General features: G+C 39.8%; 1 protein-coding gene and 1 non-coding gene across 3 annotated transcripts; both read left to right on the top strand.

Annotated features, from left to right (window-relative positions):
- Positions 1-43,836: 43,836 nt before the first annotated feature.
- LOC134542486 (large ribosomal subunit protein eL33) lies at positions 43,837-70,530 on the top strand. 2 transcript variants are annotated; one of them, XM_063386813.1, is made up of 4 exons: positions 43,837-43,940; positions 52,279-52,571; positions 54,711-54,869; positions 70,440-70,530. In XM_063386813.1, exons 2-4 carry the CDS (start codon positions 52,299-52,301, stop codon positions 70,461-70,463), a joined length of 456 nt encoding a protein of 151 aa, XP_063242883.1. In that variant the 5' UTR covers positions 43,837-43,940; positions 52,279-52,298; the 3' UTR covers positions 70,464-70,530. The 2 variants fall into 2 exon arrangements, with proteins under 2 accessions (XP_063242883.1, XP_063242884.1); XM_063386814.1 differs by having other exon boundaries at positions 43,916-44,123.
- On the top strand, positions 45,456-45,575 carry LOC134542524 (small nucleolar RNA SNORA16B/SNORA16A family). The gene has a single exon (XR_010076810.1). It is a non-coding gene; the product is annotated as a small nucleolar RNA SNORA16B/SNORA16A family (small nucleolar RNA).
- Positions 70,531-72,089: the final 1,559 nt, after the last annotated feature.

Genomic DNA, 72,089 nt, shown 5'->3' with positions numbered 1-72,089 from the left:
TCGCGCTGATAGCTCGCGATGGAACTATAAATTTTAATTTATTTATTTTCTTTTCTTTTGTAGCTATGTTCTTCTCTTTTCAAAGCACAATATTGATAAAGTAACTTTAATCCGACGCACTTCTGGTCTCCAACTAAGCAAGGCCGTTAATGTGGTATAGAGGTATTTGAGAAGCCCTCAATAGAAATGAATTTTATGTTTATTATTTTACTTCTTACCTCTATGACTTTGTCTTAGTCCTGTTATGAATTATATTTACCAGTATTGTATCTCTATGGTCAGGTCAATTTGGTTTTACTCTTTAAGTATTTTCATGTTTTATCTAAGTAATAATTTTATGAAATGTCTTTGCAAACATTTGTTAAACGGCGACGAATAGGAAATGAGCTTACACCTTTTAATATTGTTTTTGGGTCATTACTGAGGAAAGAGTATATGTGATTGGACGCTCGACTGCGCATATATTTTATTTAAAGAATTTAGTATTTCCAGTGTGATTTCGGAGAGTGTTCAATAGAGAAAGCTTTGACTGTTTGAAACAAATTGGAACTGGAGTTTCTGTTCTACTATCATGGGAGAAGGATCAGAGAGAAAGAGCTCCGTGATTTAGTCATAAATGAATGTAAGAATATCACGTAAAACATTGGTACGACGACTGAATAGCTAGAATCTACGTGAAATTGATGATTTTATAATGAATACCGGAACTACACAATGAAGAAGAGGTAGTTACCGATGTTCGAAGCTCTACTAAAGAATCTACGACGACGATAAGTTTTGACTAACAGCATAAATATAACTGGATCAACGACGAATTAAGAAGAAAAGAAGAAAAGGACTATCAATCTTCGAGATGGAAGGAGTTCGACAGCGGTAGACGGCATCGTAGACGGTGTACCGGAGGACATCATCCTTCTAGACGACTCCAGGTGACCGACGCCAGTCCTGCTGGAGTACCAGCAGCACGAGAGGAGGTGCATCGAGACGGAGACCCAACCAGCGACATCGGAGGAGAGTGAGATCTAACCAGCAACATCGGAGGAGAGACAGGGGTTCGGAGAGGTTTTCCACAGCCTCTTGGTATTGTAACGACGCGACGAGGTTTGTTTGCCCCATCCCCGAATTAACAAGAACAGCGAGAAGTTACCTGTCCTATTTTAATGGCAAGATATCTTAAACTATGATGTTTACGATCAAGACCTAATTTGAAACTCGCTAAAACAACTTAATACTACTTAACTACGTAAAGACTTGTAGCTTGTACATACTGGACCTGGTTAACTGACATTGATCAGTAATATGTAAGATATCAAATTTAAAATCTGTTAAAGTCATTAATTGTCTTGAATGTTTAAAGAATAGTCCCAGGTCCAGAAGTCTTGAGACAGTTTGATCTACCGAAAGAGACTGAGCTAGTAAAAACAAAGAAAAGACTAATTTGCCAGTTAAAATGTGTTTCAATAATATTTAAAATATTGACTGATAACCAAACTATTATTCAGTGATACAATTACGTAAAACGTAATTAGTTCTGAAAGACATTTAAGTATAACGGATATTGAAATTTTGTTTAATGAAAAACCTATTTAAACATGAATAATTGTCTCAAAGGTATTTGTATGTTGCTTGCTAATCATTGACTCTGTCACTTTTCATGTTACAGTTGGATATGTTGCAAAAGAGTATTGTCACCCATACAACCATGATTTTGACCCTAGTAAAAAGTTAAATTTTCATTATATTTTATTTTTCCGATTGATAACCATACTTACATATCATGTGTATGTTAAACCAGATAGACAGAAATATTTAGATTGGATTGTCTTGAAAGAATAATTAGTTTTTATTACACTGAGATCAGCAGTCATAGAGAAGTTAATGCTTTTAAACACACTACTTATATTTGTTGATTTTAAGGTCAGAATACTTACACCAAAGAGAAGGAGACATACTGCTAAGGAATTATACGACATTTTATTGTTTGGTATTCACACTGAGTCAAACTACACCAGTACATACAACTTGAGAATAATTTATTTTCACTATCAACATAACAAGACATATTTTAGTTAATATTCTGTAGAGGTTAGTAGTTGTGCTACATACACAATCACAGCACTAGTACTTTATCGAGTTTTCACGGCGCCCAACTAGACCACATTTTACATTATAGATATTGGCATTTTAGGAAATATACTCTATAGAGTAATTCTGAAAATACTTATAGAAATTTTGATCACCCAACGGTGGTACACCCTTTTGAAATTTTGGTCGCTCATCCTTGGAGCTGTCTGAAAAATAACAGAAGAAAAGGGAAAATTCAAAAAAACACTTCAGAATTTTTGGCGCACAACGTGTAAGCCAACGTTAGGGACTATTTTATGATTTTTTTTGAACAACTCAAGACACTTTGAAAAATACAGACAGTAATTTTGTTTTGTCAAGATGACAGACACAGGTCCAGAAGTCTTGAGACAGTTTGATCTACCGAAAGAGACTGAGCTAGTAAAAACAAAGAAAAGACTAATTTGCCAGTTAAAATGTGTTTCAATAATATTTAAAATATTGACTGATAACCAAACTATTATTCAGTGATACAATTACGTAAAACGTAATTAGTTCTGAAAGACATTTAAGTATAACGGATATTGAAATTTTGTTTAATGAAAAACCTATTTAAACATGAATAATTGTCTCAAAGGTATTTGTATGTTGCTTGCTAATCATTGACTCTGTCACTTTTCATGTTACAGTTGGATATGTTGCAAAAGAGTATTGTCACCCATACAACCATGATTTTGACCCTAGTAAAAAGTTAAATTTTCATTATATTTTATTTTTCCGATTGATAACCATACTTACATATCATGTGTATGTTAAACCAGATAGACAGAAATATTTAGCTTGGATTGTCTTGAAAGAATAATTAGTTTTTATTACACTGAGATCAGCAGTCATAGAGAAGTTAATGCTTTTAAACACACTACTTATATTTGTTGATTTTAAGGTCAGAATACTTACACCAAAGAGAAGGAGACATACTGCTAAGGAATTATACGACATTTTATTGTTTGGTATTCACACTGAGTCAAACTACACCAGTACATACAACTTGAGAATAATTTATTTTCACTATCAACATAACAAGACATATTTTAGTTAATATTCTGTAGAGGTTAGTAGTTGTGCTACATACACAATCACAGCACTAGTACTTTATCGAGTTTTCACGGCGCCCAACTAGACCACATTTTACATTATAGATATTGGCATTTTAGGAAATATACTCTATAGAGTAATTCTGAAAATACTTATAGAAATTTTGATCACCCAACGGTGGTACACCCTTTTGAAATTTTGGTCGCTCATCCTTGGAGCTGTCTGAAAAATAACAGAAGAAAAGGGAAAATTCAAAAAAAACACTTCAGTGGTAAATTTAAAAGAAAACTTTTTCACCTTTAACATTTACGAAGAAAACTGGTTAGGCTTCTTATTACCCAGGGGCATTAGTGAATGTACGGATGTCTTAGTAAATTTATAAGTATTGCTTACTAACAAGAATCTTTAAAAAATAATATTTATCAAACTTGTTAAAGTCTAAAGAAAAGCAGTACGTATTCTTCCTTCCATGTGCTTGTCTACCCTGTTTACGACGGGACGCAGGTCTCGGTAGTCGAAGTCCGGAGTGGTTTCCGGGAGATCCTGTTCTGTGGAGATATGCAGTTCGTTTTAGTTCGGGGTGCGTTCTCGTAGTGTGAGATGTCCGTAGATATTTGCTGCGCGCGGTTTGAAAACAGTGTCGCAGCTCACGAATATGGTTACCGTGCGTGCGCGCGCATGTCGGCGTGACGCAAGTCCGTGGTGGAGGGGACGGGTGCGGCCAGAGGCGACCAGCTCGAAGACCGCCGAGGCGTGCCGCGTGGGAGGCTTCGTTTCCGCCTCCATTTCCGCTCCGGAGATCGCCCGAGACTCGCCCCCTCCCCGGGCGACGCCCCCTGCCCCCTGCCCCATGCCCCCTTACCACGTGGCCCCTTCTACTCGGGCGCCAGGAGCTTCAACCGCCGCCGTGACTCCGTACACTGCCACTTGTTCGTTTCATTTTGACGTGAGTGCGTCTTTAAAATTGCTTCCATAGCGGGAGGCAATTAAAAAAATAAAACTATGATAACGAAATCGGGGGATACAGTTTGGTGTTACAGCTACATATCTAGCATCTCCGCATCCAAAATTTAATCACTCCACTGGATAGTTAAAGGATCAAAGAATTCGTTACGCCAAATGAAGACCGTGACGCATCGCGCGTGGTGGAGGGGGAATGCGCCGCCATTTTGAAGTCATTTTGCTGCGTTTCGAGATAACTTTTGACTCGGAGAAGCTACGACGTACGTTTTAGTTTCAATCGTCAGCTCCCGTTAAATTCTATCGATTGCTTTTATAAAACATTAGTGTGAAATATTTACAGTGAATACCATATGGTGATAAAATAATAAAAAATTTTCTTACATAGAAACTTCTCAAACGACGTTAGGGAATACCTGTATTGATTTAACGTTTACCAGAAATCTCGACGTATCCTGTATGCCAATTGTGTATTTTCGTATCACAGACCTATAATTATTAATAAAGTTATAACATGGTAATTTATTGTTTACGTCATTTCTTTCCTGAACCCAACGAACGGAAATAGTTGCTATCATAAACAAAACATGGAAACCCGAAGGACTTTTTAGTGTTCAAACATGATTATAACATACATAAAATAGTGTATTTTATATTTTGTATAGAAAATATTACCTGTTACGTACACGTATTCACGTACAACACAGCCGTGTCCATGAGACAGCCACGTCCCATTTTTTTTTTTAATGGAACAGAAATATGCATGTAAAATTATAGGTATTCGTAAATTTTCACATTTGCATGAAAACAACTGTCTCACTAAAAAAAAAAAAAAAAAAAAAAAAAAAAAAAAAAAAAATTGTTCGCAGTAATCCTGGGTTCGGATTTTTAACCGGGCACGTATGCTTTGTGTTTTCCAAATACTTCCAATAGTTAAATTTATTTGTAAACCGTTCCCTGAATAGCTTATCAGAATTAACTGCGCACATTAATAAGCATAATAAAACAAAATGAAGTCCAACTATGGTTTTAAAAAAATTATGCTTTGATAAAACATCAATTAAAAATATATAAAATTATGCGCCAATTTTTGTAATAAATACTTTATATGATATCAAAAAACTTCTTATTTCATATATGTAAATTAACCACAGCCGAGTGTTGTACAAAGTTACAATAACTTACTTTTAGTATTACAAACTATTTCTTGGCAACTGGTTTCCGAAGAATTCTTTTGTAAAATTACAGAATTTTTTTTTTCTGTGTATGCCCGGACGAGGGCCCGAGTGGCGATAACAGGAACCTATCGATTCCATAACTCGATGTGCGGGGTATCGATACAAGGTTGCCACTTCGACACTGCACCTTGAGAACGCCGCAATTATTAGAAATAGGCCTACTTTTAAAAAATATCAAGTTCATATTACATATTGTAAGACAGTATTTAATTTTTACAGTAGTGGAGCTTCATACCAACTAAAGTTACTGGAGGTGGGAAAAACTAATTTCAGCTGCTTTTGAAGGCTCTGTCTTACAACCGAGTTGGTAATTTCATTTTCTTCTCGTTACTAGTATTTCTGGGGGTTTTTGTGTGAATTTATTCCTATGCCTCTCTTCGTCTCAAAATTTTACAGCACGTTTTATAAATATGTTTCATAGTTATGTGCACTTCCGCGTACTTTTACGGGTCCAAAATAACGTTTAGTTAATACCTGGGGGCCGATTCTTGACGCTACCGGAATAATTCCGCTACCGGATTAATCCGCGAGTTTCATTCCGGTAGAGAGTAAAAAACTAATTCTTGAAATTGCTGTAGTGGCTACCGGAATCAACATTGTCGGGTCAACGAAAAGTCTTTACGGAAGTGTGGCAACGTTGCTTTAACTGTTGACGTCACTGGTAGAAGGCCAATCACAATGAGGAAAGGTAAATTTCCCGTGAAAGTGGGTGAATACTGAATGTTTTGTTTTGTTTACTCTTTGCAAATATCCTCTTGTTGGTGTAGGGGTGTAGGTTGAAGATCTACTTATCAAATTGAAATGAGCTGTAAAGTTACGGCCGAACAACGGGAAATTTTGCTATCATTCATGGAAAAAAATGATTCTTTGTCCAGAGGAAAATTTATTTATTTATTTATTTATTTTTACAATGTTCCGGAGAGCATAGCTCTGTTTTGGCATAATATGACACATAATTTTTTATAACACAATTCATACAAATATAATAAGTTTCACAGGTAATAGCATTACAGTTGTACCAAGAAACGTGCTGATAGTTTGTGGCAAGAATTTTATTAAAATTTACACTTCTTATCCCTTAAAAGTACTCGTTTTTTAGTTTATTGTTTCTGCTTACTTGATAGAATTTAAAATTCTTATCACTTAAAAGTAATCGTTTCTTAGTTTGTTTCTGCTTACTTTGCCGCAACTTTTTATGTTAGTGTAAAATTTGAGGTGAAAACAAATTTTATGCGGTGTTTCTTGATTCAGCAAACAATTGTGAATGTGTACATTAAGATTTTTATAACTGCAAGTCAATACAAAATGATAACATTTTATGAACATCATCTGGCAATTATCTCATGGTGCGGGGGGAAATGGGTAAAAGTTCCGTATTGTGTATCCAAGTTAACCTGTGATCCTGTTGGCATGATCCTGTACACCTGATCCTGTGGTACATAATACTTATTTTTTTAGCAGTGGGCAGGCGAGTAGCGCCGACGCATTTCGCTCGACAGCGCGAAATCTGAAGTTATTCCAACTGATAAAAAAAGATAAGCATCATAGAACACAGGATCAGGTGTACAGGATTATGCCATTAGAATCAAAGGTATATCTGGATACACCTGTATAAGCAAAACGGAACTTTTACCAAAGTTTGTAATTGTTTGGTGTAGGGGCTTCTTGAAAACAATCTTATGAATTTATTAACATAATCTTTCAACTATATCTTCTTTCATCATTTATTTAATAATACTTGTGTGGGTTTTCATCGGTGTGTGTTGTTTTCAATCATATTATTTGCGTGGTAGGAATGTTGGCTCTGTTTGCAAGATAGGGAAGGGTAAATAGGATAACCTTTATTTTCACAATCACTTATCACTGTGGGAAATTCATATATAAATGGACTCATTTCGAGTACTTTTCAATTCCGGGATGGATGTACTTTTAACGAATACATGTGCATAATCTAACTACCACTATAGTTTTGTTCCATCAAAACATGACACACGATTGCAATATTTGGTGTCAAAAACGAATTACGTAATATGGAAACTACGTTACCGGTATTGTATTTATCACAATACACGTCAAATAAGCCACAAATTTATACACAGCAAAAATTTCAAAGTTTTTTATGCTAAGTAGGTACAATATTAAGTACTTAATGGAAGATGGTAAATATAACTTTCGTAAAGTAATATTTAAATACCTGCCATTGCAAATCACACAAACAGAAATGTAATACTTAAAACATTAAATATTAGTTAAATTGTTACAAAAGTTTTCTCGCCACGCACACACGAATTTTGAAGGTTGAAAGCATCACATGGCGTATCTGAATAATCACATAACATAATGAGACGAATAAGTTATTTCTGGTTTTAAATGAAGTAATATAATATAAGTATATAAACACACGCATTATTAAACGAGATTTAAATGTAGCTAACCTAAACTAACCAAACATACAAACGATTTAAAAAAAATTCAGAACCATACCAGAGACTCCATTTTGGACAAATCATGGTTTCAAATAACAAACAACGTTTAAATCTCTACCGGAATTGTGATTCCGCCAGCTCACGAGGTGGCGGAATAATTCCGGTAGTTTGTGACGTAATTCCGATACATAATTCCGCTAGCGAGTGTTCAAGAATAGGGTTTAGCAAATCTCTGGTGGAATCAAGTAATTCCGCTAGCGGAATTCTTCCAGCAGCGTCAAGAATAGGGCCCCTGGTGAGAATACTTGTGATCCAGTAGCAAATACAAGGTCGGTATAGGAAAGTCCCTCGAGCAATCGCAATGTCAAGGAAATGAAATCGCAGCTTGACGTGTGAGGACGAACCCTAAGAGGATAGGAAGGGTTGCATGGTGCATCAACGACGAGAATATAAAAACAATAACACAACCTGAAAGACTTGACAGAGGCTGTTTTTTAGGCTAAATATTTTCATTGCTGGGACCTGAATGTAAAGAAATATAGTATTTGCAGGGTATAGTTTAAAAAAATTGCAAGCCGTTTTTTTTTCATTTAATAAGGGATTGACACCAAAAAATATAGGTACAAATATAAAAAAAAGTCTCTAAAATTATTAAAATCACATAATAACCAAATCTTAGAAAATAAGTATGTATGTTTAGATTTTAAGCTAATTTTAACTTATTTAAACATTCTACATACTATGCGATTGTGAAATAAAATCATTGATATATATTTAATTCGAACATTTTGTTATTATAGAGGTTTTTTATTTTCTTCAAATACTTTAGTGGAGTTCTCCCCCCTCTTCTATGTTGCCCTCTCTCTATATTGTGACCCAGTTTTTCCCCTTTCTTCCAGCCCCCTTCATTATCTGGTACAACTGAACTAGCCTTCCTGTCCGGCTTTTGTGCTTCAGATTTTTCTACCCCATTTCCTTAACTAGCTCTGTTGAACTAGTGGAATACTTCATACATTTATATTCTCCTTTATTTCCTCTCCACCCTCCTATTTGCTCTCCTCTGCACTTCCTCCAGTTCCCTTCGTTTACGGGTCCCACACTGCCGCAGCATACTGCACAAACTTCAAGAACACAATTCCAAAAACTGCATTGTGTTTGTTAATTCTTTGTCCTCCAGATTACAGCCAAACCTTCACAAGTATTCAACTGTTAATCATAGCGTACCCAGCACCCTTAATACACGCATCTACGAGAGCTTCGACTTCAGCCTTGTCACTCGTCCTATAGGTAATCGAATCCCTCGAATCAATGGTCTTAAATGGGAAGTTTCCTTGATTAATTTTCATGTATATATTTTGTATTTTTGCAGGCTCAACGATGTAACTAATGTTGGTAATTTATAAATGGTTTCATCACTTCAGAAATTGTCATTCAGGTATAGTTGAGAGCGAGGATTCGTGTTTTATACATTGCCAAAGTGTAGCTACTGTCGCAACAATATTTTTAGAATATCAATCATGAATAAATAAAAAATAATGTTTTCCCAAAATCCTGAATATCTCTAGTTTCTAAGTTTGTTTGTTTGTTTTTTTTTTTAACAAACAAAAACACATCTTTATACAAGCATAATAATGTAGACTACCGCCCTATAAACAGACTTGGAGAAGTAAACCTGCACTCGCAATGATCCGTTGCGACCGTCCGTCCGCCAACAAGCCGAGCGATTCACAATCATCCGCAAGTCCGTCAAATACTTTATCATTTGAATGCTGCCAACAGACCAAAAATCTTCAAAACGGGTGAAAAAGTATTATATTGACGATCATGAAATTTAAACACTTAATAAATAATTAAATTCGATATTTTTTGCTCAGATTTTTTATTAAAATCTTTAATTTGTTAAAAATATGTTCAAACGTATGTTAATAACATTTAAAGGAAGCAGCTAGACAAATATTTTTAAAAACCTTATAAGACAGTAAAGTCGCTGACAATAGGTATCTTGCTAACTTTTTGGAGGTCGTTTAATTTGTCCGTCCGTCGAATGTTGAAGCTTGGTAAGGTTTTGACGAACGGATGAGACGGATGATTGTTGGGTCCAGCTTTACGCCTACGCAGGGGCGCAATAATAGGGGGGCAAGGGTATCCCCCCCCCCCTCTGAAACCTTGAAGTGGGGGCAAACGGGGGCAAAGAAAGTGCTGTGTAATCAATTTTTAGATAATAAAACTGCTTAAATAGCACCATTTTCCACCTTGAAATACAAATTTTCCCGGGGGAGGACGTCTGGACCCCCCGCTTCAATAGGGGGATCGATAATTCTTTATAAAAAGTAAATTGCCCCCCCCCCCCCTTTTTGGAAATTTAGTTGTTGCGCCCCTGCGCTTGCGTAGCTACTCTCTTCGCGCTGACGCCAGAACGCCAGGCGGAAGACTGGCTGAAGTCAAGTCCGGGCAAGTAGCCAGGGGCTGTGTTCATGAGCTTCGCAGCACGAGGGATTGTCCAAACAAGAGCTGGGGCACTATGAGGCGCGACGCCACCTGCTGGTCAGCTTGGCAAGCGCGCGCTGGCAGGCGGTAGCAGTTGGCCGACTTCCGAAATACTTAGTCGTCGCCCGCATCGGGTCGTGGCCCTACCGCGCCATGTTTTCAAACCATTTCATAAATACATTCCTGAAATTTATTTTATTAGAATGTTTTGTAGGCCGGATGTTAAAAGTTTTCCTCTGGTTGCTTCCCTGTGTGTGCCCCGCGGAAGAAGGCTGGCAAAAGGAGGAAAGAAAAATAGAAGATGATTTTTTTTTCGTCTCTCGGCAACGTGAGTTAGTGAACAGGATGTCTAAGAATACAGATGCCAAAAAAAAAACCTTTTACCTTTCAAGAGTTTACACAGCGTATTTTTTTTTAATTATACTTTTCTTTAGGGGCGTTATGAAAAAAATACGAGATTAAATTTTTACGATGCGCGTGCACCATGCAACAGAATTTTCACAGGATAAAAAAAGGATACATACATGCAAACAAAAAAGTCTACACACAAATAAAAATTATATATGTGCCTTTCAATCTTATTCTTTAGTGATTGATATTGAATACTGGTCCATGTCATTAAAAACATTTATTTATTATGAATATTAGTAATATAAATTGTGTTTATAAACTGTTTCAAGTGAATTTACGAAGGTGTTAACATCACTTTTAATTCAATTTTAGCTTGGTAGCCTCTGCGGTTTTCTCATATTTCATTAACCTTACAAGTTTTCTACTTAAATTTTCAGGATTCCGTATTTACTACAGGTTTCTCCTCTGATTATAAGTTATACTTTATTCATGGCTTGAGTTATTAACAGATTTGAGGCCTCAACGCAGGAGACAATAAGTATTTAAATACTAATTTATTTTGATTTTATTCAGTTAATCTCATTTCCCAACACATTAGTATTTATATCTTTATTTCTCTTCCTGTCCATATACAAGCATAGGTTGTTCTTTTTAAAAATTTCATTTTACATTTAACATGTTATCCATTCCTTTATTATTATATTATTATTTTGACTTCCATTTCTCTCTCCCTGGCTTTTTAAGGGGATTGGTGCAGGACAAAAAACAGTCATTCGTCAGAATTTGTTGGAAATGAGCTTAAGTGTTTCATAAATGCTTGTTTATTACTACTGTATGGCCAGCCAGCACGTATATAAGCTAGCGGGTGAGATTTGGCAAGTTAGTGGCGAGAGAGCTTCTGTGAAGGGAGGTTGTCGAATGTTGCAGCTCTGAGGCCTGCCATCTAGCGGGAATCTTTCGAAGGTCTTCCACAATATCGCCTTTCTCTCTTTCTCTCTCTCTCTCTCTCTCTCTCTCTCTCTCTCCAACACGGACACCCAACCAGCTCTTATCTTCGCTTCCCATCTCGCCCTATCCTTCATTCTCGGATCAGGTAGCCGCCCTTCCCCGCGTAGACTTTCATGTTACTCCAGGAAACCAAGACAACCTGTGAAAAATTTGTCCAAAGCTGAATTTTTGTACTGTGGTAGAGTTGACTATGCTTAATAACATACCGAAAGTTTACCGCTGTAGACCTTGTGCGTTATCACCGAAAATTTGCATTTAAGTCCTAGGTGACAGCAACTTGCATCAGTCCATTAAAATGCTACCCATTTATACAGTTTTTAATTTAGACTGTCCATAAACTTACCGAAATAATCTAGAAACTTTAATACACCCATTAATGTTAGAAAAAATTTAAATTTTTAATATATATGATATAAAGCGATTAATTCACGACATATTTTTTTTTTTTATCTTTGCCACCCAGATAAAAATACGATTTACACCGATTTGAAGAGCCCAATGCGAAAAAATGTCTAAATAAATGTTTTTAATTATACTTTTAGCTTTAAGATAGTATATTTATAAAGAGTCTAGCATAATTAGTTGCCTCATTAAAGCTGCCCGAGCGTTGCAGTGTACTGCGGCCGTACTGATCTTTCACGGCCGGCGTGCTTTGAAACACGCTGCGTACTGCGACACTCAATAAACTTGGTCTTATTTATGGATTACTTAAAATATATTTAATGCATATGATAGGGTGTATTCATGTTACATCTATTGAGATATACATATTATTTTTTTATATATGAATGATTTTTGATACAATAAAATTAACAATAAACAATTTCTGCTTGGAACTTGTAAATCAAAATTCTAGAGGACCTCTGGTTTTATATATATGTGTGTTCGTATTTTGTTACAAAAATTTTATTATTAAAAATTATTTTAATACCAAAAAATATAATTATTTTTTATTTCTAATTCATTATATTATTTTAGATCAGAACTGTGCAAAATTTTAATGTAGCCTATATTATAAAATATATATATATATATAATTGTATGAAATTATTTTACTATATAACAATTGAAGAAAACGATACACCGTTAATGTGCTTATTGAGTTTTGTCACTTTTATAACATAATTCGGATGATAATATTATTTTTTTTCCAGAAAATAAATAATACATAAGTTGTGTTGTAAAATGTATTGATAGAATTACATATTTAGTAATTTTTTTTCTAAGTTAATTCATTGGAGTGCTGCGCCTAGCTTACTTCGTTGAGTTGCTAGTGGCAAAGAGCGGTGGTGGATGTTTTTGCAAGAGTTTGACCTATTTTATGACCCCAGCTGTGAGAGGGTGTTCGTCCCAGAAATTCTAACGGTCAAGGAAAATAGCCTTTCTCTGTAGTCACGTACGGGTCTGCTACTCGCGCAATATCGTCAATTTATCACAACTTTCCGGGAAGTTCTATTGTTGTTATTTATTTATAATTTAGAAATTAAAGAGTCGATCATACTAACATTTTTACCTAAGCAAATTGCATCCTGGAAGATTTTTATCTACGTTTGCAGCAAAAATCACTTGCAGTTAGGAAACTTTTATTCTTTCAGAGTAAAATTCAGTCTGGAATTACCATACATTAAAAACCTTAGTTTTCTGGAGCAAAAAACGTCCCAGCACGAGCGACTTTAACACTGCTGCACACACACTACGCAGCTTGAAATACATCAGTGGTCAGACTATTGTACCAGACACTCAAAATATACACATTTAAACCTTAAAAAAAAAAAAACACAGACAATATTTATGAAGTGATTTTGACGTTACGCTCAACATATTTATGTAACATGTAATCAAATTTCTATAAAAAAATATATTTTTTTTCTTACCTTTTATGATTAAAATTACCAATTTAATAATAGGACGTTTTAACTTTGAGGTGTTTATCACAGTTACCATGTAGGACATTATTTTATATTACTTTGGTGCCATAATGATAACCGACTTAAAAAAGTATTAAAGTTATTAAATTTACGAAACATTTTTGTGGATCATTGTAGAAATTATCATTAAGGACTCAACTGCTCATTTATTGGTGTGATCACAAGGTTTCATCGGTAAACTTTTGACGTGTTACTAAGAAATGTTCATTCTACTACTGTACAAAATTTTTCCTTTGGGATAATTTTCCATGTATTAAAAATTTTTGTTTCTTAACAGCGAAATTCGTCTCGACCCGAACCTACTTCGACAACCTCGCAGTAGTATACACTACGCGGCTCGGATCGCTTTAGTGGTCAGACTAATTGTATGAGACACTTAAAAAATATACCAATTTAAAGATGAATAAATATGCAACAACGATTACTTTAAGCGATTTCCACGTTGGGCTCTTTAAGTTTATGTAAGATGTATTTATATTTCCTTAAAATTGAATGAAAGTGAATTCGTTAACTTTAATGATTTAAAAGGTCTATTTTATAGAAACATGTTAAACTTTGTGCTTTTTATCACTATCCTCAGATAGGGCAATGTTTCTAGATTATTTTGGGTTCCATACTGAGGTCTACTCCATAAACTGCATTTGCAATATCCATTATTGTGGATCGTTGCAAAAAAATTTAATTTTGGACTTAACTACTCGTTTTCGGTGTGACACACAAGGTTTGCGGCAGTACTTACACTTTTGACGTGTTACTAAGAAATGTTCATTCTACTACTGTACAAATTTCGGCTTTGGGATAATTTTCTATGTATTAAAAACCTTTGTTTCTTCACAGCGAAATTCGTCCCGACCCGAGCCTACTTCTGCAACCTCGCAGTAGTATACACTACGCGGCTCGGATCGCTTTAGTGGTCAGATACATTGTACCAGGCTCTCAACAAATAAACTAATTTAAAATTTAAGAACTAAATCGTGATCGTAAATTGGCCGCCATGGTGATTTGCGAATTTATGGAGAAATAAAAGCAGTTAAAATCTTATGTAGTTTCCAAGAGACATTATTACATCACCAATCATCTTAAGTAACAGGTTTACAAAATTTCAACATATTCATTAACTAGTCAGTTTTTTTTCAAATGTGTTAGTATTAACAATCTGGACCATATCTAGTCGGTGAGGTCTGTATTGTTACAGACTATCTGTATTCCGGTATTTGGATTTTGAAGCTACTTAATGATTCGCTTTCAATGTCTATTAAAATATACCTAATGCTAATTGCAGGAATATTTCTACTCGATTTCAAAATTATAATTCCTGAAAATTTGTAGCGGACACATTTCAATGTAACACTCACTGATTTTCGAGTTGTGTTGAGGTTTCGCATGCCACTTCGTGTACACGAGATGGCCCCTGCTCTGGTAACAATGAGTAGGGACACCTGTATTACGCGAATACATTTCGTGTCAAGGTATTTCACAAAATACTGTAGCTTTTTATAAGAGGAAAGGCAAATTGTGAGGGTACAGCAGTACAGTGACCACATTCTCATTGGCCCCGTCAAGAGCGGGACGACACCTCTCACCGACCTCAGACAATAACCACAGCAGAAAAGCTACAGTATTTTGTGAAATACCTTGACACGAAATGTATTCTCGAAATACAGGTGTCCCTAACAATGAGTCATCACAACCGGTGCCGTCTGTACGAGCGTCTTCACAAGTTATCCTGAAATATGTTCTTAAATATTAATTCAAGTGAATTCTTAAAATCCTACACACCTTATCTTAAGTGTCGTAAATGAATCGTTATATTTTGTAAATCCATATAATATAGGAGCCACCATGGCGCGAAGCGATGGACGCGATACGAATAATATTTTTTTTTACCAACCACTACATCAGTAAATATTTGTGGTTTCCATTCGCTATGAATTCAAGCATGTAACATTTGTACTGCTTCTTCAATTCGGCCACAGTTAAATGGGAGGCTCTGAATCCCTGAAAACTCCTCAACAAAATCAACGATGAATCACAGGCATTATAACAAACAGTTGTCATAAGTCAAGTAGCCAATGAGCAGGTGACATTTTTCGAGTCCGTAGAGGATTGACTATCGTACAGGTCATTGGCAACACGCCCTTACGCGCATGGTTAATACCCGCATGAGTAGAGCAGAGGTGCCCACCTCCCCCCCTAAACACTATGACTCACCCCCCCCCCTAAACTAAATATGCCCCCCCCCCCCCGAATTTTTTTATGTAATTTTCTAAATGATTTACTCAATTATTTTATAATATTATACTTTTTAGTATTATATTTTATCACATTTTGCATTAATTAAAACTGATTTTCTAATAATAATTTTGGTAATATCAGGTAATATTTCCATCCTGAACCGACAGATGCCAAACTGCTTTTGTTGAGGAAAGTGCGGGGTTGCCAATTTGATTTACAAGATCCCTTTCATTTATCAAAGCACCAGAATCGTATTTTCACATTAGAAGCTATAATTATGTAAATAATATATACATTTTTCTCGTCTTTTAACCACCCCCCCCCCCCCTGAAATTTTAATGACGCAGTCTGCGTCGTTATCCCCCCTTGTGGGCACCCCTGAGTAGAGTGTAAAGGCGTAAGCATGATACACATCTGGTCCTCATCTAACCGCGCACACTTAGATTTAACTCAGGATAGGGTGAAAAATGTTTACTAATTTTGCAGTCCTAACAGTCACCAACGAAACGCCAGCAAAATAAATAAATAAGGCCACGAATATTGTTCGTGAATGAAGGCGAAGCTGATACTTTGGAAACGTTACCAGCATATATTAAATAATGTTTAACTATTATTTACGTAGCTTACTTCTTAAAACTGCATTCATGTAAACTGATTTTGTGTGAGACTATGTTGAGTGTTTTCTGCTACACTTATTTTTCTGAAAAAAAGTATATTGTGGCTTAATAAACTTGTTAACATTGATGCCTGTCATAAAAAAAATTCAAACGTAATCATACTGATACATGTTGAGTATAGTTTATGAATGGTTCACGCATTGCTGGAAAAAAAAAGCATGTTTACAATTTTACACATCTTTATGTTGTCGCATCGCGTCCATCGCGTTGTACATACGCAACTCTGAAAAATAAATGTATGGTAAAAAAGCTATAATAAAATAATCTCTTATCTTTCTTTATTCTTTTTTCTAAGCGCTCTAATGGCTTTCGATAGTTTTGTTCTTTTGTGTACTATGCTTGGTGGAGGTTTCTTCGGCATTTTATTCCTGAATAAATCTCACGCTTACAACAAAAAACATCTAGCTAAATCACTGTGTTAAATAATAACAGAGAATAACCATTCAATTATACGCCGAGCTAGACCAAACACGTTCTCTTATCTACTGAAAATGAGTACGTTGACCTTCATATCAGTTTCGCGCGAAATCCCGTCTCCCCTTCGTAAACAGCAGACAGCTGAGGCAGGGTGGGAACGAGAGAAAACACTGGCTGCAAACAGTTCGGGAAACTGTCGCAAGGTGTCACTACTGTCCAGCGCGCTCCATAATTTCTCGTATCCGAGCTTGCACGCTGCTCAAACTTCTACAGCTACGTTTTTACTTTAGGTCCGACTGCAATAAGCTTAAGACTAAAATAAAGTCAATCATTCAGCCGACAGATATATTGGCGTTTGAATTACAAATGAAAACGCGAATGTTATTAAATTCGCAAATGAATATCACGCAATTTCGTAGCAGCTCATTTATTAAAATTCAAATTGTAAATACGTTAAATTAATAATGATTACAGATAAAATAATGGCCACAGTCATATCTCCCGTGTCTGAAAATTTATCTGCGAAAGTTTTACCACTGAATTCTTTATAGTTTATTAATAAAGCTTGAATTTAAAAAATTCCCGAAAATCAGCAATAACTTAATTAAAATAAAAAAATTAAAAAAATAATTTTACACCAGAATGGTTCAAATCTTCTCTAGTAGCTGAATCATTAACAAATATATTGTTTTTTTTAATACGATGCTGGTGCACCAATCCCCTTAAGAGTAGTCCTATTGACGAAGTTCTACTACCTCTCACTTACACAGTTTACCAAACTTTATTTTTTGTCATGTCTTCATTGATTTACGTGAAAGTTTTAAGAATTTTATTGGATGTTTGTTTGTAGTGTGAGCCATTTATGTTCATTGAATTATTCGTTTGAAATGTTAATGTCAGTGAGTTTTAAATTTTACATGAGATGTTTTTCACAATGACATCGTGTATCGTTTGAATCTAATTCAGTTGCATAATTATTTAACTTTTCTATGTTTAATTCTTTCTTCTTGCTATTGAGCACAATTCTTTTTAGCCTCAGATGTATCTTTGCTACGAATACATTAAAATGAGGTTATATAGGTATCTGCTGCTATAGGTAACTTTGTTTAAGCTGTTATCCATGTTGTACCCACTTGCAAAATTATTTCCACTTAATCAATATGCATGTGATTTATACTGGTACAGGCAAATACGCTAGAAGTGTCTCTTAGATATTTTTTTCTATAATCCTGCATTAGGTAGGCATTTTTATGCAGTCTAACATATTTTAATATTGTAGCCATTCATTTTGCAAGCGTTCTCGAGAAACTTGAGGCAGCAAAAAAACTTCGACACTATTATGACTGCTCTAAAAATTTTATTTCTCTAGTTTTTTTTTTAGAGTTCCTTTAAAAACCGATAAAAATATTTAGGGTGGTCCTAAAAACTTAAAAAAGCCTATCTTTACTAATGGTATAAATATGGATCGGTGGAGAGGTTTTCCAGGAAAATCTGGGTGAAACTGCTAATAGTAAACTTTTCATTGGAGTAAATCTAATAAAATTTACGATCGAGACAAGATTGGTCTATCGCAAACATTAATCTCAGGTGGAACTGCAAGGCCTTATCATGTGTGTTAAAAAAAATATTGCTCTAGTGGAAGGGAAGTGGTTAAGTATGTTATTACGGACCCATTAATTCTTTTATCGGATGTAGGTTTTTTTTTCATAACCCCTAACACGTTTGGTTGTTTTTTCCAAGCTCGGCGATTGGAGTTGCTGTGCAGTGTTGACGGACCTGCGCAGAGTGAACTGTTACAATCCACGACTGTCAAATATGCAGATTCACGATTTCTTCTGTTCATGGGGATAAGAAGTAAGGGATTTGAAGTGTGCAGTCTTCGCCATGTTAGCAAAACATATTTTGGGTTGTAATAAAGTTTAACGTTGATTCCTTGCGGACGTGTTGCCGTCGTATTTGTTTTACAATATTCACTTCATGGTGGCTGTTTTTACGATCCTTTCTAGCAACTTCCTTTCAAGCTATTAAAACAAGGGAAACCTAAAATCCAAACCATTCCATTCCGAGGCCGCGTTCGTGCATGTTAGGTTTTTTTTTCTTCTCGGTTTATCTCTCTCTCTCTCTCTCTCTCTCTCTCTCTGCGTGTGTGTGTGTTTATCTAAAATCAATACTTCGAGGAGGATTTTAATTTAAAATTCAATATATAGGGAATCTTATTGATTAAAATATCGGTACTTCCGAAGGAAAAACACATTTCTAAAAATAAAAAATTAAATCCATAATGTTAGTAGTTTTCTAAGGTTTGGTGTAAATATTACAAATGTATAATATCGTTAGGTTGTCCGGTTAGATTAACTACTTTAAAAATACTTTAATATTGTAGATGTTGGTTAGGTTAGCTACATTTAAAATTATTTAAAACAGTTGATGGTTGGTTAGGCTAGGATAGCTACATAAAAATACTGTAAAATAAGTTTAAAGGTTGTTAATAATTACCAATTTAACGTAACCAATTGTAATTATTTTTTTTAGTATCTGTAATGTAGCTAACCTAACCTGACCAACCGTTCAACGATTACTCTGTATTTTTATTGTAGCTAAACTAAACAATCAACCGACAACACTATTTTAAAATATGTTTTTCATGTAGCTTGGCAATTATCTGATTTGTCCTTCACTAAAGTGTACGAAATACGATCTCGACATCTTTACCGCTCGTTTTTATGCTATAATATGTGCTACCGAAGTTACACGAGCGAACGACAAACTTCGGTGAACTTCGGAACTGTTCTGGTCTCGAAATGAGCTGGTGAGAATCTTAGACTTCAAATTAAACAAACTTCTAGCGTTAGCATTGATAGAACCACGGTTGGTTAGGCTGACAAATTGCCAACCAGAGTGACTTCAACTTTAAGACCTTTTTAAAGAATCTAAAACATGTATCTAAATATTTTAATTTCACCTAAAAATTAAAATTAGAAACTCAATAAAAAATTAACTCAAATAACAAAAAAATATTAATTCACATTTATTGTACAAATGCGTTTGTTGGCACAAACATTTCCAATACCATTAATAATATTCAAATAAAAAATAATTTAATATTTAATATTAAATACTAGAATATCACTCGTATATATAATTTCAAAGAAATATCCTACATGAATATACTTCCAAAAAAAATCAATTAAGATCAGAATCAAATTAATTTATCATAAGATAATTTATATTAGTTCTAATTAATTTCAATAAAAAATTATTTACAATTTATATACTTTTTACGCAACTGAAGTTTATTCAGCTTTCCTTAACCCGGAGCAGAAATTGTAATTAGTTGCCCCCCCCCCCCCTTCCCCGCCTTCTCCACAATCCGAAGTAACAATAAAAGCCCATGTATAATTTATTTTCATCCGAGTAGGTACATTATATTTAAAATGTTTGGCTAACTTTTTGTGAAACCCCGTGTACTTACCAGTGTTTATGAGTACAATTTATTCTACGTACTGTATTGATAGAAATAATATAGTGTTAAAAGATTGAAAAAAAAATGTAGTTTTAATTGTGTTTATTTATAAGTTACAATATCAAGATAATATTTGAAAAAACACGAAACTAAACTTACGACTGCCTAAATTCTGTGCATATTGCAGGTCCAACTCGGCTGCGTGTTCGTCGCAGCGTGGAACAGTAATGGCGAGGAAACGAAATAACCGAGTGGGAGCGAGCCTCGGTGGCCGGAAGTTGGGCCACTTCCGGCGCACCGAGCCGGCCTCGGCGGACGCAAACGGCGAGGGGCGTAAGGGCCGGCCGTCCGAACCAATTTTCCGGGCCGCGGGTCAATTGGAGGGGATTGCTGCTGCTCCCGACTCGATATCGGAGCGCGCGGGTCCAATTTGCGTGCGAAACTTCCCTTCCCCCGTGGGCGGGTGCTTTGCTTGAGGAGCTCAAGGGGAAGATGTTGAAGAGGAGGGGGGGGGAGACTCCTGCCCGCACTGTCCGCACGCCGCGGCGTTTGTTCTTCTGAGAACTGCTTGCAAGAGGGCGGGTCAGTGAGGAGAACCAACCTTGAGAAACTGAAGCAGTTCCCTGGGGGATATATATATATAATATATCGTGACCTTTGTTGCATGACAAGCCAGCATTATTACACAGAAGAAAAGAAAATATTGTCTAAACTTAATAATATTTTCTCTAGCCATTTAATGCAGAATTCACGACTCGTGCAGCCGAGCCCGATCCAAATTTGACCCATCATGGCCATCAATTAGCAAGACTGCCGCCAGGACTAATCTAGTGTGCGCCGTAATTTACAAAATGTTTAAATTGTAAGTGTAAACAGAGTAGCATGTGATTAAAACCACACCTTTTTTTTTTTTTTTTTTTCAAAAAAACGTCTTGTGAATAGCGTCTCGCCACGAGATTTGTCATGAAAACGTTTTATTTTATTGGAAAATTGAGAAAATGTAGTGTTTCTTCTGATAATAAATAAAAAGTAGAGTAGATAATTACGTGACCACATTTTCGAAAATTTTTATTTTATTCAAAACTTCGTCTAATTATGTGATTTAACCTTTTAAACATATTTATATTCTGTAATTAATAATTTAATGCTGATAGAAATAAAACAAAATAATTAAAATTATAAAAAAATCTGTGCCAGTAGGTATTGAACTCGAGCCGGCATTTGACTACCGCCCCACGCCGGTGATTTGGAGATTTTGTGGAAAAATATCTTTGAAACTCTCTTTAAAATAAAATATTTAAAGGTATTCTTCTCATTTTCTAGGGCCCACTCAGGCGAGACATGTTAGGACGTTGAAAGGGGCACCTTCCTGCTTCTACTCACACAGTTTAAGCCAAATGGATGAGCCCTGACTCCAAGCCCCCCCCCCCCCCCCTCCTTTTCCTCGTTAGATTAAAAATAATTACTGGATTATAAATCACATTTGCAAAAATGACACTTGCTTTAAAATTAAAATGTATAGCAAACGAATATTCTTGATTTAAATACGCACTTAATATTTAAAACATTCTTTCTCATGGAAGATCCCAGTTTGTTTGAGATATGCATTCTCAAGACTTCAACTTTTAACTGACAAGTGCACCAAAGTTACAAGTTATTGCTATGCACTTAACCCCAAAAAAGCTTCCAAATAAATTTAAAAAATCCTAAACTGAAAACGAAATTTCCAACGAAACAGAGTTTCTAAAAACATGCCCACTTTTATAAGAAACTCCCATTTCACACAATGTTAATAATGGGTTCCACTACTACTAGCGCCGTTACTTCGCAGGCTGCCGTGAACTTCACTAAGCGGAATGAGAATGAAGGTAATTGGCCAGATCTATCAATATGACCATGTCCCGATAGGGTCAACTATGGTTTTAAAAATATGTTTTTATAAGGTTTAATGAGTATAATTTATATTGTCAAAAAATAATGTGGCTAGCCAGATGTCCAGTAATAACATGTTAATAAAAAAACTATCGTTTTTAATACAACCTATTCTTGTACTAAGTATTGACCTCTTGGTTCGTATTTAAAAAGAGACTCGTCGCCCTTCCTTTCTTTAAAAAGGTTAAAGATGAATAGAGGATAAACCCCCCTTTCCCCCCCCCCCATTTTTTTCAAAATGAGTATTCTGATATCTACATGAATAGGGATATCATGAATAAGTCAAAGAATATGATCCTGGTAGAATTCACATCCATTCCCCTTCCCCATCATCCCACATATTTTTTCAATATCACCTTTAACATTTCCACTTCCGTCTCACATCTATATTTACGGTCGACGCAGGATTAAGAAGTCAGCCTAGTCAGCGGATGAAACAATATTAATGTGCAGAATATATTTTAAAGAATGCCGCCCACATTTCATTTTTTTCTCATTAGGTAAGAACAGAGATAAATAATTTTTATTTTATTTTTATTTAACAACAGATAATAATTGAGAATAGTATTACGAACGCAGGCAGGACAGCGACGCGCGCCAGGTACAGAACTGGCTGGGGGCCCCGCACGATCACTAACATCACGTGCCTTCCACTGATGCAAGGCACGCCACGAGTGCCTGGCCGGATTACAAGGGTCCTCGCCCCCCCCCCCCTTCACCCCTTTCACACCCCTCTCACTTTCCTGTCTCAACCCATTGTCAAAAACCTTTTAGAGGCCTGGGAATTCTGTGGGTTTCCTGATGCCGCCGCGCGGAGTGAATAAACGCCGCCTTTCTGGACTTTTCGGGCATCGGGTCGGCCCACTTCCAACCTCCCAGTTAGTTCCAGAAAGTCTGCCAAAAAAATAAAAGCAGCGACGCCGGGTTCCGCGAAAGTTCCGAGCGAAGAGCGAAGAGTGGAGTAGAGGAATGCGTCTCCCCCTCGGGGAGTGATACTGGCGATACCCGTGCGATCAGTGAGAGGTAAAGAGGGCAAGTGGCCCTTGCTGAGTAAATTGATCTATCAGGAGGCGATACCTGCGAGTGAAGGCCTGGCGAGCCAATCGGGCGTGTCAAGCAATAGTTGGGGACTGTACTGCGGTGCGGTGTGGGTGAGCGAAGGAAGTGGACAGAGGTGAAAGAAGAGCGAGCTACTGTCGAACCAAGCTCCAGTGGAAAGTTTTAATGTTTCAATGGCCAGTGTAAGTCTAAATGTTGTGGTCAGAGATCTTGAATTCATTAATTTAATTTATGGTGTAGACATAAGTAATAAATAAAACCGAACCAATTAATTGGGCTGTACCTTACGAACCCAGTGTTCTCCCCACATTATATTAGTAGCAATAGTAAGGATACAGGTATGATCTCAAATTAGAATAAAATTAATGTGGTAGTGTCAAGCCATTACGAAAAATGAGAAGTAGTGAAGCACAAGCAGTGTTAAGAGAATTCCGTATTATCACTGCTGCGTCATTTCTACCTCTGCCCTGCCATCTCCCCTTCTGTCCATTACAATCAGGGGCGCAACAACAGAGGGGGGGGGGCAAGGGTATTTTGCCCACCCTCTGAAACCTTGAAGTGGGGGCAAACGGGGGCAAAGAAAATGCTGTGTAAATCAATTTTTATATAATAAAACTGCTTAAATAGCACCATTTTCCACCTTGAAAAACAAATTTTCCCTGGGGAGGACCCCCAGACCCCCCGCTTCAATAGGGGGCATCGATGATTCTTTATAAAAAGGTATATTGCCGCCCCCCCCCCTTTTGGAAATTTAGTTGTTGCGCCCCTGGTTACAATTAGCTTATAGCTGTGTTGCCACTGACGCACTTTCCTCCTCTATCATTTCCCCATCATGTTCCTAACTAATCCACTCGTGCGAACCGAATTTTCGTATCACTCGACAATTGTGGCCACCTCAGCGAATAAGATACATTTTAAAATTTCTGAAATATCACAGAAGATATTTTGCTTATTTAGAGAAATTTATAAAGAATAATTGCAAAAAAAAATGTGAGCAAATTTGGTTCCTCTCAGCATACATCTTTTTTTTAGGTGAAATTTCTTTGGTCGTGAGGGAAATAAAATTTCATGGTCAAATTTTAATGCCTAAGTTAATCTAAGTGTGTGCGAGAGGGATCCATGTTATGGGATGACATAAGTGTGTCTCAGGCTTAAAACTTATACACTCTACCATGCAGAGTTTTAGCCATGCAGAACAAGGGCAAATGCATCCATGTGCTATTTGGGTTTATTGGCCAGTCGTGGCAGCAATTGTAGCCATGGTTAACGCCCCTTAGGTGGTGTAGCTTAAAGCTAACTAATGTGACCCAGGTAAAACCTGCAAAGACACAGGGAAAACCCTGGGCTGGGTCATGAGGGGTTCAATTAATCGTGCATTAATGCAAGCAAGACAGCTACCGGACAAGAGGGGAAAAATATTCAACGATGTAGGAGTTGGGTGATTGGGCCTTGCAGCCTGCATTAATTTGTTTCGGCACCCTCAGTTTTATTTACCAGTGGACGCATGCACCCCCAGGGGCGGGCGACTTCACTCATCAGCCCAGCTCAGCTGCTCAAGCAGCTACCTGTAAAAACGAAATGGGCAGCTATAAATATTCCCTTCCCCTAGCACAAGAGCCGCGGCTAGAACAGGGGGACAGCCTCGGTTCTAGCAATATTTACAGTGGCAGAAGGTGGCAAAGCAAGCCCTGCCAGTAGGTAAACCCATTAGTTCGCTGCCAGCTAAGGCTTGGCTCTCAGCGGTGGGCAGACGTGCCAGTAAACTGGCTCGAACTTTGGGTGTATGAGGATCCAGGCAGCCCGGCTATGCTCCAGTGTCGCCTTCCTTCTTCCAGTCACCAGCAGCTACCCTCTTGCCAGAGTGGGGATAAGTCCTCGGACTGGTGAGGTGAGCCATTTTGGACTCTCTTGTCCTCCAAATTCCCAGGTCGGTTGAAGGTCGCGTTGTCCTGGCTACGACAGGCCTCAAAGTGGCCCCAGAAGAGGTTTACCACCATCTTCCTTCAGATTCACGGCGCTGTTCGGTTCTGTTGCGCGCGCAGCATTCCTCAGCTCTGCAAGTTCCAGTACACGGTTCGTCTACAATTTGCAACTAGGGCACATCTCGTTCCCCCGCAGTGCCTTCGCCGACGGAACTGCTTCCTGGTGCACGCCGATCTATGGTCCAAACTGCCTTTCACTGCCGATTCCCAGAGTAACTACACCACTGAGCTGACAAGTTGATCCATGGACTGTCATTGGTTATTGACAGTCACTCCAGCTAGATTGCATCTCTCGGGCTGGGATCCAGCATCTGCCACTCGCGGGACATGGTTGGTAGCAAATGGCACTGCATATTAGCCCTCGGTTAGTTTGCAAAACCCCCATTCACTGCCAGCCTTGGGTAGCCCAAAAGGTCGCATGGCACTTCCGGCCGACAGCCTACAAGAGAGACACTCACACTCTGAGATATGAAAACCGACACCGGACATATTTTTGTTCCTAACCTAATTATAAACTAAGTGTATTTGGGAGAGTTCCGGGTTGGGAAGGGGCCTCAGTGTGTCTCAGGCCGACGCCTATACATCTTAATCATGCAAGTTTTTCGATATGCAGGAAGAGTAGCATGCATAATGTGCTAGGAGAGAATTGGTCAGCCAAGGCTGCGATTGGCACCATGACTATCTCCCCTCATAACTTTTCTGGACTAAAACTAGATAAGTTTGGCACAGGTAAAACCTGCATAGGCACAGGGAAAACTCTGGGCACTCTCATGCGGGATGCAAAATTCATACCTTTAGCAAGCAGGTTGGCTACGGGAAATAGAATGATGGTCCAGGAAGAAGAGTTTGACAGCATATTAAGAGTCTAACATGCAGGGTTTGGGCGTTTGGACATTATGTCCTGTTTGGGTTTGGGGGGCACTGGTTTTTTCGGGGGTGACATTCTGTCATTTCCTGCCAGGCTGCCAGCTAAACTAACTTAGATTAGGAAGGGGAAATGTTGTTTGGCACCTATTAGTAACATATTAACCTAACTAACACTACCGAACTTTGTAAATTCCGATGCGAAAAGTACGGTGACTAGGTTGCGGACTGTGCAGAGAACTCATTGGGCCTGGTTCCCTTGAGCGGGCTCCACGTGGCAGCGTGTGGCTCAGGTTGAACCCTGGCATGCTGCAGGGATAGGCGGGTTGCGGTGGTAGGGACCTGCCTGCTCCTGACACCATCCAACTAGCTGGCATCTAGTAAGGCAGTATTTGGGCAGAAGGGTAACATTTTGAAGTAAGTAATAATTTTATTAATTCGTGTTTATTTAGAAAATTTTATTCTCTCTCTCTCTCTCTCTGTGTGTGTGTTTCTCTGTCTCTGTCTCTGTCTCTGTCTCTGTCTCTCTCTCTCTCTCTCTCTCTCTCTCTCTCTCTCTCTCTCTCTCTCTCTCTCTCTCTCTCTACAATTTTACTCCTTACGATATACTTATGAGTCGAGGTTTTAATTGAAAGAAGTGTAACTTCAATCACATGTACTATGTTACATGTACTTTTATTTATTTTAAATTGATATTGATCAATGTCACATAATAAATATCGATAATACTTAAATAATGAGTGAAATAACTTAAAAAAAACTATATTTCAATTTTTTTAAGGGGTGTATGTTTATGTACATATGTTAGAAATGATTTGAACTTGGCATAGTAAAAAACTAACTTTAATATTGTATTCAAATAATTAATAGAAATAAAATTTTAAAAGGAATGGAGTGATATTATAAATATGATTGCTAAAGTGTAACTTCAATCAAATAAAAATGTCAATTAAATTTTCAGTATGTAATATTGCCGTCGTCCGGGTTCTCGTGTTCGAGATCCGACGTAGTTCCTAGCGGGAAGGCTGGTTTTTTACTAAAAATGTGTCCGGGAGGGCGCCAGGCTAGCTTGTGGCTAACCACGAGTTGGGTCGTTGGGTGCGAATGCCCCTGCATGGCCCGCTAGGAATGGTGGCGGTGGTCGTGGTGGGAGGGCTCCCTGGCTATTGATAAGCTACTGGCCTTACACAGCATAGCATGCTGATCCCTGAAACGAGTCTGGTTTTTCACTGTCGTATACACGTCGCGCACTGAGTGTGCGTAGTGGATGTTTAATTAAAATCGGCAGTTACACTTGCAGTTACAGTTACGCTATGCACACTAATTTTCCCTACACAAGTTACACTAGGTTGACACTGGGCGCTCTGAAGCACCGTCACTAATATTAAGTCCTCACACCCAGGCCCGTCGAGAGGGGGGTAAGCAGGGGTAAAATCCCCGGGACCCGACTCCCTTCAGGGGGCCCGAGGCCCGAGCATAGTATGTCAATATTATATTATTGGATATTATTCCCGTAGTGATTGTTATAAAAAGCGCTTACTTGCCATAAAAAACGTAAATTGTGTACTGTCTAGCAAGCAGCGAGCCAGTAGCACTTGACTAACTGGACTGCTCGTACCTGGTGATGATAACAGATGGAGTCACAGTGAGCTCTTGAGAAGACAGTCTGTGACGCGTGCGCCTAGTCCTAATATTTGTTGCGTGTAGCGATTACCTGTGTGCAGACTGCAGTGCAGAGAGAGATATAAAATGAAGTTACATTTATATGTAGGCATGTAGCATCGGTCGCTGTGTGAGTGTGTTAGTACTATTCAAAATGTAGTATATTATAACTCATTCAGTCAGATGCTGACAAAAATAGTATTGCACTAACGTTTGACATCGTAAGGCCGAAGGCCACCCCAAAGCCCGACCTGCACCCGCCAGTACTAGGCTCCGCTAATGGAAAGCACCCCTAGCCATGGCCCACCTGAGTCAAGTGAGCGAACTGCAGCCCAAGGTAGAGAATAGCAAACCGTGTTAATTACACATGCAATGCACTCCCCGTGCCTACAAAATTCCCCACACAATAATAAATTAATCAGAAACAAACAAAAGCCCCTAACTAATAGAGTGCAACGTAGGAGTGCCCCGGTCACTCACGTGTAGCTTTCTACTAAAACAGCTGTGTGTGCAACCCTTGCGGCCTTCAGCCTAAATTCAGTAGTGAAATGTGTGACGTAACGCAAACCGCCCCAAATTAGCATTATCATTCGCCACTGGAGTAGTTATCAAGAAAAAGACAGTCTCCAGCTTGACTCTAATATTCAAACTTATATTAGACTAACTTATTAAATGACAATTCTAAAACACATATAGGTATTAAGTTAATCATTAAGTTTTATTGTATGAATTTAGAACCACTTGCCTTTTATTATTAATGTAATTTTTTACGAATAACGGAACTTTAGAAACTCTGGCGTGACAGGGAGCTCACCCCTCCCCTCGCGCCAGGGCCAGACGCCAGTACAGCGCGACCCGCGGACCGGGACGGACACACGTCCCACGGGGAGCCATCATTTCTTTGTGTTCACCGAACGTCCATCTGGTAATTATAGTCACAACCGAAACCTTTTTTTAAATACTCCCCGTGTGCGCCCGGACTTTGTCCGGTGTAGGGCCTTACCCAGCCGCGTCAATTTAACACGCCCCACACAAAGCATTACGTGGGGCCGTGCAGTATACGGTACGGGCCGTCTCCCGCCACCCCAGAACTTTAATTAATCGCCCAGTGCACAGGCACAGGCTACATCCAATCGTAGACGTGTTTTTAATTTAGTAGCGAGCCGCGGTCCACACAGGTGGGCCCGCGCGTCGCAATTTACCAATTACGGGATTAGCCGACACTAATCGAATGCTCTCCCTCAACTGCGACTGGCGTGAGTGCTTAATAAGTAAACACACGTAGAGGCACGCAGGTGTCCCTCTCAGATAACGTGTGGAGTTTAATCGTGTACGTAAGAGCACCACAGGGTGCCGTTTTGTCAAGTGTAATTGTAATAATAGTGTAACCAAAACTTCTACGTGTTCCGACGCCTCACTGGCAGTCATGTACCACCGAGTAGACCTCGCGCCCAATGTAATGAACCAGTGTAAATCGTGAGCAATAAAATTTCCACCCCGCACCTCCCGTGCGTGACGTGCGACCCGTAGAACAACCAGAACAGTGTATGTAAATTAACCTAAACAACCCAACCTAATCAGGAAACAAATTCCATCACCGCCGACGGTTCTAGCGGGCCACGCTGGGGCAACGAACCCACGACCATCACACGGTTAGACACCGAGCTAGCCTGGTGCCCCCCCCTCCCCCTGGGAACAGAAATCTCTAAGAAAGCCAGCCACCCCGCTAGGACTTGCGCCCGAACTCGAACACAAGACCGCGGCGGATGGCAAATGGCGCCCCCTGCGTGTGGCTAAATTTTGAACAAAATACGTGAAAACTGAACAAACTGCAAGAAAACTGCCATTTTGGACACGCGAGAGTTATACAGGCTGATGCGCCAGGAGCAGCGGACAAAGGATCCCTCTCCCCCTCCCCCAGCGCACGACATTCCAGCATAACGCGCGACGCAGGCGAGCGACGTCACAGCCCAGCGGCCACCCCCAACCCCTCTTCACTTCCGCACCATCCCGCTTTCTCTTTCGCATGATGGGCCGAACGCCGTTCCCCCCACTTCCCCACCTCTCACCCATTAGCAACTCTCTACTTCGCGCGGCCATCCGAACAGCTTCCCCCTCCTTCAATCCTCCACCCGTCCGCTTTGTGCGGCTGTCCGGGCGCTCTCGGCCATCGCCTCGTACGCCCATCCGCACCCCCGCCCACACCGCGGCCATTCTCGGCCTCCATTTTGTGCGGCTGTCCGGGCACCTGCCCAGCCGGCGAGCGCGACCCCGCGCGCAGACTGACCCGCGCGCACGACGACACGAATGAAAGGGCGAATCAACACAGCTGAACATGCACGATAACCAGAGATGTATGCGGGCGAATGCATCATGTGTTACCACCCCTGCCCGAGTTGGTACTTATACAGCAGGACCGCCGCGGGGTACGAGTGTGGCTATTGTCAAGAGTACCGCCTATATGGAGTGACGATGTGTGGAAACCGGTCGTGTCCCGGAGGAAGTAGCATGGGCTACCACTGCGACGAGTGTGCCGGCCTATGGCATCGTGACTGTACCAACGAGAGTGAAGGGACTTTGCGGCGCGAGTCCTTCACCTTCACGTGCGCGCGATGTACCGTAACGCGAGCCACCCAGGTGCAGTATTCGGCAGCGACGCTAATGATTCCTCCCCTACGATACGCCGCGACGATTCACGACATCGAGACACCAATCACGCCGACGCATGACGTACCAAGGACGCCTGTTATCCCGACACCGACGCTCGTCACCCTCTCACTGCCAATCCCGCTCCCTCCAACTCCGGGCCCAAAGCCACCAGCCTCAACACCCCTCGCAGACCTGACGCCACTCAACATGACTGTGACGACGCTTGACCCGCCGAAGCCGACCGAACGACGCACGACCCCGACCATCCCACCGCAGTCTGTCACGACGTCCCGAACCCGCCTCATGTCGGAGACACCTCACGATGCCGGGATAGCCTCGCCACCGCACCTGACCACCGTCACAGTGCCGCGAAGGACCATTCCGACGCAATCCGCGTCGTCTCCGACACACGCCTCATCCGGTACGCCACCAGACTCGACACCGACACGTCGCGCTACACCCTCGCCACCGCCTAGCTTCAACGTCATGCAGCTGTCCTCACTGTCACATGAGTACGCGGTTTCAAAAGGGACGCTGGACAACGCAATGCCCAGGGCCACGACGCCGAGACGCCTGTGCGAAGCCCCGCCGCCTGGATTCGCCCCCCGGTGCACGCCTGGCTTTGAGGCTCAGTCGATACAACCCGCCAGAACGAAACAGACGCTTACGACGCTGACGCTGTCTTCGTCACCACCTGAGACGACATCAGGAACGCCCGAGGCGCCACGTCGCCACCCCTCGGCCGGCCTGCCACAGCAGCCGCCGAGGCGACACGCACTCTGTGCTCCAGAGGCATCACGACGCTACCCCTCGGCCAGCCTGCCACAGCAGCCGCCGAGGCGACGCGCACTCTGTGCTCCAGAGGTGCCACGACGACACCCCTCGGCCAGCCTGCCACAGCAGCAGCCGAGGCGACGCGCACTCCTGCCTCCAGAGGCGCCACGAAGCCACCCCTTGGCCGGCCCACCACAGCAGCCGCCAAGGCGACGCGCACTCTGTGCTCCAGAAGCGCCACGACGCCGCCCCTCGGCCAGCCTGCCACAGCAGCCGCCGAGGCGACGCGCACTCTGCGCTCCACAGGCGCCACGACGCCGCCCCTCGGCCAGCTTGCCACAGCAGCCGCCGAGGCGACGCACACTCGGGCCCCCAAAGCCACCGCGCCACCACACCGTGACGTCACCACAGCTACCGGGTCGCCTGAGCTCCCTGCATCTGCCTGACGCAATGCAGGTCGACGCCCCGGCACCTGGACGTCCGTCCGCCCCACCACCGCATGTGACCGTCACTCAGACAATGACACCTGTCATCTGTCTGGCACGACGGGCCGCGAAACGCCCGCATGTTGGCAAGGCTGAGTTGGGCCGTGCCGAGCACCGCCCGCGCTTGCTGCCCGCCTGCCGAGAGCCACCTGACCTTGGTCGCCGCCGCCCCTGCCGGCCGGCACCCTGGCCACCACCGCACCGCCGCACGCTGCGAGACACCGCAGCCACACTCGGAACAACTGTCACCCCCCGAGAACGAGTTCGGGGAGGTGCTTAGGGCACAACCGCAGAACGACCACGCCGACATTACCCCATGGTGACGTAACTGGACGACGAGGACGAGGAGGCCTCTACTACAAACCCGCCCGGTACACCGGAACGGGGGAGGAGGCTGTACCCATCCACGCCGTACCAGGCGCCGAGGGACGACGTCAACAGGCCAGCAGCCGGGTGTTCGATGTGGGACGACATGGGCCCAGGATGCAGAGCCTACCAGCTGCGGCCATCACGGACACCGCTGAAGCGGTGCTGCTGCCGAAGCTAGGGGCGCCCTCACGTGGCGGAGCCACTCGCGGCGCAAGGTCAGGCTTCTCGAGGGGGGGGGGGGCGTTTGACATCGTACGGCCGAAAGCCACCCCAAAGCCCGACCTGCACCCGCCAGTACTAGGCTCCGCTAACGGAAAGCAACCCTAGCCATGGCCCACCTGAGTCAAGTGAGCGGACCGCAGCCCAAGGTAGAGATTAGCGAACCATGTTAATTACACATGCAATGCACTCCCCGTGCCTACAAAATTCCCCACACAATAATAAATTAATCATAAACAAACAAAAGCCCCTAACTAAAAGAGTGCGACGTAGGAGTGCCCCGGTCACTCACGTGTAGCTTTCTAATAAAACAGTTGTGTGTGCAACCCTTGCGGCCTTCAGCCTAAATTCAGTACCTAGTGAAATGTGTGACGTAACGCAAACCGCCCCAAATTAGCATTATCATTCGCCACTGGAGTAGTTATCAAGAAAAAGACAGTCTCCAGCTTGACTCTAATATTCAAACTTATATTAGACTAACTTATTAAATGTCAATTCTAAAACACATATAGATATTAAGTTAATCATTAAGTTTTATTGTATGAATTTAGAGCCACTTGCCTTTTATTATTAATGTAATTTTTTACGAATAACGGAACTTTAGAAACTCTGGCGCGACAGGGAGCTCACCCCTCCCCTCGCGCCAGGGCCAGACGCCAGTACAGCGCGTCTCGCGGACCGGGACGGACGCACGTCCCACGGGGAGCCATCATTTCTTTGTGTTCACCGAACGTCCATCTGGTAATTATAGTCACAACCGAAACCTTTTTTTAAAAACTCCCCGTGTGCGCCCGGTCCTTTTCCGGTGTAGGGCCTAACCCAGCCGCGCCAATTTAACACGCCCCACACAAAGCATTACGTGGGGACGTGCAGTATACGGTACGGGCCGTCTCCCGCCACCCCAGAACTTTAATTAATCGCCCAGTGCACAGGCACAGGCTACATCCAATCGTAGACGTGTTTTTAATTTAGTAGCGAGCCGCGGTCCACACAGGTGGGCCCGCGCGTCGCTTTTTACCAATTACGGGATTAGCCGACACTAATCGAATGCTCTCCCTCAACTGCGACTGGCGTGAGTGCTTAATAAGTAAACACACGTAGAGGCACGCAGGTGTCCCTCTCAGATAACGTGTGGAGTTTAATCGTGTACGTAAGAGCACCACAGGGTGCCGTTTTGTCAAGTGTAATTGTAATAATAGTGTAACCAAAACTTCTACGTGTTCCGACGCCTCACTGGCAGTCATGTACCACCGAGTAGACCTCGCGCCCAATGTAATGAACCAGTGTAAATCGTGAGCAATAAAATTTCCACCCCGCACCTCCCGTGCGTGACGTGCGACCCGTAGAACAACCAGAACAGTGTATGTAAATTAACCTAAACAACCCAACCTAATCAGGAAACAAATTCCATCACCGCCGACGGTTCTAGCGGGCCACGCTGGGGCAACGAACCCACGACCATCACACGGTTAGACACCGAGCTAGCCTGGTGCCCCCCCCCCCCCCCACGGAACAGAAATCTCTAAGAAAGCCAGCCACCCCGCTAGGACTTGCGCCCGAACTCGAACACAAGACCGCGGCGGATGGCAAATGGCGCCCCCTGCGTGTGGCTAAATTTTGAACAAAATACGTGAAAACTGAACAAACTGCAAGAAAACTGCCATTTTGGACACGCGAGAGTTATACAGGCTGATGCGCCAGGAGCAGCAGACAAAGGATCCCTCTCCCCCTCCCCCAGCGCACGACATTCCAGCATAACGCGCGACGCAGGCGAGCGACGTCACAGCCCAGCGGCCACCCCCAACCCCTCTTCACTTCCGCACCATCCCGCTTTCTCTTTCGCATGATGGGCCGAACGCCGTTCCCCCCACTTCCCCACCTCTCACCCATTAGCAACTCTCTACTTCGCGCGGCCATCCGAACAGCTTCCCCCTCCTTCAATCCTCCACCCGTCCGCTTTGTGCGGCTGTCCGGGCGCTCTCGGCCATCGCCTCGTACGCCCATCCGCACCCCCGCCCACACCGCGGCCATTCTCGGCCTCCATTTTGTGCGGCTGTCCGGGCACCTGCCCAGCCGGCGAGCGCGACCCCGCGCGCAGACTGACCCGCGCGCACGACGACACAAATGAAAGGGCGAATCAACACAGCTGAACATGCACGATAACCAGAGATGTATGCGGGCGAATGCATCATGTGTTACCACCCCTGCCCGAGTTGGTACTTATACAGCAGGACCGCCGCGGGGTACGAGTGTGGCTATTGTCAAGAGTACCGCCTATATGGAGTGACGATGTGTGGAAACCGGTCGTGTCCCGGAGGAAGTAGCATGGGCTACCACTGCGACGAGTGTGCCGGCCTATGGCATCGTGACTGTACCAACGAGAGTGAAGGGACTTTGCGGCGCGAGTCCTTCACCTTCACGTGCGCGCGATGTACCGTAACGCGAGCCACCCAGGTGCAGTATTCGGCAGCGACGCTAATGATTCCTCCCCTACGATACGCCGCGACGATTCACGACATCGAGACACCAATCACGCCGACGCATGACGTACCAAGGACGCCTGTTATCCCGACACCGACGCTCGTCACCCTCTCACTGCCAATCCCGCTCCCTCCAACTCCGGGCCCAAAGCCACCAGCCTCAACACCCCTCGCATACCTGACGCCACTCAACATGACTGTGACGACGCTTGACCCGCCGAAGCCGACCGAACGACGCACGACCCCGACCATCCCACCGCAGTCTGTCACGACGTCCCGAACCCGCCTCATGTCGGAGACACCTCACGATGCCGGGATAGCCTCGCCACCGCACCTGACCACCGTCACAGTGCCGCGAAGGACCATTCCGACGCAATCCGCGTCGTCTCCGACACACGCCTCATCCGGTACGCCACCAGACTCGACACCGACACGTCGCGCTACACCCTCGCCACCGCCTAGCTTCAACGTCATGCAGCTGTCCTCACTGTCACATGAGTACGCGGTTTCAAAAGGGACGCTGGACAACGCAATGCCCAGGGCCACGACGCCGAGACGCCTGTGCGAAGCCCCGCCGCCTGGATTCGCCCCCCGGTGCACGCCTGGCTTTGAGGCTCAGTCGATACAACCCGCCAGAACGAAACAGACGCTTACGACGCTGACGCTGTCTTCGTCACCACCTGAGGCGACATCAGGAACGCCCGAGGCGCCACGTCGCCACCCCTCGGCCGGCCTGCCACAGCAGCCGCCGAGGCGACACGCACTCTGTGCTCCAGAGGCATCACGACGCTACCCCTCGGCCAGCCTGCCACAGCAGCCGCCGAGGCGACGCGCACTCTGTGCTCCAGAGGTGCCACGACGACACCCCTCGGCCAGCCTGCCACAGCAGCAGCCGAGGCGACGCGCACTCCTGCCTCCAGAGGCGCCACGAAGCCACCCCTTGGCCGGCCCACCACAGCAGCCGCCAAGGCGACGCGCACTCTGTGCTCCAGAAGCGCCACGACGCCGCCCCTCGGCCAGCCTGCCACAGCAGCCGCCGAGGCGACGCGCACTCTGCGCTCCACAGGCGCCACGACGCCGCCCCTCGGCCAGCTTGCCACAGCAGCCGCCGAGGCGACGCACACTCGGGCCCCCAAAGCCACCGCGCCACCACACCGTGACGTCACCACAGCTACCGGGTCGCCTGAGCTCCCTGCATCTGCCTGACGCAATGCAGGTCGACGCCCCGGCACCTGGACGTCCGTCCGCCCCACCACCGCATGTGACCGTCACTCAGACAATGACACCTGTCATCTGTCTGGCACGACGGGCCGCGAAACGCCCGCATGTTGGCAAGGCTGAGTTGGGCCGTGCCGAGCACCGCCCGCGCTTGCTGCCCGCCTGCCGAGAGCCACCTGACCTTGGTCGCCGCCGCCCCTGCCGGCCGGCACCCTGGCCACCACCGCACCGCCGCACGCTGCGAGACACCGCAGCCACACTCGGAACTACTGTCACCCCCCGAGAACGAGTTCGGGGAGGTGCTTAGGGCACAACCGCAGAACGACCACGCCGACATTACCCCATGGTGACGTAACTGGACGACGAGGACGAGGAGGCCTCTACTACAAACCCGCCCGGTACACCGGAACGGGGGAGGAGGCTGTACCCATCCACGCCGTACCAGGCGCCGAGGGACGACGTCAACAGGCCAGCACCCGGGTGTTCGATGTGGGACGACCTGGGCCCAGGATGCAGAGCCTACCAGCTGCGGCCATCACGGACACCGCTGAAGCGGTGCTGCTGCCGAAGCTAGGGGCGCCCTCACGTGGCGGAGCCACTCGCGGCGCAAGGTCAGGCTTCTCGAGGGGGGGGGGGCGCGTTTGACATCGTACGGCCGAAAGCCACCCCAAAGCCCGACCTGCACCCGCCAGTACTAGGCTCCGCTAACGGAAAGCAACCCTAGCCATGGCCCACCTGAGTCAAGTGAGCGGACCGCAGCCCAAGGTAGAGATTAGCGAACCATGTTAATTACACATGCAATGCACTCCCCGTGCCTACAAAATTCCCCACACAATAATAAATTAATCATAAACAAACAAAAGCCCCTAACTAAAAGAGTGCGACGTAGGAGTGCCCCGGTCACTCACGTGTAGCTTTCTAATAAAACAGCTGTGTGTGCAACCCTTGCGGCCTTCAGCCTAAATTCAGTACCTAGTGAAATGTGTGACGTAACGCAAACCGCCCCAAATTAGCATTATCATTCGCCACTGGAGTAGTTATCAAGAAAAAGACAGTCTCCAGCTTGACTCTAATATTCAAACTTATATTAGACTAACTTATTAAATGTCAATTCTAAAACACATATAGATATTAAGTTAATCATTAAGTTTTATTGTATGAATTTAGAGCCACTTGCCTTTTATTATTAATGTAATTTTTTACGAATAACGGAACTTTAGAAACTCTGGCGCGACAGGGAGCTCACCCCTCCCCTCGCGCCAGGGCCAGACGCCAGTACAGCGCGTCTCGCGGACCGGGACGGACGCACGTCCCACGGGGAGCCATCATTTCTTTGTGTTCACCGAACGTCCATCTGGTAATTATAGTCACAACCGAAACCTTTTTTTAAAAACTCCCCGTGTGCGCCCGGTCCTTTACCGGTGTAGGGCCTAACCCAGCCGCGCCAATTTAACACGCCCCACACAAAGCATTACGTGGGGACGTGCAGTATACGGTACGGGCCGTCTCCCGCCACCCCAGAACTTTAATTAATCGCCCAGTGCACAGGCACAGGCTACATCCAATCGTAGACGTGTTTTTAATTTAGTTGCGAGCCGCGGTCCACACAGGTGGGCCCGCGCGTCGCAATTTACCAATTACGGGATTAGCCGACGCTAATCGAATGCTCTCCCTCAACTGCGACTGGCGTGAGTGCTTAATAAGTAAACACACGTAGAGGCACGCAGGTGTCCCTCTCAGATAACGTGTGGAGTTTAATCGTGTACGTAAGAGCACCACAGGGTGCCGTTTTGTCAAGTGTAATTGTAATAATAGTGTAACCAAAACTTCTACGTGTTCCGACGCCTCACTGGCAGTCATGTACCGCCGAGTAGACCTCGCGCCCAATGTAATGAACCAGTGTAAATCGTGAGCAATAAAATTTCCACCCCGCACCTCCCGTGCGCGACGTGCGACCCGTAGAACAACCAGAACAGTGTATGTAAATTAACCTAAACAACCCAACCTAATCTGGAAACAAATTCCATCACCGCGGACGGTTCTAGCTGGCCACGCTGGGGCAACGAACCCACGACCATCACACGGTTAGACACTGAGCTAGCATGGCGCCCCCCCCCCCCCCTCCCTGGAACAGAAATCGTTAAGAAAGCCAGCCACCCTGCTAGGACTTGCGCCCGACCTCAAACACGAGACCGCGGCGGGACGGCACGTTGTGGCATTGTAACAAAATCATGTAACATTTGAAAAAAAAAATACCTGATTCATTTGTGCTATCAAACAGCAGAGTACATATTTACTTCTGAATGTACAATTTTGAAATGTACAAAGTGGTCAACTTTATTTATATTTTACGCACTTTTTCTCTACGTATTAAAATGTTTATAATATAGGTACAGTCAATAAATAAAGGCTTGATTCATCAAACAAGAACTTTCGTTTTTGTTTCACTTTCGCGAAACTTCGTAAATTTCCTTTCGCTTTCGTTTCGTGGGGGAAAGGTTACAATCGCACAATCCTATAAATATATAAGTTTTAAATAGATGCAAAAAAATAACCCTCTACTATAACCAACCTAGTAAAATCTGTTTTAACTGATAATTGTATTAGCATTAAGTTAACTGGTATTTTTTTTTAGGTATGATTATTTTTTAAGTGGTTACTATCATGGAATACCATCATAAATCTGGGGCACAGAAAAGAAAAGAACAAATATGGCGACACTACCAACTGTCAGGATCTTTATTTTTTTCTTACTCTCTACTTAGTTCCTTACAATAGCATTCACTCTCGCTCTCTCTCTTTCTATTCCCCCTCCCCAGGAGCGTTAAACGTTTAATGTAACCTTGGAAGTCGCATTAGAAGTATAACTTCAAAAGGCTGTTCGGGACAAGATTTTTAGTCGTGGCCAGAGATATATTACAGGCTTTGTAGTTACAGCTAAATCGGAGGACAACAAATCAGACTTGGAAAAAGTTAATTATAGAAGCAATCAAACTGATGATATTACTCATGGGTTAGATGACAATGTCATGACATGCAGCGTTATCTCCACTGTACGCTCTGATAAAACTGAAAATGCTCTTAGCAGTGTCACAGAGAGTTCACGTGACGACCTTGTACAAGCACAAATGGTGGTAACTTGGAGAAAGAAGTACCCTGCAGTTCTCATGATTTGATGCATAGAGCAGCACCGCAGGAGGATTTTGCAGATGGCCTCATCTTGATAGATTCAATTGGTAACACTAACTCATCTTCAAATCAAACAAACAAAGAAGACCCAATCCGTGGGGGTAAACTGCTGGATTTTGATATTGGTCTGCTTAAGACAAACCCCTCTTCAAATGTTGTTGAAGATGCAGTTCGGCGAGGGCCAAAAGCAAACCCTAAGACACTGCCTACTGACGCAGGAGACCATGCATTCCCTGTCAATATTCTGTAATGCAAATTGAAAAATGGAGAAATTTTGCCACGTGACTGGCTTGTATGAAGTGATGCCAAACAAGCTTTATTCTGTTTTCCTTGCAGTTTGTTTAGTAAGTTGCCACCATCAAGTCGTTCTGTTCCGTCGACTTCCATTGGTTGGGGACCCTGCAAAAACTGTAAGAGGCTTTATGACAAACTTCCAGAACATGAAAGCAGCATCAATCACAAAAGCTGCTATGTAGAATGGTGCAGTTTGTAAATTAAGCTGGGTAAAGAATTTACTGTTAACAAATTACTACTGCGCAATATTCAGTCTCAAGTTGAAGTTTGGAAATAATTACACTGTAGGGTTTCTCGATGTTATCATATTCCTTGAAGAACGTGGCTTGGCTTTTCGTGGGGAAAGTAATTTGATTGGCGATCCCAGAAATTGAAACTTTTTGGGAATATTAGAGTTGATAAGTCACTATAATCCATTACTTGCAGAAAACTTAAAAAAAAAAAAAGTAAAGTAATCTCAAATGGAACATAGACGACTTCAGGTGCATTATTTGTCAGTAGAAATTCAAATGAATTCATTGAGTGCTGTGCTAACCATGTTATAGGCTGTATTTTAAAACAGAGAGAAACTGCGAAGTACTATTCTATCATAGTCGATGCAACACCTGATTCAGCTCATATATAACAAAAAGTCTTCATAATACGTTATGCCTACTTCTGTGATGAGAGTAACAAGTATGTCATCTTCGAGAGATTTTTAGCTTTCGTCAATTTCAACCAAAAGACTGGTGCCTCCATTGCAGATCTAATAATTTAGACATTAGCTCATCATCGTATACCCATTGGTGATGTCGTGGTCAAGGATACGATAATGGCAGCAACATGAGTGGCATGTACAAGGGTGCTCAAGCTCAAATTAAGAAGGAAAATCCACTTGCCATCTTCTCACCTTATGCATGCCATAGCTTGAATTTGTGTGGAGTTCATGCAGCCGAGAGTTGTGTTGAAGTTATAAAAATTTTCGGGGTGTTACAGAAGTTGTTCACTGTTTTTTTCTGCAAGCCCTCAGAGATGGCAAATACTGAAGGAAAATACTGGCTGCTCTCTGCATAGCATGTCTACTACTCGCTGGTCTGCAAGAGTTGAATGTGTTAAGCCTTTTGCATCACACTTACTGGGAATCAAAAAGGCAATTGATCAAGCTCTTGACTTGAACCTTACTGTGTAAGTTCGAGCTGATTTAAATGGTATCCAGAGCGACCCAGAAAATTTTGAGTGCATTTTAATGGGTTCAATTTGGTTTAAAGTCCTGACTTCTATAATTTACACCAGTTTGGTTTTGCAAGCAAGAAATGTTACACTGGATGTAGAAGTAGAAAATATACATCATTTGATTGAAAACATTACGGCCATAAGAAATAGCTGGGATTCGATTTGGGCTGAATGTAAATGTGTTGCAGAATGTCTAAATATATTACCAGAGTTATCAAAGGAGCAATCAAAAAGAAAACGGTGCAGGAAACAGTTTGCAGATGAGTCTTTTTGTAGATGCTTTCGAATAAGCAATTCCAGAAGAACATTTTCACTGGCAAGTATTTAATGTACTGTTGGATGCTGTTATTGGAAATTTGACGAAGCGTTTTGAAGCAGCTAAAGATTTCTGTAACATTTTCAGCATCTTGTGGAAATATCCTGAGATAGAACAGGATCAAGTTCGTGAATGTGGAGCGCAAATTTATGAGAAATATAGTGTGGACATAAGTGAGGAAATATGTGAGGAACTGTTACATCTCAAAGCAATTTATCTTCCCAATCTAGGACAGAAAATTCTTCCACCTATTGATTTGCTGAATGAACTGCATGAACTGAAACTGGACAGTTTATTTCCTAACATTATTGTTGCTCTGCGATTATTTTGCACATTTCCAGTGACTGTAGCACAAGGTGAACGATCTTTCAGTACTCTGTCTAGGATCAAGAATGTACTGCGATCTACAATGTGCCAGGACCGTCTGACCAACCTAGGAACATTAGCAGTGGAAGGCAGTCTTGCAAAAAAAATTAGACTTTAATCAGATCATTGAGATATTTGCTAATCGCAAAGCCCCATTAAAATAATTTTGAATTTGAAACTCTGTGTTCAGGCTGTGATAAGAGTGCTGTTACTTGTACTGTGTACTTTTATGTAGGTCCTATGTAAATTTTTAATGTTAAATTTTCAACATCTGTTATCTGTGGCCCCGTATAATTTTTAAATCTCATATTTTTTAAGTAATTTAATCACAGTATGTGGAATTTGCAATACATGTGATCAGACTGTGGCAGACTACAGGATTTCATTTAAATTATTGTTAAATTTGTAACATCTCTTATCTTACTGTGGCCTAGTTTTAGAGTATAATTTACTGTACTCCAAGTTTTATGTAATTTAATTATGTGGAATTCGTGGTGTTTCTGATGCTTATCTCATTGTGTTCGACTTTAATTTGTATGCCATTTTTCATGTAAATTATTTATGTAGAATTAGTGAGTCCTTGATCAGACTTTGACAGAGTTTATTTTGTACCCCATGTTTTTATTAAAATTATTAATATTAGTATAAAATAATTTTTTGACTTTTAATAACATAAGTACATGCCATTTCTTATTTTACATGTTGTATTTTTTTTAATAAGAGAATAAAATTGTTCCTTTCACTGTTGATAACATTAGTTACTTTTAACAGTGATGGGAGGGGGCCCCACTGTTAGTATCCCCTGGGCCCCAGCCAGCTTTCGACGGCCCTGCTCACGCCAGTCGAGGTTGAGGGGGGGGAGTTCGATTGGAGGCGGCCAATTCCGAAAATTACGAACGGCGACGCCCAGGCCCACCTGTGTGGACCGCGGCTCACTATGAAATTCATAAAAGTCTTTAAGTCGTTGCTGTCGGTGCCTGTGCACTCGGCGATTACCCAAAAGTCTGTGGTTGCGAGAGTCGGCCCGCGCCATATGCTGCACTGTCCCGCGTAATGCTTTGTGCGGGGAGTTTACGTTTAAGCGGTTGGGATAGGCCCTACACCGTAAAAGGACCGGGTGCACACGGGGAGTTAATTACAAAAAGGTTTTTTAGAGTGACTATAATTACCAGGAGTGAATTCGGTTAAGACAAAGGTTGAAGACTCCCCGTGGGACGCACGTCCATCCCGGTCCGCGAGTCGCTCGGTACTGGCGTCTGGCCCTGGCGCGAGGGGAGGGCTCAGCGTCCTCTCGCGTCAAAATTTCAAAATTTCCGTTATTCGGAAATAATTTACTTAATAAGAGATTGAAAGTGGCTCTAAATTCACACATTAAATAATAAATATTAACATAATACACAGATACGTTTTAGGAATTGGATTCAACAAGTTTACATTAATTAAGTTTGAATAATGTGAGTCACACTGGAGACTGTTCGTCACTTTTTTACTGCTCCAGTGGCAAATGATACACAAAAATTGGGGCGGTTATAATTACGTCACACACTACTTTATTTAATTTAGGCTGAAGGCCACAAGGGGAGCACTCACAAATGTATTAATAAAAATCCACACATTAGTGACCCGGGCACCCCTACGTCGCACTTCCTTTGCACAGTGTTTTTAATTAAAAGTGATGTTATCATTAAATTATGTTTAATTTATAATATACAGGGATCGCGGTGGCTGGTTAATTAGGGCATGGTCTTTAATTCTACCTTTTGTTCCGGTGCTCACCTGACTCGGGTGGGCATGGCTAGGGGTGCATTCCGTTAGCGGGGTTGGATACTGGCGGTTGCAGGTCGGGCTTTAGGGTGGCCTTCGGTAGGGCAATGTCAATATATTATAAACACATGTATAAAATGTATTATTTAATTCTGTAAAATAATCGATATGATTTTCAAATTAATAATAAAATCAATAAATATGCAGAATGTTTATCTAGCATTGCCCAATGGACGAAAATTTTCTTCATACGAAATCTCGCAAAAAATCACTTATATCTAGTTCTTCATGATAATAATGTATGTGATAAAAATTCTTGTTCGTGGTAGCTGTTCCAAAACTTCAAACAAAACCATTATTCAACAATTATGTTTACTTCAACAGCCAGTTCTTCAGTTTCTCCACAGTATACATTTTATTTGGGTCGGTAAAGACTTCTTAAGAACTTTGGGCCCAGATTTCGGATGCCTAAATTAAGCCTTGCATATAATCCCTAGGAGTTCCTTAACAATCAGTGTAATTTTTCATTGTCCTCGACATCCCTTACACAAGCCGTTAGCATCCCTGAAACCGATACTGGTTAAACCAGCTAGTAATAATGCAGACGTGTTCACCCCCTGTTCTTTAACATGATGCTCTATGATACTATTTGTCATGTCTTGTAGTTTCTACTCTGTGTCATAGATATTTTTTAAGCCTCCATTTTGAAAATATAAACCTCTCATGCAGTTTTTCGGTTAACATCTTGGGTTGTGCTGTAAGTATTTTATAGAAACTCGTGTAATAGGTTATGATGGCTAAAAAATACTTTCATATTCTGTGGAAGTGTAATTTGGCACTTTTCGTTGCCAGGTTTACAGGTTATTTTCTCATGTTAAATAACAGATGACCGTGGATTAAATTGTCTTCACGCTTGGTCATTTGTATTAGTCATCTATTTGTAAGTATTAATATGTTTATTTTATATGCAATATAAAATATTACTTGGGTAACTTGCGGCTTAAAATCTTTCTGGGTTTGGGTTTGAGTTAATTGTTTTGCTGTAAATGTGTGGAAACGTTTTCGTAGAACACGTGTTTATACTTTTCCACACGGGATGTACAATTCTGCATGAGAATGTTTTATATAATTTAAATGACACTCCATTGATACTTATTCTGATGGAGAACCTCAAATCAAAAAATATCCATTATGCTTTTTTTTTCGAAATGTTTTACAAGTATTGGTTTGGATAAGTAGCTACGTTTAAAATAGTTAAATCGTGTGAATGGTATGTTCGGTTAAGTATGTACGTGAAATCCTGTGAAAATATGTCTACATTAGTGACAAAAATTCTATAACCTCTATTATAGTAAAAACGTTTTTAATTGTATTTCCTAACCTATTGTACGCGCAATTTTAAAGAATTTTTTCGAATTGAGCACATAATTTAGCGGTATTTATAATATATAATCCTAACCATTTGTGACTTAATAACCAAGGCCTGTTCCACAATGTTGTGGAAAGGTAAATTTCTAGTTCTAGCTTTTCAGAAAATCAAACGTTATTTCCAAATCAATATGAATGTAGTTCTACTGACTTTTTTGGTGGATAAAATTATGAAAATACCATTTTCCAATACTAGAGACGTTCCTGTATTTACCCTGAAAACAGTATTAATAAATACATAATAGTGTATGAGAAATTACAATTTCAACTTACATTACAATACCTGAGCATGAACTGTGCTGTTTCCATTTATTGTTTACCCATTCAGGTTTCTGTTTATTTTGGAGAACGTTGTCAACGGAGGTAGTGTTTTATTATAAAAGTACCCAGTTAATATTATGGTGTGTGTTTTTTTTTTTGTTTTTTTTTTTTTTTTTTTTCATTATATTTGTAGTGTTTTGAATCACGTAGTAACAAACAATTGGTAGGTTACGTTAGCGACGTAAATATACTTGAAGCTATTATGGGCAGTTGGTTGCATTAGTATGGTGACATTTAAAATCCTACAAAATCATGTGAACTGTTTAGGTCAGGATAGCCACATCTTTAATTGGTAGTTCCTGAGTAACTAAGAAATATTTTAGGTAATAATCGGAAGTCGGAGCTTTTTAGAATGAAAAGAAAAAATGGAAAACATGATTTTCACACACTACACATGGCCTCTAATTTAACCCTATTATCATTTCCTCAACACGTAGCATTAGCGAACCTCCTTTGAAATCAACCTATGTGCATGTACAGTATAACTTAAAGCTAGGCTATGCATTTGGTAATTTTAGTCAGCAACTGGCCTGATCGAAGGTGTGGCTGTTTTTCATACAACTGTCGTGCTCAAACCATGGCCTACAGTAAAAGTTCACTTTATGGTCGCTTTCTGACATAACATTGTCAAGTGAGCATTACCCAAGGTGCAAGACATTTATGTTACCAGGTATCATTTGAAATAACATTGTACTAATAATAAATATTTTTTGCCAGTTGCATTACCCAACTGTTGTTCACTTTAGAATGTATGTGTGTGTTTTCTATGGAAAATTGTAACAAACCAACCAATATAATCCATCATTGGTTAATAACCACTATAAAGTATTTTTTAAATACCTAACCTAACTGGCAATTTTTGCAATATCACATTAGTTATATGTAACTTAACCTAATCACTCATTTAAATGGTGAACTACTAAGTTTCACAAAGAGAAATTATTGTAAAACATGTCAAGTAAAAAAAATTCAATGTGGGAAGGTCAAAATTTTGGGTTTTTAGAAATGTTTTTAGAAATTTAAAACCACCACAGCTTATAACTTACATTACAATACCTGTGCATTAAAGTGGCCAATGCCACTTTTTGCTTTCCAGTGTTTATGTTTTGGAGAACTTAGTCAAATCTTGAGTGGTTGATTAGGTTAGGTAACCTATCTTAAAAATACTGTAAATTATTTTGGTAAGTATGTAGTGTACGGATTAGCGTCAAAAAAATTTTAAAAATCTGAAATAACTTTCATTATATGCTCTTTTACGTCCTCTTTTCATTACAGCCTGCGGAGATAAGAAATTGTTAGGAGATGTGGAATTTTTTAATTTTCATATTTGGGCGATATTTGTTAAAAAAAAATAAAGTTCCGAAAATACCTTTATTCTGTGCTCTTTAATAACTTCCTCTTTTCATTCAACCCGGCGGAGATAAGAAATTCCAAATACTTTTGAAGATATCAAATTTTTTAATTTTCATCCTGTGCACTCATGCGGCGGTAAGCGTGAAGCCTACGATACACTCATCCTTCTGGACATACCCGAATACTCACGTTGGCAAGTCACAGACAAGAGAGTCAAACCCGACCCCAAGTTCATGCTTGCTTTTTTTTTTTTTTTTTTTTGTACCGCAACAGATGTATTTATTTGGGGGGGGGGGGGGGAATGAGTGGGCATTTATTCTCCAAATGCGCGGGTTTAACTTATAAGATGTCATTCTTAAAATTAGCAATAAGTAATTTTAAATACTTTAAAACATTGTGAATGGTTGGTTATATTAGGTAAGTATAGCTACATTAAAAAAACTGTAAAATCATTTTATGGTTGCTTAGCAAATAACTTTTTAATATGTAGCTATCCAGCGCTGGGAAACCGTTTACATGATTTCACAGTATTTTTAATGTAGCTATCCTAACCAAATCAACCGTCCACAATGTTTTAAAGTATTTATAATGTAGCTAACATAAACTAATTGACCATTAGTTAACATGAGTTGTATATTTATTTACAAAAAAAAATCAAGATGCACGATCGGGCGTTTGCCTCTCTCGTCTGTTGAAAGAAGGCTTGCCAACGTGAGTATTCGGGTATGTCCAGAAGGATGAGTGAATCGTAGGCTTCCCGCGTTCACCATTGTTGCTTGTTTACAAGTATGATTTTTTTTTCCGCGACGTAGTTGAACGACTATATCATGTAAAAAGAAAATTACGTGAGTTCCTACTGTTCATTCTTTGTCCCGGTTTGTTAGGTCAGGTCAGCTGCATTATAAATACTGTAAAACTAAACAACCATTAAATTAATTTTATTTTTTTTAATGTCCGTTCAGTTTCAAAGTATTTATAATGTAGCTGACCTGACCTAATCTACCTTTGTCCCGTTTTGTTAGGTCAGGTCAGTTACATTATAAATACTTAAAACAATACAAGTAAAATTAATTGATATTATTTTTAATTTCCGTTTATTTTGAAGTATTTATAATGTAACTAACCATACCTAATGGAAAATTTCTGTTATTTAGGCATTCACGCACACACGGCAAAATATAAAATGTCGGCCGTCGAATGATTACATAGGGCTTGTATTGCAAAATAAAAACTGTGATATCTCCCAAAGTAATTTGAATTTCTTATCTCCGCAGGCTGTAATGAAAAGAGGACGTAAAAGAGCATATAATGAAAGTTATTTCAGATTTTTAAAAAAAAAATTTGACGCTAATCCGTACACTACATTTTTACCATTATTTTTAATGGTTATGTAGGAATTACCAATTTAAGATGTAACTATCCTGGCCTAACCAACCATTTACATGATTTTACAGTATTTTAAATTTGCTTGACTATTCTCTCATTTCTCTGTCTGAAAGACTATATGGACATCTTTTATGCATGTTTTTATTCGCTTATAAATTGCTCGTGCGAGCTGCGAACTTCTGTAATCTTTGGTGAACATTGGAACTATTCGGGCCTCAAAATGGAGTTGTGGGAACTGGTTGCTACACTACATTCTAATTCCGAAGCAAACGTTAAAAATATCTTGCAGTATTTTTAATGAAGCTTCTAGCAATACTAACCTCACTATAACAAGTCTGAATAGGCTCGCTTTGTAAGTGTACGGTAATAAAAACAATGACAAGGCAGCACCCTAATCCTTATGTATATAATTGGATTTACAACTCAGAACCTACTCTTATCAACCTGTAAAAACACCAAATCAAAAATTATAATCCAGTACTATTAAACATAACCTCTTAGGTTTTACTGTAACTTATGATTCCATTGAGATCTCACTCTAAAATTTTATGTATTTTTAAAAAAATTTCACCCAACATATGCAAGTAGCATATCAAAGTAAGCCGTGTTGGTTGATCTTTAAAATGAGGGGTCTAACAGCTCTCTAAGTCTTATACAGAGATCTATTTGAGATTGAAAATGTATAGGTAAGCCACAAAATTATTTATCAATACTTTGAAAATTAATTACACAAACACAATTAGGTAAAAAGTTTTAAAATAATTTTCTTATTTGTTTGATTAGGGGAAATGATTCCTGTAATTTTCATAAAAATCTAAGAAGATCCGGTTTAAAATTACAAATTTTTGGTTGGTATTTTATAGGAATGGCTTTAGAACATCAGTATTTGGAGTTTTCCTTAGTATTGTTCGTGAACAAGCATTGTTGTTTGGCAATGAATCATGTCTGACCAAAACAGATATTTTCAGTAAACAAATCAATAAAGTCTGGAGTTGAGTTTTCTGATATCCCCAAGATACATCTATCAACTGACATTCATTGGTGGAAAGTTACTTTTTCAACCAAGTTTTCCTCAAAAACTTTTTTTTTAAATGTTTTTACCACCTTTTTCTTGGGATAGGATGTGCACTTTCCCAAATGGCAATCGATGGAAGCAGGGTCACATAGATAAATCAACCCTTTTTAGTTGGTTTCTAGTTCTTACTCAAAACCAAAATGAAGCTATGTGTTGTCAAAGTAATTTGTAATATAAAACTTTTGTTAAAAAATTATATTTATTTTATAAAATTTTTGGATAATCCTGGAAACAGTGAAGGCCATAATAGTATTTTTACTAATGTCAATTGCGTCTACATAATACACAGTCTCACAAAATGCAACAAACCTGCATTTAATCTGCATCTAGCATATACCCAGTTGCATTTGCTCCAAGGACATGACAGAATGAAGTTGTGCCAATTGAAACAATTGCTATACCTTTTACATGAATACATAGTCTGCAGAATCAGACTTGACATTACTCTGAAGTAGGAGTGATAATGTCGGTGGCTGGCCTGATCGAAGGTGCGGCAGCTTTTCACTCAGTTGCCGTGCTCAAACCATGGCCTACAGTAAAGTTCACCATATGGTCGCTTCCTGACAGAACACTTGTCAGGTGAGCATTACCCAAGGTGCAAGACATATTCATAGTTCTGTATAATTATAAATACATTGTTAATGTTCTGTAATTGTGGTTCCTGCACACATGGGAATCCCCCTGAGAATACAAAAGGTTTTTCAAGAATGAGAAAACTCGTAAACAATAACTTGTTTACAAATCATTTGTAATATTTAATACTATGTAGTAAGGTAGATGTACCAGTAGTCGTCATGCTAAGAAGAGTTTTATAAAAAAAAAATTGTGTACATAACCTTGTAGGTGTATTACTGCCCCTACATGTTTGTTTTTAACCTCAAACTTTACTCTACAATGCTATCCAACACTCTTCGATAAACACAAATTATTTTTGTAGATTTATAATTTTGAAAAAAGTGTGATTTCGAGCCAGTAGTCGTCATGCAAATTTTCGTGTTTGCCAGTGTTCGTCACATGTTTGTGCCAGTAGTCGTCATGTGCGATTTCGGCTGCATTAGTTTTAATTCATGGATCCAGAATGATAGTATTGTACTATTTGGGCTTCAAATTTTATTTGGTACTATATTTTAAACATCAAAATGGCATTTCATAAAGATCGTTCAGTAATATAATGAATAATCCTCATTAAATTTTGAATTTACTTACAGCACTCACGGAACAAAGAGGGACAGCACATAGAGCTGTAGCAAACCGAATGTATTCGTTACTGAGTAACGGGTGTGCCGTCTAGTAACGAGTAACGAAACGTTACACACGGCTGCATTTTGTTACTCGCATTTCTCGTATATTTTACGCATGCGCGCGCATATTCAATGAATTTACGATACAAAGAACGATGTTTGTTTATTAATAAAGTATAATTTGGAAATTCCTCGTCTAAGTTTTTTTACTGTTTATTAAAGGTATTATGTGTGTAGACAAAGTTTGAGATTGGAACAGAAACAACGTAACAAAGTGTTTTTTTACAAATTAGAAATATGTATGTTTTTGTTTTTCACTATCGCGTATTTTCACGTTTTTTTTTGTTCTTATCTTAAAAGAGATATAATAAAGCCGCTCTAATGAGATTTAATTGTTTCTTGGTTAACAAAAACTGTTTAATTATCAAATATTGTTAATTGTTTATATTATATTTATTATTATTTGTGCGACGTCATACTGTACGCGTACGCAATACGACTCAATTCGTTGCTGCAACATAACATAGCATGTTATGCGGTATCACAAGTAAAATATAAAAATGAATCAGGGCCCGCCCATCTTCCTACCCAAGGGCAATTTGCCTTTGTGTTTATCGGACAATGTGTTCCTTGGCACACTATTTTTTTCCGCTGCTCATTTTATACTCGTACCATTCGCTACATCTTTAAGAGCAGCTTCCATGGCTGACTCTTCATACAACAATATTTTCCGTTTTGGCATTTTGCCCTGTAATTAAAGAACGAGACACATTACAATGTTTAGTTTACTTATTAATGTCAAAATATATATCGAATGACCCCTAAATTAATGTAAACAACAATGCCTACACAATTTTTGCAATCAATAAAGTAAAGTAATTTCCGACCCAGAAGTCGTCATACACATGCATCGGAAGTCGTCATAGGTGACGACTACTGGATCTGATCGTAATAACGTACTTTGTCTATTAACAACAAAGAACCAATATTATTTAAGAACTTTAGGGTGTAACTTAGCACAACTTTAAATAAAATATTAAATGTACCAGTGCTCGTCAGGTATGACGAACACTAGCAATACAAGGTTTTTATTGATCCAGTTTTCGTCACCCTAACTAAATCATACAAAGAAAACGAATTTTTTTAAATAAACACTTTCACCTCTTCAAGAACATTTAACTAACACATTCAGCACAAAACATCACGAATAAACATGAAAAATTACAGAATTAGAAGTAAAAATGTGCACGGACTTTTTTTGATTGAAAATAGTGTTTGTTCCGAAAACTATTGTGGTAATTTCAGCTAGAACGTCGACCAAATTTTTGTCAATATTTAAGTTGGCGATATATTGAGCTACTTCACTATTATTTACATTTGAAGTTGCTAGTGACGACCATTGGAGCAGTGACGAGTACCGGGGCACTTACCTTACCTTAATACTTTAAAACCAGTACATTTTCATAAATTAATGTGCTGTTGATGCCTTAATTAATTTTTTTCACAAATATTAATTACAAGTAAGGGATACAACCAACTGTATATTAAGACCACAATCAAATATATATACATATATATATATATATATATATATATATATATATATATATATTGCTGTGTATTGTTGGAATTATGACAGAGAAAACCGCATATTATGTGGAAAAAGTTTAATAATCAATTCTGTGTGTTATCTATGGTAGTTTTATTGTATTTTGATGATATATAATGTGTATTTAAATGTATATATTCACTGGTGAGATTAGGAAATTGAAGTAATTATGTGTGAACCATGGTTTTTTGTAATTTTTATGTATATATGGGTCCCTTTAGTTTGCAACAGTATGCTGGAGATTGATAAATGCTAGCTTGAGAGTTAAAAAATATTGGCCAATTATTTTGGGTAATTATATTTTTTTGTTTTCTTATCACCATATCCATATGTAACATCTAAGCTAACCATAACTTTTCCTTTATTTACAAAAAAATAGTGTCATAAATTTGTTAATGATACAATATGTGGCATGTGTTAAAAGTAAATAGCAATAGCTCTTTATAAAATAGTATTTACATAAAATAAAAGGGAAACATTGTATGGATTACAAAAATATTTTTGAAATTAAATGACAACTTTTTCTACATTTATGCAAATAAACACAGCCAGTACACGACAGTATACCTAATTATATTTGTTTGTTCTGCTACTAGCTCTCCATAACTGTACTATTGCCTGGAATTAAGATTGTCTCAATTCCTTAGTATAGGTAATAAATGGGGGTGTATGTATGGTGCAGTGTGCAGGTAACACTCAGCCATGGCTGATGCAGAGAAAGCGCCCCCCAAGGTAAAGGCGGACAAGAAGAAGAAGGAGAAGAAGCCCCCGGTGGAGAAAGCAACGGAACCAGAGCCTGCGAAGAGGCGCTACCTGAAGCGTCACGGCCGGCTGTACGCCAAGGCGGTGTTCACAGGCTACAAGCGAGGGCAGCGCAACCAGCACGAAAACACTGCACTGCTCAAGTTGGAGGGCTGTGTCTCCAAGCAGGACAGCTGGTTCTACGTCGGCAAGCGCTGCGTATACGTCTACAAGGTGACTGTTCCGTCTAGATGGGCACACGGTGACGATCCTATCAAGTTATCACCCTTACGTGTTAGACTCAGAACTGGGATACTGTTTATGGGACTTACCAAGCTATGAGCAGGCTGCTTTTTTCATCAGTATTTTAAAAGATTTTCATCTCAATATTTTTTTTTTCTCTCCTGCAGTAAAGGACAAAAAAAATAAGAAAATGTATTTGTTAAATTGTTTCGGTTGTCTCTAGTGTGAATTTATTTAGGTAGTACAATAATATTTAGTGAAACCTTGTAGTATTATGTTTTAAAAAAATCATATCAAAAATGCTGCTAAAGAATGCAGATGCTTGAAGGGTCAGTCACTAAAGATCTGTGGTTTTTAAAGCAAGGTAAAAAAAAAAAATCTTTTTTGCCTTGCATAAATTGCATCACCTTGTTCTGTGTCCATTTCAAAAATAAATGTTAAAAGAGAGTCATTTTTTTGAGGACGTATGGTCTGAGCTCGGAATCAACTAGGTAATGCTATGGGTAATGATATGAAAGACCTCTGAATTAGAAATGGAAAAAAATCCACACTGGTTTTATTGCGAGAAAAAGAAAATGGCAAAATTGCAAGAGATACAATGGGTCATCCCTAGGTGTTCACCTAGTATGGATTACATATGGCTTGTTTCTGATGTAAAATATTGGTGATCAAAACTATTGATTTTATACTGATTGGCCTGGGACACCACAGTTACCAAGTTTTCTACCTCCTTATGTGCAGTGTTGCTAGGGGTTTGGGGCATACTGGTGCTGTATTCGCAGTGAGTGAGTATGTCATGGGGGGGACTGACAACCTGTGTTTTATATATGAGCTCATGTTTTGCTGCACACCACAAATGAAACAAATGCGCACCCACCGTTTTTGTACAAAAAGTTATTCTGATGTCTTCAAAACCTCTGGATAGTTGTATCTTGGCATGACGACCTGATTACTGGGATTTGTAGAGCCCTCTTTTAACTACCTTGTTTTATTATCACATGACCCATACTTGTCCTCCCCCCCCCCCCCCCACACACACACACACACACACCATCTTAGACGTAAACATTATTGGCTAACTTGTGTACTGTCCATGCCGAACACTTGGTGGCTGGCTGATTATCATAATCTAGTCTGCTCAGGTAGCAATGGGAAATCCCTGACCCAGCTAACTCATCGCTTCGAGTTCATGCGTCCTGTTGTGAAAACTGAATCTGTGCAAGTCATTCACCCACTTGACCAAACAGTGATGTGCACAAGCCATTCGTTCTATTCCAAACAGTTTTGTGGCCAGCCATTAGTACTTTGTTGTATGGACTTTGAGTATTCACGTGTTTTTACGGGAAGTAAAAAGATTTAAGTTTTTATAGTTCGTTGTGTTCCGTGAAAAAAAATTTTTACATATTTAATTCTATGTAACTAACGTTTTGTCAAGTTTAGGCTTTAATAATATGTTTTGTAATACTTGTCCTGCTGCCCCTCCATCAGAGGCATGTAAGAGGAAACAGCCACTTCATGCACTTCTCACTTCCTCTTGTTCTTTCTCTCACCCTCGCTCTTGACAAGGTCAGGGCGGGACTAATCTCTTCACAAACTTCACGCTTGCTTTATCCAAGTTGCCCAGCAAGTCACATGCCAACAGTAAAGTTTTAAGTTTTTGCTCGCATGTTGATAAGATTTTCTGCCATTCATTACATACTGGGTTGCATTTCTTAAATGTCAGTCGTATAATCAGGATATTATTACGCATTGATAGTCAATAAAAGCAGGTATTTTTGGAAGGTCTTTGAATGTAACCCAGGACATTAACATTTTTCCTTACGAAGAAATGTGGTTTAATTAACAGACAATTTCTGGGAACATAACCTGTTCGGTAATAGAGGATGTACTGTGCTCATTTTCCTAGCCATTTTATTTTTACATTTTGTCATGTAATTCATTTGTTGTGTGTAGGTTACAATCTCAGATAGCTAAGCATTTAGAAGGGGGTGGGGTTGTAATTTCCTTTTTCTATTACATGTGTTTTCTGGCTAAAGTTTTTACCGTGTATCTTTTTCACAGACATTGATATTACTTTTATGTAGTAGTGGCTGGCTGGATGTGTATGATGGAGTTGTATGGTGTTTGCAGGCTAAGAACAAGACCTCCGTGCCCGGGAAGAGGGGCAAGAAGTCACATGTGCGTGCAATCTGGGGCAAGGTGACCAGGCCTCATGGCTGCCGTGGATCAGTGAGGGCAAAGTTCAAGAAGAACCTGCCGGCTAAAGCAATGGGTCACCGCATCAGGATAGTAAGTACACAGACTTCCATTTGGGTCTGCTTTCTGCTTGTCATTCTGGAAGCACGTAACCTCTAATGCTACTTTATGATGAATTGCTACAGTTTGTTGCTTTACTATTGAGTTTTTTATATGGTCAGACTTCCCCCCCACCACCACCACCACCACCACCACCACCACCACCACCACCACCACCAAGTGGAAGTATTAACATTAGTATATTTTAAAGAGTACAAATGCAAAGTTATGATCTTACCCCCATCCCCATACAGTAGAATCCCGCCGATGCGACCCCCCTCTGATGCGTCCATTCCGTTTATACAACCGTTTTTTGAGAAACCGTGAAAAATTTGAGCAGAGAAAGTTGAAAATTTGAGTAAAATCTGCTGAAAAACAAATCTGTTACACTTTGTTGGGCGCTATGTGTTCACGTTTATCTTAGCGAGCGCTGTACTGTAAGCAGGCAGGCATACAAAAGACTGATAAAAATAGATACCACCCCTCCAGACTGTCCACCCTAGCCAATACCGGTAAACTGCGCGCATCACCTGATAGCATCTACGCGCGCATCACCTGATAGCATCTACGCGCGCGTCTATTGCCGTCCCAGTCCCGTGCCTGTGTCTTGCAATTGGTTAGTGTGATCTTGCCAGCTGCATCTCAGGTGTCACTGGACACACAAAGCTGTGTTCACTGTATTGACAACGTCGTCAGGTGTTTGGTTCTCGGCTATTTTTCTATAACATCGCTGACTTCGCACATGCGCAGCTAAACAAAAAAAAATGTGTGGAATTATGCTATACACCTCAGACTCGCATACCCCGAACAATGGGTTCCGATAAATACTCGCGCAAGTGAATTCACGTCACGCGAGTTCTGCTATGCTAGCCGGCTGGTGGTTATTTTCGTTCAAAATGTGGCTAAGAAACTTGTGTGGATCAGGTAGAAAAAATTTGGCTATAAACGAAAGATATAAGAACAATGCTATCCTGATATGCTGTGACATGTTTTTGGAGTAGATAATCACAGCGACAGACAGAATGCGCTTCCGACCTTGCCGTCAGCTATGTTTATTTTGACAGCTCAAGCAATTATCTTTTCCACTGCCCTTCACAGCGTAAAAAAAGGAAGAAAAAAAACATGTTGGAATGCAGACGGAAAAGTAACTGTGCAGTAAAATAAATACAGTAGAATCCCGCCGATGCGACCCCCCTCTGATGCGTCCATTCCGTTTATAGGACCGTTTTTTGAGAAACCGTGAAAAATTTGAGCAGAGAAAGTCGAAAATTTGAGTAAAATCGGCTGGAATACATGTCTGTTACACTTTGTTGGGCGCTTTGTGTTCACGTTTATTTTGGCGAGCACTGTACTGCAAGCAGGCAGGCATACAAAAGACTGATAAAAATAGATATCACTCCTCTAGACTGGCCACGCTAGCCAATACCGGTAATCTGCGCGCATCACCTGATAACATCTACGTGCGCGTTTATTGCCGTCCCGTGCCTTTGTCTTGTGACTGGTTAGTGTGATGTGACGTCGCCAGGTGTTTAGTTCTTGGCTATTTTTCTATAACATCGCTGACTTCACTCATGTGCAGCTAAACAAAAAAAAATGTGTGGACTTGCATACCCCGAACAATGGGTTCCGATAAATACTTGCGCTAAGTGAACTCGCGTCACGCGAGTTCAGCTATGCTAGCCGGCTGGTGGATATTTCCGTTCAAAACGTGGCGAAGGAACTTGTGTGGATCAGGTAGAAAACATTCTGCATAAACGAAAGATATAAGAACAATGCTATCCTGAAATGCTGTGACATGTTTTTGGAGTAGATAATCACAGTGACAGACCGACAGGATGCGTTCCCGACCTTGCCGTCAGCGATGTTTATTTTGACAGCTCAAGAACTTATCTTTTCCACGTCCCTTCACAGCGTAAAAAAAAAGGAAAGGAAAAAACATGTTGGAATGCAGACGGAAAAGTAACTATGCAGTAAAATAAATATATTTACGGCCCTGCTAAATTTTTCTATTCAATAAAATTTGAGGTATTAGTGATTTTTCAGCAGAAACTGCTGTGTGACTAATAAACAAATTGTATCATAAAAACTTATAAAGTATTTATTAATGGCGAAGGACAGTCGTATAAGCCCATAAAAATATTTATTTTACCGAGAATGGACTATACAACCTGGCTTTTGCCGCACGCGGTGTGGGAGGGGAGGAGGATGCTGACAGTTTCTCACGCAGAAGGTAAGCTATCACGGTGGCTTTTTGTGCGGGCGGGTAAGATAACATGACAGCTGAGACGGCTTTTCGTGCGATAGTGGATGCGCCGAGCTCGGCTAGACACTGCCCGAGCGGCATTTACACGATGTATCCGACGATGCGGTGACACCCCGAATTCTCTATTGCGACCATTCCGTTTATAAGTCGGTTTTTTCGGCAACCGTGTGGGGTCGCATCAGCGGAATTCTACTGTATATTTACGGCCCTGCTAAATTTTTCTATTCAATAAAATTCAAGGTATTAGTGATTTTTCAGCAGAAACTGCTGTGTGACTAATAAACAAATTGTATCATAAAAACTTATAAAGTATTTATTAATGGCGAAGGACAGTCGTATAAGCCCATAAAAATATTTATTTTACCGAGAATGGACTATACAACCTGGCTTTTGCCGCACGCGGTGTGGGAGGGGAGGAGGATGCTGACAGTTTCTCACGCAGAAGGTAAGCTATCACGGTGGCTTTTTGTGCGGGCGGGTAAGATAACATGACAGCTGAGACGGCTTTTCGTGCGATAGTGGATGCGCCGAGCTCGGCTAGACACTGCCCGAGCGGCATTTACACGATGTATCCGACGATGCGGTGACACCCCGAATTCTCTATTGCGACCATTCCGTTTATAAGTCGGTTTTTTCGGCAACCGTGTGGGGTCGCATCAGCGGAATTCTACTGTATATTTACGGCCCTGCTAAATTTTTCTATTCAATAAAATTCAAGGTATTAGTGATTTTTCAGCAGAAACTGCTGTGTGACTAATAAACAAATTGTATCATAAAAACTTATAAAGTATTTATTAACGGCGAAGGACAGTCGTATGAGCCCATAAAAATATTTATTTTACCGAGAATGGACTGTACAACCTGGCTTTTGTCGCACGCAGTGTGGGAGGGGAGGAGGATGCTGACAGTTTCTCACGCAGAAGGTTGAATTAAGGGAGGGAATTAGTGGTGCACCGATGCCGATACCGATGAATCGTAATCAGTGATTATGGGTACTTACCGATTAATCGTAATCGGCGATTATCTTAACGATTACTTTGCCGATTATCTACGTCCCGGCGTAATTAAGTAGGTTTTTACTGTGTAATATTTTGTTACACATTTTAGGACGAAATATGGTAATATTTGTATATATTACAAAATTCATCAAACTCCGTCATATCATGATTACAGATATTTCGTTAAGTTTAATAAATCTCATTGCCTCGAACAATAATAAACACATTTTTCCTTCACGTTTATTTACGTTTCGTCTTTTTTTTTTTATCTTTTGTCTAGTGGCCTTGCACATTACCTATTAGCCAGAGACGTAAAATAGATGGCACACAATCAAAATACCACAAGCAGTTGCAGTCGATTCTATGACAATCGATCTTTTCGAGTCGTAGATGTTCAAAAATCGTGGTCCCGATACCTTCTAGAGTTTATCACTGCATTTAACCAACTCGTTATGGGTGTCTTTGGTAACATTATCCGTTGTGTTATTTGTTTGAGACGTGAAATGTGAAAACGTATTTATAATTTTATATATTTAGTCAACATAAATAAAATCACATTTGCTAGAATTGGTTTTGAGTCATTATTATATAAATTATAGTGAGATGGCGAGTAGGGAGAAAAAATGTGAAGTGTGGAAACATTTTTCTATACACTCAAGTGAACAAAATAAAGCAACATGTTTACATTGCTAAACTGTAATTTCTCGATGCAACCTTATGTGATAGTCAATAATAATGCTAGTTTTCCGCAACAAAAACTTACCTAATGTAAATTACAATTATTAGACTGTAGTTCAAGTTGTTTACAATAACAAATATAAATAGAAGTTAATTTAATTTACACTTTGCAATGACTAAATAGTGTATTTTATATATTTTTATACTGTTATTATAACTGTATTCTCAATTTTACCTAATCTTGTTATTAAATTCACATGGGAATAAAAAATTTTGTGTGCATTATTACACTTAAAAAAAATTGTTTATTATAATTGGTAACTGAATCGGTATCTGCCGATAATTGCTCTCATAATCGGTAATCGGTAAAGTCATATCGGTGCACCACTAGAGGGAATGTGTTGAAATGTTAGTTGTGAAGGGGGGGGGGGGGGGGCTGTTTTTACATGGTTTGTGGCTCTGGGAGGGATGAGCCTTGAAGAATCAGCAGGGGATGGAGAGATAGGCGTCAAGTCACGTATGACGTCAAGCCGCCGCTACCGCCAGCCTGGCCGGACAAGTTTCTTACACTCTCTCAGAAGCTACCACAGCGACTTTTCGTGCGATAGTGGACGCGCCGAGCTCGGCTAGACACTGCCCGAGTGGCATTCCCGTGTATGTATCCGACGATGCGGTGACACTCCAAATTCTCTATTGCGACCATTCCGTTTATAAGTCCGTTTTTCCGTAAACCGTGAGGGGTCGCATCAGCGGGATTCTACTGTATTTTTATTTTGAGTATTTAAATTTTCATTAAAATTGCGCCATCAGGAAAGTATGCAACAAGCAAATTATATCAATGTCTGAGCCTCTTTAGTTAAGAAACTTAGACTTAATTTGATATGGTGGCCATCAACGAGATACATGGACTTCAGTCACTTCCCTGGGCTGGGAGTTTATAATGTTTGTTAATCAATTGTAAACAAAGAGACATGCAAAAAATTTCATTAAACAGTCGTTTTATATAGACAGACACACACATACAATACAATAAAATTATTTCTTGGCCTTAACAATATACAGTAGACCCCAGATAATCCAGGTGCTGTTTATCCGGGTTAACCATACCATATTTCACTTACATAAACACAAAACTTTTTTTTTCTATTGATATGGTAGAGCATTTTATGTTGTGGTTTTAAAAATTGCCAGACATAAGTAGTTCATACATAGTTGGTAAGTGTTAAAATGTATTATGAATATTTACATTATATTGTTTTATATTCTAGCCTTTTACTGAAAACTGAAATTTTGCTAGACAATTTTTAAACAAAGAAATTCCGTGGACTTGTTGGTATAAACTTTAGCAAATTATGACTTTTGTCTTTAAAATAAGTGCAGTAGTAAATTTCAAAATTTTTACTATAAAAATGATTGACTCTACATTTTTTTTTTAATATTTCGAGCTCCACTCAAAGACAGAAACTAAATTGGTCTGTCTTCATTTGTTAGCTCGTAAAATAACCAGAGTTCCTATCTGACCCATTAGTAAATATCATGGGCTAGTTCAGGATTCTGGTACAGATAGTAAAATTAATATAGAGATTTAATATAGTATAAATCTGATAATCCAGCATACAATATCTCCGCCAATCGCTTAAAGCCTACTTGTATTTATACAATGGTGTTTAGCAGGAACATAAATGCTAAACATTTTGGTACACCACTTACCACAACTAAAGCGTTCCTGAACATTTTCGTGTTATTTGAAATTGCGTATTCTGAAGCATTAGTCCCCATAAATAGTAAGGCTAATTTACTTAATGTGCTCCAAATTGTGTAGGTATATATTTTTTATGTAATATAAATGCTTAGAATATCACTAAATGATAAATATGTTACACCATTAATCTTTATAAATGTACCGTTGAATACTTGTCACTTACCTTTCCACTATATTTATATTTTAATTTTTCCAAAAGTAAAGTGCTTATTCGCATATCACCACTTGGTTCACACCAATCCTGTCAGAACCGAGATTTTTTTTTATTGCACCATTCATTTAACAACCTTTTCCGTGTGAATCATCTGTTCATTTATGTTCTGGTTCTAATGTCAAATATATTTCCGCTAATACAACCAACAGCATCAGACTTATATAAATGTTTGATATAGTCCTTATTTGATTTTGTATGATTGTGTGAACAGTTTTCTTGCTTAAAACTAAAGTGTGACCAACATAAGTGTGGCCTTCATGACATTCTGCATGCCATAATACTTCTAGTTTTGTCTCGAATACTTAAAACATGTTGCATTGCGCTATCACTTGGAAGCCATGATTCCAACTGCATGTACAGTACAACCCTGTTATAACATTCTCCAAGGGACCAACTTAAAAAAATGTTATAAGCAGGAAATCATAAAATTACAACTTCACTTTGTATAACGTACGTGTGGATTGATTAATTTAAAGAGTATAGGTAAAACAACACAAAATACAGGAGTAATACACTAAGTATAGCAATAGAGTGGAAAATTGGTTAATTTTATTTATAGATAATACCTAATAATATGCTAAAAAAAAAAAAAAAAAGTTTTGTACGATACAGTTCAGAGTCGAAACAGAAATATTCAACTCTTTTGCAATCACAACACACGTTTTGTTGGGTTTCCTGTCCACTAGTTAATAAACTGAATTTTTTCAGCTACAGAATATGATTTTCGTTTATATTTATCGGCCATATTAGCCGTACAATAACCTGAATAAAATTTCAATACTGCATATTTTAATTAAATACGACCGTGACTACAATAAGTAAGTGAAAAATAATAATTACGGTAAAGGTTAACCACAAACAAAAGCCGTGAATATATCCATAGAACATTTAACCATCTCAAGGTGTTAAACCTTTGAAACAAAAACCAGTACCATAGAATACAGTATAACTCGGCCAAGATAACAATGTATTTCAAAAGAATGCGGTCGCGCGCGAGAGAGACAGAGTAAGTAGCTGACCTGGCCAATCGGTGACGAGCAGCAGGTGGTAAGCCGGCTATCGCCAAGTACAGTCAGCGATGCGTGACAAGTGAACACGTCAGTTCATCAGGCGTGGTTTAGGTGTGAGTTCGCGAATTGGAATTTAAGGTTGCTGTTTGCGTTATCAACTATCGAGTGGAATATATGCATTAAAAACGTTATAAAATAATGACATCATCTAGAATAACGCGTCCGACTATTCATAGTCAAGCACGTGAAATTATAGGAAATGTTATTTCATATTTTGATGCAGAGAAGCTTGCTGGAAAACACGCTTATCCCATCGAAAATGCTACAAAACGAGCTGCAGCTGCGACTGGAAAATCTGTAGGAACAATATGCAAAATACGTAAGGAAATGAGCATAGCAAAACTAACAGATACACGTGTATGTACACCGGGCAAACAACGGAAGACAAGCCGTAAAAAAATTGTTCTGGATGATTTTGATTTGTGTGTTGTTCGACGTACAGTTCAAAACTTTTATGCCTATCGAAAGGAAGTGCCAACATTGAATATGTAGGAAATAGGTGAAACGAAACGTGAAATCAGCTAATTTAGTGGCTGTGTTATTGACGTAGGTCCACAACAGTTTTCACTGAGTGTACCGCTCCCGCCTGTAGTGTTTTACTCAGGGAGGGGACTGGAGGAGGTGTCACGACACTTCCCCTCACGGGATACATTGTTAGCTTGGGGGCGTTATAGCACTGTTTCCGACCATGTACCAGTGCACAAAATGTGCATCATAAGTATAACGGAACAAGTCATAGGCTAACGTGTGCGAACAGGACGCCATATTGATAGTCGATCCGGTGCAAGTTGTTGAGTGCGTGTACCACGTCTATGGTGAACTACACAAATGTAAACATCTGTTGTTTGTATATGCGTGCTGTATTTTCTAGCTATGGTTTCGATCTAAATTATGACTTTGAAGGAAGGGATACTGAAAATTGTGGCAGTTATTAAAGCAAATTTGAACGTTAAAGGCGGGAATGTAGAAATTTTAATATTGTTACAGGTGGGAAATTAAAGCATTGTGATAAATGGAGAAATGACGGGACCATGAAATTATGGTGTTATAGGCGGGAAAATGTTAAAAACGGGAATGTTATAACCGGGTTGTACTGTACTTGCACATGTACAGTTACTGGCAGACGAATGGGCAGACATTGATTTGTGTTTGTGCGTGCTAGTTCCCTGCCACTGGCTAGACTGAAGTTCATCACGGCCTGGTCCATGGCCGGGCAACAACAGTACAGCCTGGTGGCATACACGCGGGCATAAAAACATTTTGTCTTTTACACTCCATAGCCGCAACTGAACTTGCCACAGCTGATGTTTTTACAACAGCCGACAGCATAGTCAGGCCTGTGCGTGCATTTCTTCCCCCTCTTATAGCTTACTATGCCATAGTACGTCTTTTTACCGAGTTGAAGCAAACTTTGTGTCTTTATGTCGGACTTTTTTTTTTCTGTAACAATTTTGTGCTAACTGAAATTTACAGGCATGCTATTCAAGATTCACGTAATTTTGAAGACTTGCTAAGTGAGGGATTGGTGTACCAATATATGCCAAAACTAAATATGCTGTCGAATGCCGAGTTCTGCTGGAGAAACCCTAGGAGCTTCATTTCTGAGCAATCCCAAATCATGCTGAATGTTCCCGATTAATCCCGGGCCATTCATAGCGCATCTAATTACCACTTAAACTGCTTACTGTAAAGGTGTTTTCTGTATTAGGTGAAAATTATAGGTTTTAAGCTTAAGTTTGCTAAGTTGGCCTAAGTCGATACATCTATACATTCCTCGCTAGTGCGGGACTATTACTCATTTCTGGGCCACTGAATACCGTACTATCTGAAGTTTACTGTAATAGATTGGAGGGAGGTGGTAACTGCACTCTGGAAAGTTAACATTTTAAATTGACAAAAATTAAGTAATGTTGTGTATATAGTGCACCCACAGAAAAGAGGTAAAGACCATCAAAGTTACTAGGTTTTGTGGTGAGATGCATACGTGCTTATTGTTTTGAATGTGACATCAACGGTGACTAAAATCTAAAAGTGTAGCATCATTAGCAAAATGCAATGACAGTTGTGTTCGAAGGAAACCAATACATAATTCAAATATTGGAAAGCCAGCTGTAGTAAGAGAGAAGTGTATTAATATACCATAATTGTTGCATCTACTATGTTGAGTGAAAATATGTATGTTATTAATGTTCATTAGCAGGGTTTATTTATTTGCTGGTTCATGTTTAAGGTATTATTAATTGTTTTTATTACTTGTGTCGTGGCACTTATTGAAATTAAACCAATCATTTGAATACAAATTTTATTTTGAATTGTGTAGTCTTCGAATTTTGTCTAAAGTTTTCCCTAGTTAATCAATTGAATCCATGGAATTAAATTGTGTAATCTAACACCCAAGTTTTTAAATGCTGGCACCATGTGTGAAGATCCTTGGGGGGGGGGGGGGGGTTTGCCCTTGTCCCCTTCAGGGGGGGAATCCTACAGACAAATGCCATGTCTTGTGACCAGTCTTGTGTTGTAAGGAGAGGTGGTGTCAACACTATTTAGTAAAGTGTAAAGCGAGCTGCACTCTATGGCAGGTTCCATGTTGACCTGTCATTTTGAATGCTCGCAGAGCAAAGACCCAGCATCCTATTCGTAGCCCTCAACTTTATTTGAGAGTTACTTAAACTGTTTGGGCACATGTCCTGTTATATGATCACAATCTTTTTCGTGTGTATCTTTACTGTTCTGTGTTCATTCTTTTATTTTTAATAAAGTTAATGTTATTTATTTAAAAGGCTGTATTTGAGACTTTGTAAGATTTCTTATTAGGATTCCCAAAAAATGGTGAACCACAAATTTTTTTGGGGTAAAAACTTTGAATTTACATTGTTTTAAAGTTTTCTTCTCAATTTTATTCTTGATGAGAAATAAAATGCTATCAAATGAGTTATATTTATTTTGAAATAATCCATATATTTATTTGGCTTCATCCTCACACCGGCTTAAATCAAATGAAGAAATTCTCCAAATGTTCTTTTTGAATTGGCTTTATGAACCCATTTCTTTTTACGTTTACATACTGCAAGAGCCAGCAGAATATTATCATCACTGGAATCCCACGGCATGCATGTCTCCGACATTGCGATCTAGGCTGATCTGTCTGGCCACCTGGCGCAGTGAACATCGCGAACATAGCGTAGCTTTCTGTATGCCCTTGCCTTTGAAGATTGAAAATAAATAAATGACTTCCTTACCATTTTAAAAGGTTCATTTTTGTGAGGTTGTGATGTGTAAGCGAGCTGTTGCACTCGAGGACAGAAGCTATAGTGCTCTTGTCTTCATTTGAAAGCTCGTAAATCTGTCAGAGTCCCTATTACTGATCCATCAGCTTTCGTGGGTCAGTTCATTTCTCTGGTACAGCTTTAAGAATTTTATAGCCAATGTTACCTTGTGCAGGCTGGGTGATCTGTAGTTACTTCCTTGTTAAAGTTATGTGCATATAATGTTTTTGTCTTTTTGTGTGTACAGCTGTCATGGACAGTAGTTATTTTGGTACAGTCGTGTGTTGTCTGGAGAGTTTGTCAATTGTTTGTAAAGCGAGCTACACTCTATGGCAGGTTCCATTTTAGCCTGTCATTTTGTATGCTCGCAGAGCAAAGACCCAGCAGCCTATTCTTAGCCCTCATCTTTATTTGAGGGTTACTTAAACTGTTCGGGACATGTGTTATAGAAAAACACTCTTCATCATCTTGACTGAGTTCCAGTATCTGATACAAGCAAACAGCATTACATCAGTGAGACCTATCAAAACACTTAACACTGATAACGTTATTATTGCCAATGTTAACTAAATGATTTATCAAAGTTGATAAAAAAATTTAAGCTTGATCGTATACAGTAGGGAGTGCATTCAAATCAAATGAAAATGGACTATACCACAAGTAATCACAGATTGGTACTGAATCTAGATAAGCTCAAGAAGAAGAGACTATAAATTTGTGTTGAAATAAATATTTTCAATCATTTAAGTGTCATATTTGTTTAATGATAAAGGCTATCTTATGAATAAACCAAATTCATAAAAAATAAAACCATTTAATCTTGTTTCTTTGCATAATTGATTTGATCTAGCCAATTTTTTAGTCAAAAGTGGCAAATTGCCTATTAAGAACTGGCTTTTATAGTCTCATGAGAATACAGTAGAACCCAGTTTTAACGAAGTGCTATGGTTACCGAAAACGTTTACTCTGAATCGATGTTTCGTTAAATCCGATTTACCGATTTTCAATGACCCCCGCACTCATAATTGCGTCCCTACGTTTCCATATCGTAGACAGGGTCGACGCTGATATCTTGTGCTGCCGTGCTATCTCAGACTTTGTCAACTTTCCATCTTCAACGTTTTTGATCTCGCTCATACGTACATCTCGGTCGTACATACAGATTTTCAGAAATCGTGAAAAATGAGGCATAAAATAAAAAAAGTTTAAAAATATGTAAAGTGTTAGAAATACGTTAAAGTTTATTAAAATACAGTCGCAACCTGCAGCGTTTATAACAAATACGAGCTACATACACATTGCGTCACAGTAAATAATTTTTAAAAAATGCCCGCATATTGATGGAAATTTACCGTCAATAGCGCGCCGTACGCGGAGAAAGGTTATTGTACTCTGTCAGCTGCTGTTACGGCGCGGCGTAGCCGCCGGCTGGCTCTCTTTGTTCGCTGAGCTGCGCAGCACTTATAAAAAACGTATTCCAAAAACTAAACACCACGCACAAAGCTCTTACTGAGAATAATAGAGCTCTAGCAAACCGTATGTATTCGGTACTGAGTAACTGGTGCATCATCTAGTAACGAAACGTTACACACGGCTGCATCTCATTACTCGCATTTTTCGTATGTTTTACGCATGCGTGCGCATATTCGATGAATTTGCGTTACAAAGAATAATGTTTGTTTATTAAGTAAAGTATAATTTTGAAATTTGTCGTCAAATTTTTTACTGTTTATTAAAGGTATTGTGTGCGTAGACAAAGTATGAGATTGGAACAGAAACAATGTAAGAAAGTATTGTTTACAAATTAGAAATATGTATGTTTTTGTTTTTTATTATCGCGTATTTTCATGTTTTTTTTTGTTCTTATCTTAAAAAGATAATATAAAAAAGCCGCTCTAATGAGATTTAATTGTTTCTTGGATAACAAAAACTGTTAATCATCAAATATTGTTAATTGTTTATATTCTATTTATTATTATTTACGCGACGTCATACTGTACGCAATACGACTTGATTCGTTGCTGCAACATAACGTAACGTGATACGATAGTAACGAGTACTAATTGTTATAGTGACGAATACATACGGGTACGCTTTTTTTCGTTAATTTTACACCTCTAGAGAATAATGATAATGGTGTATTGGTGTGACGTGGTCACGAGTTGAAAAAACCTGGAGGATGGGAAAGGGAATATTTGGAAACGTGTGATTATTGGCTAGCACGGTTACTATGCAGGCGTGATTGGAAGATAACTTGGTGAGTCAAGCCAGGGTTAGGAGAGGGGGAGGGCGATGCAGACAAAGAAACCCTTCATGACGTCATGTGTCGCGGACAGTCTTATCTATCCAGGCGCGCGCAATGGCACGCACCTACGCAATTCAGTTACAGCGCCTGGAGTTTTTAAGCAATTTGAACAATTTTTTTTTTTTTTTTTTTTTTTTTCGTATTCGGACAGATGATGCAAAGGCACATATTAATATATACATAGTACCTCCATTCTATTACTGACACCACAGAGTGTATTTTTTAATAAATTGGTGTTTTTTGATGGTTCCTAAAAACCTTCACGTTAAATCGCTGTTTTCATTATATCCGTGTTCGCAAAATCGGGGTTCTACTGTAATGGAAGACGACAAAAATCAACATGTCTTGTGTACACCTGAAGAATGGTCTTTTAATTTATATTTATTTATTATTAATTATTATCAGCATTGTTACCAGATTTAGCTGAAAAAGTATTTCATGGTATATAGGATATAGAATTAATTATTTATATATACAATATATATATTGTCACTTCTATTGTGTTTTTATGTTTTACTTTTGTATAAAGTAAAAACCAAGAGCCAATGCCCTAACTTATATAGAATAACTAAGCCAACAGAAGTATTATAGCATTTATAATGCATTAATATGTTCAATTAAAAAAATCCCATCTGCTGTTTTTGAATTAAACTGTCCTTACTCTTTTTCCTGTATGCCTTGAACTTTACCACTCTGCTACAGAGAGATAACAGGATTGGAGAACAAACTGTGTTTTTAAGGGTATTATTGTAATTTTCTTCAGTATATTTTAGTCCTTATTTTTTGATTGCATCATATATTTGATTATTAAAGAGTTTCTGGTTTGCAGAAACGTGAACACACAAGGTATTTTGGTAGGTACAGAGATAATGAACTCCTACATTGAATGGAATGAAATTACAAATTTGTTAATAAAAAACAAATTTAACCATTTGAACTACTATTTTGGCCAGGTTTACAATCTTTAAAATTCCTGTTGCAACTCTTTGGCAAATGAAGCTCTTTAAATTCCTTGCATCATATGACATAGTTCTATGCAATGTGATTTGAAAGACAGGAGAGCCAGGCTTAACAAGAAATTGTAACAGGAAATTAAGGATGATGAACCTGGTTCGACATAGGAGTTTGAAGGGTTAGATTTTATAAAATTATACAGGTGGGAAACCTGGAATAGTCAGGAAAATATAGTTTAGGTCATGAATGAAATAGTTACACACACATCATGCATATTGTATTGGGTTCATTCTTTCCATGTTACAATCCTGTAGTGCCTTATATTTGAGCTGAGTTGTTTCTTTTCCTTTTGTGCACAATATGGCATGTGAGGCATAATTCCATGTGTGTTCATGTCATGGAGAGTGGTGTAAAGACTTTAAACATATTTTCCAGCTTTTTATTGCTAGTTAAACATTTTTTCCGAGGCATTGGAGAATCCTTAACGCAAAGTTATGTTAGTGTTACATACCTGCCAACTTTAACGTTTTAGCCGTAAAATTTACGGTTTTGGCACAATGTTTACGTTCTTACTGGAAAGGACACAAATTTTACGTTTTTTTGAAATTTATTTTTGGGCAAAGCAACATTTATGTTTTGTTTACGTTTTTTACAAGGCCACAGATCACGCAGTAGAGATGCGTCAAGTGAACGATAAAAAAGATGACTGCTAATCGCATTGTACTTGTAGGTGGCGCTGAAGTATGTATAAATTGAACACTTTGTCTTGGTACGTGTATCTTTGCGTTTTGTCATTATGTCTTTACCTCCCAGTTTGTTGTGGGATGTTAAGGTTATGTTCTGATGTTACGTGCGTTGTGCATTGAATAATTTTTAACATGAGTGGAAAACGCAAGAAATCGTATTTTCAGACTTTCAGAAAAGAGTATACCAATGAATTTCCGTGCATCTTAAAATCTAACAAAGGAGAGAAGTTTGTGTTTTGCTGTGTTTGTAGATGTGATATAAACATTTCCCATGGCGGCAGAAACAATGTTTATAACCACGTTAATCGTGAAAAACATATCGAAAACGTGAAAGTCAGCGCAAGCAGTTCAAAAGTTGACAGTTTCTTTGCAAAGCGTTCTGAAGTAGAAGTGACAAGAGCAGAATGTTACTTTACGAGTTTCCTTGTAGAGCACAATTTCGCAATTAGCGTTGCGGACCACGCCGGGGCATTTTTCAAAAAAATGTTTCCCGATTCGGAAGTGGCCAAAAAGTATGGTTGCGGGCGTACAAAGACAAATGCAATCATTCAAGAAATGGCACATCAAGAAACAAATAATGTAATTAAGTGTTTGTAAGCTCGGCCATTTTCTGTTGCTACAGATGGTAGCAATGATTCAAATGTTAAAACATACCTGATTGTTGTTACTGTATGGGATGAGTTGCAGCAGGGAAGGCAAGACCTATTATTGTGTTACTATTTAATCACTTTGCTTGCTTTACATCTGGTTTTTAATATTTATTGTAAATAAGTTAATTGGGTTTCGTTTATAGTGTAAGGAAATGGGTCTCAATAGGAGAAATGTGCTTGAAGTACATCAACCAATTGAGCGAAAAATTATCGCGTCCAGTTTACACTAAAATTTATCATATTGTAAAGTTTTACTGGTGAGGAGTTTGGAAAGTTGGCAGGTATGGTGTTAAATCGTGAAGGAAATTTGTTTGTTAATAGTGGCATGAAAATTAATATTGCTGTTTTTCATATAAACTTTTGAAGTTTTTTGTATGAAAACTTACAAGACACCGAGAGAAGTCAGGCAAGTCTTTGTTTTTCAAGGCACCCTATTGTAGGAACTAGAGTTATATAATTAAAACTAAGATGAACTAAATAACAGTCTGGTTTATAAATAGTGTGGTATGTATTTTGCATATGTATGTAATATTTACAGGAGTTGTAAAATTTTAGAAATGGAAACCTAAGTAGTCATTACGCATAACATTGTGTATTTGATGTATGTTGTGGAGAGTAAAGTTCTCAGCAATTGACTTGCTTTTTTTCTTTCTTTCAGATGCTGTATCCTTCGAGGATATGAACATAACTCGTTCACTCTTTCCACTGTAAAGTTGTCAATAAAATTATTCATTTGGTACAAGTGAAAACATTTCATTCATTTTCTCCTTAAACTGCTAAAATGTAGCATCCATTTGTATTATGTAATGCATGCACGTGGCCATTTAACCTAGCAATAAGCCATCTCAGCCGCTAATTCATGTGTAATTTTTTGTGCAGTGTTACCCAGTCATACTATGTTCCAAATTTTACTTTATCTGTTCACAAAATGAGGATGTATTACCTAGTATACTCTATTTCTACTATGTGCTAGGTCACACCTTGCTTACTTACCCCTTTCCCAAGATTGCAAGGTTGACCTTTTGTCTGTTGCCAAGGATAGTGTAATACTGCAAGCAAGATATGATAAACTGTCCACATATTGTCGGGGATGTAACTGTTCTTGGTTTGCAAACACAGGGATAGTTAACACCTGCGCCACTCTGCTGACCTTAGGGTTAAGGGGTTTATGCAAATTTTGATCTTTGTGCAATGGCAGTCACCTAGATATATAAGCTTCATAAAGACGAGGTGCTTGTAAATTTATTTGCTGTCGGCATAAGCGTGGAACAAAAAGATAACATAGACAGTTTAAGGAGGAAACTTAGTAACCACATTAAGGGTGGTAAACAGGATGCGAACAATGAAATGATATTGATGCAGGTAGCATTATTGGTTTTTTTCCAGTCATGGTTGCTCTGAAAAGCACAGCTGCACGGACATCCCAAAATAAATATTGTCAAACTTAAACTGGTTTTACCTGGCACAATGCTTACTCCAAACTATGGCAGAAGATGTACAGGTGTACTTTGCACTAAACTAAAAACTTCTGAACTTTGGCCGGTCCGGAATGCACTGGCTGCTCAAATACCCAGCGGTGCAACGTTAGAAAGTTTTTGGATGGGGAATTACGTTCCCAGCTCAAAAGGGCATTGAGGCATGGGTGACACTCACTAAATAGCTATAAGCAAAAAAGTTATACAATGCTCAATGGTACAGCATCAATCCTGGACAATGGCCCGATCTTAAATTCCTCTAGGAATGCCAATTCAATGCATACCGACAGCACCGCTGATGATTGATAGATGTAAACATAGCTTGAAGTTCTTGATGTATTTTTTTTTTTTTTTTTTTTTTTTTTTTTTTTTTTTTTTTTTTTTTAGACCAAAAATATGTTCTTTGAAAATTTTGATAACTCAGGGTGTGTAGAAGTCAGTGCCAGCCACACGTTGGGCCGCCAAATGTTACAACCCACCACCTCCAGCTAGCTCAAATTAGGTGATGAGTGGAACATACAGGTTGCAGGTCACGAAGAAAGAATAAATTTATAAACAATGTTCGATGTATTACCTGTTTTTAATTCATTTAAAAATCACAAAATATTTAGCAAAACAGCACACACAACAAAACTTTAACCGGTACCTCCATAAAGGGGAAAAAACATGTAGACTTATTTCAGATTACATTATATTGCCCGGATAAGTTCCAGGCAGCAACAACAGCTGGACAAAACCCTTTGTAACCTCGCTGTGGGCTTCGCCTATGACTACGGTCACAAAAATTCTAATTAATTTACATGTCCGAAATAAAGATCTTGGCATCGCCCGGA

This window comes from Bacillus rossius, assembly GCF_032445375.1.
Source record: "Bacillus rossius redtenbacheri isolate Brsri chromosome 4 unlocalized genomic scaffold, Brsri_v3 Brsri_v3_scf4_2, whole genome shotgun sequence".
Classification (NCBI taxonomy): domain Eukaryota; kingdom Metazoa; phylum Arthropoda; class Insecta; order Phasmatodea; family Bacillidae; genus Bacillus; species Bacillus rossius.
Note: the sequence above shows the minus strand (reverse complement) of the source record. Positions and strands in the feature narration are given on the sequence as shown.

What these genes read in the sequence shown, in the direction of transcription:
- LOC134542486 (XM_063386813.1), top strand. Translation starts at nt 52,299, where the DNA reads ATGGCTGATGCAGAGAAAGCGCCCCCCAAGGTAAAGGCGGACAAGAAG. An exon ending in GCTGCGTATACGTCTACAAG is followed by an intron (nt 52,572 to 54,710) that starts GTGACTGTTCCG and finishes TGGTGTTTGCAG; the next exon opens with GCTAAGAACAAGACCTCCGT. An exon ending in TGGGTCACCGCATCAGGATA is followed by an intron (nt 54,870 to 70,439) that starts GTAAGTACACAG and finishes TCTTTCTTTCAG; the next exon opens with ATGCTGTATCCTTCGAGGAT.